General features: G+C 29.4%; 4 protein-coding genes across 5 annotated transcripts; 1 reads left to right on the forward strand and 3 right to left on the reverse strand.

The window, feature by feature from the left end:
- The first annotated feature begins 16859 nt into the window (after nt 1-16859).
- Nucleotides 16860-18693, forward strand: LOC137820146 (ethylene-responsive transcription factor ABR1). Its single transcript, XM_068623998.1, has 2 exons — nt 16860-17719; nt 17885-18693. The coding sequence occupies exons 1-2, from the start codon at nt 17455-17457 to the stop codon at nt 18508-18510; spliced, it is 891 nt and encodes a 296-aa protein (XP_068480099.1). The 5' UTR covers nt 16860-17454; the 3' UTR covers nt 18511-18693.
- A 1530-nt stretch (nt 18694-20223) lies between these two features.
- LOC137820145 (26S proteasome non-ATPase regulatory subunit 12 homolog A) lies at nt 20224-29138 on the reverse strand. Of its 2 annotated transcripts, none has more exons than XM_068623997.2 (12): nt 28859-29138; nt 28440-28634; nt 27499-27606; nt 27291-27395; nt 27119-27175; nt 26837-27033; nt 22219-22318; nt 22019-22131; nt 21775-21925; nt 21546-21623; nt 20609-20857; nt 20224-20503 (listed from the first exon to the last, which is right to left on the reverse strand). In XM_068623997.2, the coding sequence occupies exons 1-11, from the start codon at nt 28871-28873 to the stop codon at nt 20639-20641; spliced, it is 1338 nt and encodes a 445-aa protein (XP_068480098.1). In that variant the 5' UTR covers nt 28874-29138; the 3' UTR covers nt 20224-20503; nt 20609-20638. The 2 variants fall into 2 exon arrangements, with proteins under 2 accessions (XP_068480098.1, XP_068480097.2); XM_068623996.2 differs by having other exon boundaries at nt 28713-28910.
- An 8880-nt stretch (nt 29139-38018) lies between these two features.
- LOC150025218 (uncharacterized) lies at nt 38019-38668 on the reverse strand. Its single transcript, XM_090294753.1, has 2 exons — nt 38533-38668; nt 38019-38402 (listed from the first exon to the last, which is right to left on the reverse strand). The coding sequence occupies exons 1-2, from the start codon at nt 38606-38608 to the stop codon at nt 38227-38229; spliced, it is 252 nt and encodes an 83-aa protein (XP_090150879.1). The 5' UTR covers nt 38609-38668; the 3' UTR covers nt 38019-38226.
- A 6200-nt stretch (nt 38669-44868) lies between these two features.
- On the reverse strand, nt 44869-45926 carry LOC137821256 (protein GOLVEN 2). The gene is made up of 2 exons (XM_068625764.2): nt 45544-45926; nt 44869-45284 (listed from the first exon to the last, which is right to left on the reverse strand). Exons 1-2 carry the CDS (start codon nt 45617-45619, stop codon nt 45124-45126), a joined length of 237 nt encoding a protein of 78 aa, XP_068481865.1. The 5' UTR covers nt 45620-45926; the 3' UTR covers nt 44869-45123.
- Nucleotides 45927-67328: the final 21402 nt, after the last annotated feature.

Raw genomic sequence — 67328 nt, forward strand, 5'->3', positions numbered from 1 at the left:
GTGAATTTTTGGAAAGTTTTAAATTCGTTTTTGACACGTCGACGATTTTGAAAAGAGAATACCTACCGGGTTCTCTTAAAGCCTATATTGGTATATTACGTTCTTTCTAGCCTAAGTTTACTTAGTTTAAGAATGAATCTAGCCTTTGATTTTGAATTTCGTGCCTTTGATTTCTTTGTAGAGAAAATGCTCTCCTCCATCAAAGCGGATTAAGATGATGAAGGTCGCCATGGATGCTTTGGTTGTAGGTTAGGTCGCCTCAGGCGACGGTATGCATGTTCAATCCGAGCAAAACGAACGCACCGCTTCAGGGTTCGTCTGCAAGTGAAAAAGGTTAAAGGGTCCGATTTCTTCCAAACATTCTCACTCGGATGGCTGAGCTTCTGACCTGAAGATCCTTACGATTTAAGAGTACGACGTTGCCGGCAACTCGAAGGGTTGTGGGATTCGATCTGATTCCTTAACAAGTCGTGATACCTGTTGAGGACAACGTGGCTCGACTAAAGAGTCCTGAAAAAGATCGATTTTGTGACGACGCTGAAAGTCTACTTGGCCAAGTCACTATATTAGTGTGCTTGGTCAATGTTAAAGCGAAAGAGCGAAAGAAAGCGGAAGACAAGAAGGCTCATCAGAACGTCGATCAGCAGAAGAAAGTGAGTCGTCTTCAGATCAAGACAACTAAGGTTGATCGTCTTTGCTCAGAGTCGACACGTTGGGCTCAAGAGAAAGTTGTTTTGTACAATCAAGTCAAGTTACTAGAGAAAAACATGGACAACTAGAAGGAGAAGTTGGCTCGGAAGGAGGCCAAGCTCTCAAAGACGATAGACACATTGAAGGACGATGTGGCGAGTTCATACATCATCAGATTCGAGACCGTTATGGAGCAAGAAACCATTAATTATCGGATCATGACCGAACAGTATAATATAATAGTTTGAAAACAAAAATTCATGTTAGAAATATGTAAAAATATTTGACATGTATTTAATTAAATGTTTTCAACTTATTTTTTCTTTAATCAATTAATTAAAAATACATGATGTTTTAGAAAAACAGTTTCATATGCTAAAATTGTATTTTTGATATTTTTGATAGAGACTTGTTTTACCATAAGATTTTAAAAATTTGAAAACTATTAAAAAATTAATATACAATAGTTTAAATTAAAAATTCATGTTAAAAATATCTTATATATTAAAAATAGGTATTTAATTAAATGTTTTCAATTTGTTTTTTCTTTATTAAACTAATTAGATGTTTTGAAAAAAACAGTTCCAAATGTTAAAATTGTATTTTGATATATTTATAGAGATTTTTTACAATATAAAGTTTTAAAAGTTTAAAAACTATAAGAAAATTATTGTCATATATAGTTTAAAATAAAAATTCATGTTAGAAATATGTAAAAATAATTTTTTTTTAGTTTTAAAATATTTAATTTGTTATTTGTTCCAATGATAAAGTTTATAAAACAATGTTGCTTAACTTAAAATCAAGTTCTTATTCTTTCATATAAACTAATCATCCCCGAAGGTAATTATTAATTATTAGTATCGTCACAACCTTAAAGACAAGAATCTATTTTTTTTAATATGGTTTATTTTATATTTAAAGTTGCATTACCACTAATTTATTTATGGACTACTAATTAAAAAAAACAAACATTTATAACATATATCCATCAATGTTGATCTTGTCATGAAATTAATTTGAAAGCCAAAACAAATTTTCGAAAAGTTACACTCGCACATTTTATTTTAATCACGATATTTGTTTTTTTATTGGAGCACCTGTATTGTCAATTAGTTAAAAAAATTACTTTCAAGATAGTTATTGTAAAATTAATAAAATTATTGTTCATAATAATCTAATTAATTAGCATAGTTGATCTTAAACCAATATAGTAATGTGAATAGCTATCAAAATTGCTTTTCACCTCCAAAATCTGCTGAAAACTGAACAAATTGAAGCAATTTTTACTTTTAAGTTGGAATTATGTGGATTCTGAAAAAAAAAAAACATTCAAATTCAAAACAATCACTATAAAAAAATTATTAAAAAAATAATTTTAAAAATAAAAAATAATTAATTATTAAATTGGATAGTATTTTAGAGATTAAAATAATTATTAATATTTAAATTATTTTTTATTATTAATAAATAATTTTTAAATTGTATCTACACTACAAGAAAATCATGAAATAAAAACCAATTTTTAGAAACCAAAATAATTAGTTGCAATAGTAACTAAATTAGAGACCATTTTAGAAACTAAAAAAAATTGGTTTCTGAATTAGTTAAATAGTTTTTAAATTGGTATCTAATTAGCAATCAAGGTTTTAACTACCAATTATTTAGTTTCTAAATTTGGTAGCAAAACCCTTGGTTGTTAATTAGATACCAATTTAATAATTTAGAAACCAATTTTTTTTTAAGTTTCTAAAATGGTCTCTAATTTAGTTACTATTACAACTAATTATTTTAGTTTCTAAAAATTATTTTCTATATCATGATTTTCTTGTAGTGCTAATTAGCTATCAAGCTTTTCACTACCAACTATATAATCTAAATAATAAGTAGCTAAAATTTGAATAATTAATTAGATACCAATTTAAAAATTATTTATTAATAATAAAAACTAATTTAGATATCAATAATTTTTTTAATCTCTAAAATAGTATATAATTTAGTTAATATAACAATTAATTATTTTTTATCTTTAAAATTAATTTTTATTTAACAATTTTCTAATGAATTTACAAGTCTAATATTTGAATTTGAAGGTGAATTTATTTTGAATGTTAAAATTGATTTGATAAAATTTAAAAAAGTAGGTTAAGTCGTCTAATGGCGTGGTGAAACATGCTTCTGATTGAAAAATTCAAAAGTCTTATATGCATCTAACATCATTATTGTTGCTTTCAAGATTTTCAAAAGAAAAGTAATAAGGTCTACTTGAGTTAAGGAGTAGAAAATATTGAAAACAAAGCTTGGGTTGACCTGTATTGAATTAAATGATTTGCAGTCACATATTTCTTCAAAACTCAGGAGCAATCAAAGGGCATAAATGGTTGACAAATCCAAAATAACAAGTATAAATTAATTTTCAAACCCACCTTTGCAATTGTGCATCGACCATTGAATGGTTCTAGCTTATTTATTTGTGTTTAAGTGTGTTTCATTACTGAACCTACTTTAGGTGTTGACTTAGGGTTGTTTTAAAGAAGCCGAAAACCATGTGGAAGTGCAAGTTGAGCAAGAGGTATCTGAATTGCTGTACAAATTTGAACCATGTTTTGTTGCTCAGAAAATGTCATGTTTTGGTTTGGTGCCATATTTCATCCATTTGAAAAAGTTATTGAATATGACATGTGACTTAAATTGTACGGATAGAAACAAATATGACGGTGAAGAGTTTTTTTTTGCGTACACTATTTAACGTCTTTATCTCATGAAGTGAAATTTGATTTTTGGCATCTTACATATTTATTTTAATTTAAGTTATAGTTGGTATAAGTATGACATTGTTTTCACTTTAAATTTATTTTAGTTTTATCATGACACTAAAATTAAGTATACTTTTTTCTAATAACTTTTCTTTTAAAAGACTATCTAGTACTTTAATGAGGATTTTTTTCTTAACCCATCTCTTTCCTTTTAAATTCAAATTTATTACTCTTTAAATAGTTAAATATAAATTAATTTTAAAAACAAAAAATAATTAAATATAAATCATTTTTAAAGACAAAAATTAATTTGTCATTGTATTAACTAAATTTGATACTATTTTAGAAATTAAAAAAATTATTGTTATTTAAAGTAATTTTTATTAGGTATAATTACCGTCCCTACATTTAGGGACAATATTCAAGTTAGTATGGTAATTTTAAAAAAAATTAATTTCGTTCCTATGTTTTTTAAAATATATCCAAATAATACTTATGGTTAAGTCTCACCTTACGGTGTCAGGTGACGTGGATTGATAGCAAAAATTAATTGGAGATTTAGGGTTTTTTGAATTGCAATTGGGGTGGCAGCAAGAGGACTTTTGGGTGTTCTTTATGCCATCTACCTCCGCGATAACCACACACCCTATTCCTGGAACCTCATGGTTGACATCTTGGACAAGAATCGCTTCTTCAACGTGATGTGGAACGCTATTAAGTCAATGCAGAAAAGAATGACTACTCTCACTGGCCACTTTCGCCTCTGTCTTCGGGAGCTATGTCATCTCCAACCGAACCCGAGAAGCAATTGTGGCAGGTTATGGAGAATTACGATTGTGTGAGGGACGTGATTGCTTTGAACTCATTGTTGAGTGCAATTTGTAGAAATGGTAGGGCAATTGATGCTTGTGATTACTTGCAAATTGCTAAGAATTTTGTCTGATCGGATGTCGATTCTTACGCCATTTTGATGGAAGGATGGGAGGGAGAAGGAGACAACGGTGTGGTTGGTGCAAAGGAGACTTTTGTCGAGATGGTGATTGAGATTGGATGGGATCTTGCCAATGTGCTTGCTTATGATTCACCTGTAATTCATATTTGAATGAAACAACAACAAATTATGGAAAAACAAGCGCATATGCAAATGAATAGAAAAAGGACCTTGAAGATGAGACTCTTCCTGATCTTGTCGGGGGATGATTCGCGATGTACTCCTCCTTGGTGAGATTCTCAACCTCTTATGCGCCACGTGTGTAGACTAATATAATTATGTGTGTCACGTCATCAAGAATTAACGTTGTTGGTGAAAACTTAGTGGGAGGGACCAAATTGAACCTTTTCAAAAAGCTTTGGAACCAAATTATTTTTTTAAAATAAACCACTATATTAAATTGAATATTTACCACAAATATAAGGACAAAAGAAGTAATTATGTCTTTCTATTAATTATAAACTTCTTTCTATTAATTACAAACTTTAGAATATAAAGTAGTTGAGAAATAAAATTGTTTATATGAAATGTTTTTATGGATTTTTTTTTTCATTGATTAGATATGAATATGTGTATGGATAATAATCAATCTTTTAAATACTCAATGCTTTAGCTTTAAGTATTATGGTTTTACGGTTTCTCATTTTATAATTTCAGATATAGGATAAATCTTTTACTTTAAGATATTTTTGGATTTATGTTTAGAGGGTTACACATTATAGATAAGGGCTACGTTTACACGTGCCTTCGTGATTTAGATCTCTCTGATTTACGGTTTTTTTTTTGCCTATCAGATTTAGGGTTTTACCGCTATTATTAATTTTCATACATTTTTTTTAATTAAAATAACACAACTAAATATTTCTTAAATTATTTTATCATTTTTAAAAAAACAATTTTTTTCCTAAAATAGTCACTAAACTGAAATTCTACATGATAAATGAGAAGTACAAGTTTAGTTATACAATTACATTTTTTCAAAAATCGTTTTTCATGTGTGTGTAAAATTCCATTCATAATGAATTATAAAACAAATATAACTTCAGTGTACTAAATTACCTTATTTTTAAAATAATATCAGTGATTTTAAAATTCTTAAAATATGCTTATGAGTCGTCAATTTACTTAGTAAAGTTAAACTCAAACTTCAATAATGCTTCCAGATGTTAAATACCTACTTGAACTAATTTATTTTAAAAATAGTTTATTTTTCTAAGAAAAATGATAGTTTGATACTCGTTCAAGTTATATACAATTCTTAATAATAAGTTTAAAAATAAATATGTATAATAAAAAATAAATTTATAAATAAATAATATAATTTTTAAAAATAATAATATTAAGAATTATAATATAATTGTATAAAAAATTGAAGTTATAAGTATATCATCACTCTTTTCTTTTAAAAGTAGTTAAACTGTTTTTGTAACGTAATTTAGAGACTTTATCCCTATTAACTTTTTTAAATTAGAAAATAATCTCAACCGACTTTATTTATTTAAATTGATGCATTCAATGTTTACGATGAGAATATGTTATTCGTTGTTTTTTTTAATTGGAAAACTGTGTAGAATTCGATTTTCCGAAACCAAATTCTAATCTGATTTTCTTTTTTTAAAAGAAAAGTGAAAGAAATGTCGTAAACCTTTGACTAGTGGCTCACCGTACCATGGAAGTGACACTTTGTACTTTGATATGAACCCACTTTCAGTGCAACATCATACTCTTTTCATCCACTCATAATCATGGGTCAACGAGTGAGAAAATTAGAGAGAGACTACAAATAGGTATAAAAAAAATGAAAATTCTGAGTATTTGATAAAAAAAATAAAAATTGAAAGAGGTAATTTTTTTGAGAAAAACTAATACAACCAATCTTATTTTTTTTTTTATAAAAAATGTTTTCTGTTACTAAATAATTTTCATCTTTTCACCCAAGCACACAATAACAGATGTTTCGAGTCGCCAATCCTTTCCTCGAATTCTAATAATATTATTAAAGTTAGTTACGAGAAATAAAGTGGATGAAAATAATAATAATAATAATAATAATAATAATAATAATAATAATAATAATAATAATAATAATAATAGAGATAGATTAAATAAAATGGAAATAAAAAATATGAATATAATAAAAAAAGTGAAAATATTTTTTTATTTCAACCAATCATCAATACTATTTGTACTGCAGGTGCTTCAAGAGTGATTCCATCTTCCATATCATCGTTCAAAACATAAATATATCGTTTTTTTTAATCTATTTCAGCTGCTGCATTCCATTGCCATTCCTCATCTTCGGCAAATATAACATCACAACTAACAATCACCTTCTTTGTCATTCGATTGTACAGTTTGTATCCCCCATGCTTATATCCAATGAAAATGGTCTTCATTGCCTTATCATCCAACTTTGATCTTGCTGCCTTGGGGACATGAGCATAAGTAATTGACCCAAATACCTTCAAGTGTTGCACATTGGGTTTGAATCCACTCCATGCCTCAATCGGAGTTGTGTTAGGAACACTCCGAGTGGGTGATCTGTTTATCAAATATATCGCACATGTTACAGCCTCAGCCCAAAAATAATTTGGCATACCTTTCGCTTTAAGCATGCTCCTCGCCATGTCCATGATTGTTCTATTCTTTCTCTCAGCAACTCCGTGTGTAGGGGCAAGTTATGTTATATTACAACCCAAGTTCTTCACAGTGCCTCTCTTGAATTCATTAGACTTGTACTCACTTCCTCCATCACTACGCACCATCTTAATTTGTCTGTCACTCTCTCTTTCAACAAATGCTTTAAATATTTTAAAGTAGTGGAATACTTCATCCTTGCTTTTCAATACATAAATCCAGGTTTTCCTTGAAAAATCATCAATAAAGGTTAAAAAATACTTATTATCTCCAACTGATGATATGTTCATCAGGCCACAAACATCTGTATGAACAATCTCCAAAGGAAATTTTTCACGCCAAGGCTCCTTAACAAATGGTGTCCTGTTATTCTTTCAAAAAATGCAAGCCTCACACAATTGATCAGGGTGATGAATATGGGGTAAACCATTCACTAAATTTCTTTTGGAGAGATTTTTCAAACTCTGAAAATTGAAGTGCCCAAAGTGTAAATGTCATAACCACGATTCATTATTCACTATTGCATTCAAGCACTTGAAATCACCCATATGAATATCTACTGGAAACATGCGGTTTTTTGATAAAAAAAAGATTTAAGAATCAAACTACTTTTTTTTATCAAAAATTGATAATTTATTTTCAACTATGTGCATCTCATAACCCTTTTCAGCCAGTTGTCCCATACTCAACAAATTACTTTTCATATCAGGTACATAGAAAACATCATAGATGTACCTGTGATCACCATTATTCAATGTGACAAGAATTCGCCCTTTTCCAGTTACCGGAACGAACCTGCCATCACCGAATTTCACTTTTGTGCGAAATGAGTCATCCAAATCTGCAAACAACTCTTTCTTACCACACATATAATTCGTGCAACCTGTATCCAAATACCAAGTCTGATTGTTTGGGGTTTAATTCGATGTGGCTGCCATTAGTATTGTATGATCTTCTTCATCTTGTACGTGATTACTGTCTTCTTGAGCACAATTGGCAACATGATTATCACTTTTTGATCTGCACTCATTTGCATAATGGCCACGTTTATGGCAATTATAACACTCAACATTTGATTTATTATAAATGTCTCCTCGTCCTCCGCGACCACGTTCCCCGCGCCAAGCGCCTCCATGATTCTGGCCACCACGACCTTTGCTGAAATAGCTACCATGTTTATGATAGGAGCTACCAATTGAGGATTGTGCTTGTAAAGCATGTTCAATTGGTTTTTCAATCTTATTGTCATTCATCCGTTGCTCATGCGCTCGTAGAGAACCAGACAATAACCTTACTGTCATTTTTGAAATGTCATTGGCCTCTTCAATTGCGGCAACAACATGTTCAAATCTAGGAGTTAAAGATCTCAAAATCTTCTCCGCATTTGCCTGCTCCGGATGTGTTTCACCATTGGTCTTCATCTGATTTGCCAAGGCAAGAACTTTATTTATATAGACATCAACAGTCTTTGTGGTTTCCATCTATAGCAGTTCATATTGACGTCTTAGGGTTTGAAGACGCACCCTCTTGATCTTGTCATCACCTTTATAATTGGTTGACAAAATGGTCCAAGCATCACTTGCAGTTGTTGATTCTTCTATTTGCTCAAATGTCTCGTCATTCATCCCTTTATGGATGAGATACAAAGCCTTATTTGTCCTTCTTCTTCTGATCACGATGCGCTACTCGTTGCGCCTCAGTTGCAGGATAATGACTGATAATTGGGTAGAGTTCATGATAACAACCTAGCTCTTGATACCAGTTGTAGGAACTGATTGAAGAAAATAAGAAAAGGCAAAAGCTTATAGCAACTGATTGAACGTAATTGCACAAAATTGCAAAACTGATCTTATTCATTTTGATTTACTCAATCATATATATAATAAATTACAATTATGGTAAGCTATCAAATAGGAATACTAACACGCCTATAAACTGACCATTAATGCAATATAGGGGTAAAATAGTTTAAGGGTAATAAAATCAGAATTAATAATAATAAAATCAGAATTAATAACAAACAAATTTGACATGATTGTTAAAGTAATATAGGTAGAGATTATAAAAGTTCATTTTGAGATACATGTTGCAACTTCTATTTTTTCAATTATACTATGTCTTAATTGTCTAAAACTCCAATTTTAATATCAATAATGGTTGTAAATATTTTTAACTCCAAATACTAGTTACCTCAATATCTAAGTGCATCTTAGCATAAGTTAATTCAAATATCATTATTGTTCCCAAATTATTATCACTTCTAGGAAACTCCTACCTTAATTTTTAATATCAATAAAGTCCAATGCATCTAAGTCAACTTTGAATGAAGTAAATATCCTTAATTAACTTTCCTTATTTGAAGGTAATTTATAATGCAAGTAAAAACTACTTTCAAATTCAAACTTTCTAGTAGGTTGACAAAACTTTCAAGACTACAACCTACACGATAAACATCCTACTTGATCACGACATTGCTACCTTCCACATATCAAATTTCAAAAAAAAGGAAGAAAGGAATTGACTCAAATGTAAACTAAAACATTACCCTAATTAAGATTATAATAAGTTTTTCTTAATCAACTCTTAGTTTTCTCTATAAAAATATGCTCTATGAACAAAATGAATGACATTTTAGCTTAAACTCCTAAAAAATACAAAGTATTTTTTTGTATAGAAATGAAATTTCTGAAGAAATAAAGTATGAAACTATTATGAGTTTCTTATAGATTTTTTTCATTTTTTTCTATATTAAAAGAATATATATATATATATAGAAAACGAGTTCTTATAAAAAGAATTTCATGTATTTATAAATGTACAATTATAATTTTTGTTATCTAAATTTAGTTTATTATTTGTCTTTTCATTTAACTTAGTCGTCTAAAGTTGTTTTTTTATCACCATTTTCAATTCAATTAATATTCCATTTTGTTTCCAAAACGCTTCTCTAACATCAATTTTTTTTCAACGTTTTATTTATTTATCAGAAAAAAAAAAACTCAAGGGGTGATCCAACCTAAATTTTTTCTTTCAACGTTTGTTAATTTAAGTTATGTTTCAGCGTTTGACGAAAATATGAGCTCATGATGAACATGGTTGTCATTGATGACATTGAATGCTTGATATTTAATCAATAATAGATGTTGAATCTCCAAACTATAGAGCAATGTAAGAACAAGATCCTATAGTTTGTGATAACAGTTTTGAGAGTTTTTAGATGATATATTTTAACTGTAGAGTGAAAAAGAGGAAAGAAAAAGTCCAAAATGTACTACTATCACTTATGATACCTTTGTTCAAGTTAATTAGAAGAGTTATTATAAAACATGTGAATATTACAAATGCAAGTACAATAAATTAAAAATATTTATTTGAATTATTCTATTTCATAAATATTTTTTTATAGTTACTTGACCCAATAACTCAACTAAAGATTGGATTTTATCTACTAAAATAATATAAATATAATGCAACCAAATCCCCTTAAACTTAATTATACTATTTATTTTCCAACTATGATATGAATCCAAATAGACATGACAATAAAATTGGGAATTTAGGATTACGGAACGGAATAAATTCAAAACAGTAACAATAAAAACCTGGATAAAGGAAGGCGCCACAAACAAAGTTTGATAAGCCTAAGGATGATCGCCACAAGAATTAGTGGATTCTTGATAAGATCACAAAATACAGGGAAAAACCTTATATTTCAAGAATGATCATTGTTCCAGTGGTTAGGTTGATACTCTGAACTTGGTCCTGAGTTCAAATCCTAACTCCAAATAAAATAATATTATTTTATTTTAATATTCCTATCTTGTTGTGCGTGGCCTTGAACTTGGATGTCCGCATCAAACTGTTTATGGGTTAAAGTTTAAAAATAATAATATAAACTTGTCAAATACTTGAATTTAAATATACTAATTATTACTACATTAAATATATATATATATGTAATAGAGATTGCGTGTTTGTAATGTTTTTTTATTATACTATCTTATTTTAATGTGTTAAATTTTAATATTTATATTAATTTTAATTTTATCTATTTATTTGAATAAAATATGTATTCTTTTTTAATTTGATGTGTAATTCATAGTTTGAATGAAAAAAATTATATACATGAAAAAGAAAGAGAAAAAAAATAAAATTATTATATAATAGTGATGTGTGAATGGATAATTTATCTTTAGTATTTTCTTATTGTTGTATGGGTAGTAAAATAATAATTCTGAGATTTAAAATATAATTAAAAGTAAAATGGGAAGCAGGGAAATTTTTTTTAATAATTTATTTTAGAGAATTATTAATTATAGAAAATTTAAAATTCATATTATATTAATTAACAGTTAAGAAGAATTTATTTTTTTTAAAAAAGTAATAATAGTAATAAGAGAATAATAGAAGGAAAAATGAGAAGTTGAAGCAAAATTTGTTGTTTCTAGAGAGAGAATATATGTGGCACACGTTCATGTTCCCTCATTAAATATCTTTAGTATGAAATAGTGGGCGTTGACATTAGTATTTTCTAAAAATATTAACACATGATTTGGATCTGGATGATTGTTCATATCCTGTTCGAAAAGCAAAGAAATTTTATATTTGGATTAAGGTGTTTCTCATCATTAAGAATGGAAAGGTAAAGAAAATGAAGAATGGTTCTTTGCTGATTCGTGAAGATTTGGTGAGAAAGTTTTGATTTTTACTATATTATCTTTTGTCACTTATTATCTCTATATGTTATAACATTATCATGCAGTTGCATAGATTCGCGCGTGTGAGATTCCACCCACACAAATTTGTACTAGGTTCTTAATTATGGTGGGTTACTTCAATTGTGGTGGGTGATGAGTTAATAGAGTAATAAATATGAGAGGGATGATAAATATGGGATGAGAGAAGAAGTGAGTTGTGTGTTTTGAGTTGAGGGAGGACCTTAGAGGTGGTCGGAGGTGTGTGATTGTGGATGTGTGTTGCAGTCGGAGGAGGCTCGCAATCGTTGGAGGTGCGCGATTGTTGAAGGTGCAAGGTGTGGGTGGGTTCCATTCGTGGTGGTGTTCTGTTGGTGGTGCTTGGTGATCGGTGGTGGTTCCATTGGTGGTGGTCGGTGGTGGTTTCGCTGGTGGTGCTTGATGGACGATTGTGATTCGTAGTGGTCGTTGGTGGCTTTGTCGTCGACACCGTGGTTTTCTACATTTTTTGCAGGTGTTAATTTCATAGATAATGAATTTGAAATGTGGAGAATCAAGTCTTGAAAATGAATTTGTAATGTTTATTTATTTATTTTAATAGATATATATGACTAACTTTTGTTTTTTTAAGTTCTTTGCTCAAACGCATTAATAAGCATTAATGAAATTTAGAATGAATTTTATTTTTATGTAGTAGTTAAAAAAAAAACCTTATTAATATTTATTTTTTTCTGGTATTTGAAGATACATAGAGTTTATGTAAAATTTAATTTTTTAAAAGTTAAATTAAAAAAACTTTATAAATATTATTTTGAATTTAAAAAATAATTATAAGAGTACAAAATATTTAAATATTTTAAAATCATACTTTATAGATAGTTTACATATAATATTATTTTTTTTCTAAAATTAAGTAAAAGAACATAATAAATATTATTTTTAATTTATAAAATAATTATAAGTATACAGAATATTTAAATATTTTAAAATACTACTTTATAAATAGTCTACGTATAATATTTAATTTTTTCTAAAATAAGTAAAAGAACTTTATAAATATTATTTTTAATTTATAAAATAATTATAAGTATACAAAATATTTAAATATTTTAAAATACTACTTTATAGATAATCTACATACTATAACATATATATTCATCTTACTTTATTCATAATATATATTCATGTCTCCTTAAATTTTTAAAAATAACACAAAATTAGGAGTAAATCGTTCATTTTCATCTTATAATAAAAAAATATATAATAATGTTCAAATTCCTAAATTGGAGGTTGAATTATAATTATTTTATCAATTAAAGTCTATAAGTACCTATCTTTTTGTATAAAATATTACTGGATTATGATATTTATCAATGTATCACGTCTATACTATGGCAAGTCAAAGTCTCAACTTACTTAACTCTGCACAAATTTTTAGAAATGTTTCATCAATCTTCTTTCATTATGGAGAATCAATTGGATGCTAAAGATGATTGTCACATTTTCTTTCATTTGCATGTCATGTTAGGTTCTTTGAATCCTCTTTAATGGCAAATAATCGTTTAAACTTATGTATTATTGGCAAGTATTACAACACCTTAGTAGGGAGACCCTTTGTTTCTTCCTCACCACTACCTCTATCAAGTTTCTTTTTAAATCGTGATAATCCACATGTTGGACACACCTTCAACGCAAACAAACTTATCTTTGTACAATACATAATCATTATACTTCAAACTCATCACATGGAACCAACAATGTAAGTGAACCAACCAATATGGAAGCTTCCACAACCTTTGTTTTTTTTTCGTTATGAGAATGAGAACGGGAAAATTAAAGTGAAACCATCATTTTGCGAGAGATGAAGTAGGAAAGAAGAGCTTCGTGTCGGAAATATAAAGCGTTTCACGTCAAATCACATAGGGACCAATGTAAAACACTTAACTTTATTTTCAAATTTGTCATCGCCCTCTTTTTATGTCGTAATCAAGAAGAACTGACATAAAAATGTAACATAAATGGTCTATTAAAAATAAATAAAAAGGTAGTATAATAATTTATATTATATATATATATATATATATATTAAAAATATGTATTACATTAATTTTGATATTTATAAAGAAGGAATTATTTCATTAGTATAAAATTTTAAAATGTAACATGTATAATGGATTACTTAGTTTTTGTAATAAAGTTACCCAATTACAAAATCATTAAAACATAATTTATATAAGCTATTGTATTATTAATATATACAATTTTTATCAACACAATAATTAAACCATAATAATATAGATTTTGCAATCAATATTAATATAAATTGCATCATAATTTCTCTTATAACAATAGTTAGGTCGCCTTTAGATTTGACACATTTGATGTTTATAACAATTGATTCAAAAAATTGGTAAATAGTATAATAGTGTAGGCTATATTTATATACTCTAAAATTTAAGTAGGGTAACAAAAATGAAAGACGTGTATTTTTCTAGTAAATATTAACATATTTTTTTGAAAACTTTACGTAAGAACTATTTCTTATTAGAGTCAAGGGTCACTCTTTAAATAGTTCAGAAACCATTTTGGGTGTCTAAGATCACCATTTTTATATGACGAAAATTATGTATATCTAAATGTTAATGGGGTTTTTATCATGATGGGGTTATTTTTTTTACTTTTTATCAAAATAGGGTCTGTTTAAAAAAAATTACAAATTTAGGCAAGTCGTGCCAATTCGGCACAACTTCATATGCACAAATCGTTCCAATTTGACACGACTCTGCCATGTCATACTGAAGTCGCAACTAGAAACGACTTCTGCCCTGTCATACTGAAGTCGTGCCAACTTGGCACAACTTCTGCCACATCATTTTTTTTAAAATTTTATTGTTTATATATTTGGTAGTAAGTTATGTAATGTTAAAAATTAATTTGATACATAACTTTCCAAGAGTGTTAGTTTTAAGGAACAAAAAATTGGATAATCGTGTATGGATCATGTCCGACACCATTAAATATCAAAATATCAAAAAATTTGCATACATGAGACATTAAATATCAAAATATACTTTTTGGCTAGTGGGAAACCATGTCCGGTGGCAATGTCCTAAGGAGTTAATGACTCAAAATTTGAATAAGTTGATTATCCAAACATGATCCATACACGATTATCCAATTTTTTTGTTCCTTAAAACTAACACTCTTAGAAAATTATGTATCAAATTAATTTTTAACATTACATAACTTACTACCCAATATATAAACAATAAAATAAAATAAAAATATGACGTGGCAAAAGTCGTGTTAAGTTGACACGACTTCAGTATGACAATTGGGACGATTTGTGCGTGTGTCGAATTGGCACGACTTACATAAATTTGTAATTTTTTTTAAACGGACCCCATTTTGATAAAAAGAAAAAAAATAATCCATGCTCAAAATCCGTGTTAATGGTTCATGATAATTAAAGTTAAAAGAAAAATGAGAGGGTTGACTATCAAAGGAGTATTGTTATTAATATTAAGTTTTTGTAACCTTTATTTCGGTTTTGACTTCATACCTTCAGCAATTTTCTTACGTAGAATGAATAAATTAAGGACACATTTGACTTTGATTTTATTTAAAAATATGTAGTAATCTACTAAAGGAGTCTTTTATTATTATTATTTTTAGTTATATTATATTATACAAAAATTATTAATTAACAAATAATTTTAAAAATAAAAAATAATTAACACACAATTTTATAAATTAAAAAATTATTAATATCTAAAATAATTTCTGTTATTAATAAATATTTATAAAATAAGTTATGTACCGGTCGTCCAGACGATCGAAAGTTGTACATTAAATAACTAAATACAATAAATACGTGGCAAGGAAACGGTTACAACTAGCGTTGAATACGTCAGAGAAGCACTCCATTAATATTAGGGAACCACTACACACGACTAAAACACCACTACGCATGTCTTTAGCAATCGGTTACTTGGTCCACACGAGCCAAAGCCCAAGTCAACCTACAAAAGGAACTTTTGAAAGGGAGAAATGTACGTTTTTCATAATATCAAAGAGACTTAACTAAACACTAGCACTGACTTGAGCGTCGGAGTGCAATCGCAGGTATCCCGCCGACCGGACGAACGCACGCGTGAAGGAAGAAGGACTCGAAAAATTAGGTAGCTACAAGCACGACAATAATTATGTATCGACGTAGATCAACTTACTCTAGTCCTGATATCCACACAGAGTTCTAAATTGATATCTAATATTAACCATTTTATTTTAAATTCTAAAATAATTATTAATTTCTAATTTAAAGTAATTAGTGATATTATATTTATATTTATATGTATATGTATGCGTAATGTCTAGAGTTAAATTTATGTTTTTATTGCAGAATGGGATGAACCCTCCGGCTGATCTCCGGTGTCCTTGTGGATAAGGGTTGGTTGATATTGAACAAGAATGTGAACTCAAGAAACGTACACACTGCTTACATGTATTAATTCATCTACTTGCACTGGATGGGATTGTTCTCAAATAGTGTTGAGTTTCTTCTGTAACGTCGTTTTACAAAAACCGATTAGGTGGGTCCTTATGTTAATTTCGCACCTTTCGATTCATCCTACTTCAATACATATCCTCTTAGGAAATGGATGGACACAAAAAAACAGGATTTCCCACCTTGGTGGGCCACAATTACTATATTTAGTTCTTGGATACATCCCTTTTGCTTTTACTTGCAAAAACTTATCACCTTCATTTTTATTATTAACTAAAATCTCACACCAAACAAAATATAAGTTTTTTTACATTTAATATTAAAAATGTATGGTGATTATTATTTTTAATTAATATAAAATTTTTCCAAGAAATTCTGCTAGAATATGTTTTGATACTATATTAAAAAATTTAGACTATTTTATTATTATAAAACAAACTTTTAAAGTGATAATTGATAAAAATTATCCTGACACCTAATTGATATGATTATCCAACCGTGTGTGTTATGATTTTTTATTTGACTAAACATTTTGGATTAAAATGAAGGAGTTTATTATCTAACACTTCCCATAAAAAAAAGTCAAAGAGGACAAAAATTGGTCTTTCCCTTACGATTTATTTGAATGTCGGCTGATACAGGTGTCTACTTTTTCTTCACTTTTTGCCGACTAGCAGGAACTGCCGGTGGAGGTTCTCTCCACACACAACACTTGCGCCGGCAAATTTATGCTTTTCACATTTAAATTTTTTATGGAAGTTATTAAAATAAAATGTAAAAGGTTCTTAATTGTTTAATTAATCTCCCGAACCTTAATTATGTGGTGCAAAAGAAGATTGGGAGATAGAGAAAATGGAAGGAATTATTCAAACCGCTTTACATTTTAATCTAATTTATTACAGTTACTTGGTAAATAAGGAGAGAAGTTGTGTAGGTGTGAACTGTTCAATAAATCACCACCGACTGACTCTCCTATGGCGGCGCCTGCGAACAAATTGGACCTTTCCATCGTTTCGTATATATAAGAAACAACTGAGAGGGTTGTGGGATTGAAGGGGTGTCTGCATGCACAAAACCTAATCCAAGTGTCTCTGATTTGAATTTGTTTACACGTGTTTATTTAAGGTGGCGAATCCAAGAGAGAAAAACGAGGTTGACAAGAACGAGAACGAGGGAGGGATGATGAACAGTACCGCATTGCCAAGGCTATTTCCGGGCATGAATAGGGAGAGAGAGATGTCTGCTATGGTCTCAGCTTTGACCCACGTCGTCACCGGAGAGGTTCCAACAACCACTGATTCTGTCACACCAGACGTGCCTTCTTCTGCTTCTACAACACCCTCTTTACCTTCTTCATCTAATTATATTCTTGCCTCCTCTTCTAGCAAGAGAACTAGGGAACAAGACACACCATGCTTCTCACAAGCCTCTTCTGTACCAAGAAGTAAGCACCGCCTTCAAATCTTTACCATCTATGTTACTTTCTTCAATTTTCTCTGATTGCATATTAATTGTAGCATAGATTAGAAGAGTAGTGAAGCTTCAAGGTTGCAGTGTAATATGTGTTATTTGGTTTGGTTACCAACTAACAAGATACATGTGAATACAGGTGGAGAATGTTCAAACAATTCGAGAAGCAGAATACGAAGGGAAATGGGAAATGCTGTGTATGAATACAAGACAACAGAGAATGTGAGGAGGGATGAGGAGAGGAGGAAATACAGAGGAGTGAGGCAGAGGCCGTGGGGGAAATGGGCGGCGGAGATAAGAGATCCGTTCAAGGCGGCGAGGGTGTGGTTAGGGACGTTTGACACGGCGGAGGCAGCTGCTAGAGCATACGATGAAGCTGCTCTTCGATTTAGAGGAAACAAGGCGAAACTGAACTTCCCTGAGAATGTCACTCTCCGGCAACCTGAGTTTAGTGTTTCCAATTCCGCCACTTCTCTTGCGTCCATTTCAACGTCCAGGGATCAAGTTGTGCATACTCCATCTTTTCTCCCTTCTCAAGCAGCGACCAACGTTTACGAGTATTTTCAGCTCTCGGGCTACCCCACCAACCTTTATAATGACAGGACGCTTGTCACGTCTTCCATGGCTTCTCAACTTCACTCTTCTTCCTCTTCTTCTGCGTTTGTATCGTCTTCGCAGGACACTTCACTTTCTTCCTTTTATTCTAGCCAGATACCACCACCACCTTGGTCTGCTTCTGCTCCTAGCTCTTCTTCCTCAGGATGATTCCTTTTGTTTATTTCTTCTCTCTCTGTATTTTTCTTCTTTCATTATACCTCTTCATGAATTTTTTTTAAACCATTATAGCCCCCTCCTCTCTTGTTTGTAATTGCATTGTCAATCCAGTTCTGATTCATTATTTTGGCTGACGATGTTTATGGAGGAAAATAAATCGCCATGTTTAAACCAGACTTGAGTACAGTTTAACAGGTTTGATAAACTTGACACATTTTCTTCACTAAGATTTCTTTACTATTAGGAATGATATGCATTAATAAATCCCTAGACTAATTTTGAAATTATACATGTCATTTTAATTGTTCATTTTATCAAGTTTTCTATTTTAATTTGTGAATTTGCAAATAGTCACTAAGGCTTTTAAAGTGATTGATTGATACCTTACTCCAAAAGGAATTGAGAAAATAATACTTGAGATGAGAAGGAACCTATATGAAGTTAAAAAGTAAAGCACGCTTGAAATCTTACTAAAATGAAGTAATTACAATTATAATATAATCGGTGGCTGGTCTTCTGACATTGCATGTTGGTAACGTTGGGAGAGAAAAATGCTTTGACATTTTGTTCCATCGAGCGCTTTAGTATTTTCTTTCTATAAAGGCAACATCTTCCTGATCTTGCAAATTCTTTTCTTCCTTTTAATCATCCAAAAGTCGTCATCACAATGAGATTCAAACATTCATTCGGCGGATTATTATATTCACCTTGTTGAAAAATTTCGTTCAAACAACCTCTTGATGAAATGGTCCAAAATGCCTCCGTTAAATACTTGTGTATACAAATATGCAAGTTAAGGTCAGATGAACCGTCCACTAAAGTTCAAAAGGAGGAAACCCTCAATTTGACTGCTATCATCCTGAGCTGAAGATCATAATAAAACAGGAAAACAAACTTAGTGTGAACCAAGGTTGGCAAAGCCTTACTATTATAATGCTTCCTTGCGTCTGAGCAAAGTAACTCCAAAATAAATTTCATTTAAAGCTTCCTTTTTTATCTTTATACACGTCCCTCTCACAAACCACGGAGAGAAAGTACTATGAACACTTAAGCCACACGTAAGAACTCAGTCGCGTGTAAAACACCGAAAACAATGATAATGCTGTGCAAGTAACATAGTCGTTCAAGCAATTGTAACTTTTACATAACATTTTGACTCAATCGTTTATTATGAAGTTTAATTATTATTTGAAAAAAACGACACTTGCGTTTATGTTGAGTAATTGCATCGTCATTATTTTCCTTAATGATAAAATTAATTATAGTCTTTCTCAAGGTCACGCAAAATGGTGACCAAACTGATTTTTTCACGGCCAAGAATCGTGTGACATGTCAAACTAAGGAAAAAACTAACGCTCCACCGTTCAAAAACAATTACATTTTTATTCATTCAGTATACATACATGTTACAAATGCTGTCTAGTTAAAACCAGATTTCAATGTAAAAAAGGGCAATCGATTATCATATATTTTTTTAACTGAACAGCTTTCGTTTTCCCTATTTTTCTTTTCCCTTCCTATTTCCATCCATCCTGATTTCTACCTTTTTTATTCTTTTCTACCAAACACACCCTTGACAAACTCCAAATTTCTGTTAAACAAAAGAAAATTCAGCTAGCAAAATGTAAAGGAGAAAAATAACAAGACAACCGCATCCAACATGCAGAAGAAACTGGAATAGTGAGCCCAAGGAATGAGGGAGAATTGAAAGGACAAAAGAATATCAGCACTCATTCTCTTCCCACTGACCCACAAACAAGACCGTTCAGGATCCTGTCATAAGTCGGCGGTAAGGTATGCACCATTAGTATACAACGGTAAGAAGCATATATCAGCTCTACCCTAATTTCATAATTGACAATAAAATGGTAAAATAAATCATTGTCGTTTAATCCAATACCTAACCAACCTAATCAGCAATAATTCAAATGAACATCCTGTCAAGGCAACTTCAGTCCAAAATAACATCTATATTGGGATTCTCCTGCAGTTACCAGATAGAAGCATTGTGATAGATAGTAATGGAAAAAGTTCAGCAATGAACCATGGTACTTCCATATATTACTTTCATAAGGACCTTTGGAAGTACCTGTAACTTTTAATAGTGGCATGGACATTCTTAAACCTTCAAGGCAGCCTTATGCACCATGGTTTCCTTGTGTATTTGATGGCAGCTCTTCTCCACAAGATCAAGCAGTCTCTCCAAGTTTGCTGCCCATGAGTTAAGAAGATCGTTGCTATCCTTGGCACTTTGGAAACAAACTATTCCCATGGGTCTATCAATTTTCGCCACCAATGCCTTGGAAACAACCATATCTGAAAGATGCTTCTCAGCTTCCTAAAGTTTGCAAGGACAATTAGTTATAATCTTCAAAACAGAAGACGAAATTAGAACAGTTTGCAACATCTATATGCATAGGTAGATCATTAGCAAACAATATAGCGATCGGTATGAGGGGCAAATGTACTATTCAGATATTTTAAGCTGTGTTGCAATTTTGGCCCCCTTATTTTTTATCATGATTTCAGTCCCCACATTTTAGAAAACCTGCAATTTTGGTTCAATCCTTAATTTTGCATGTTTAATTCTTTATTTTTAAAATTAATTAATTGAACTATTTGTCGATGGAACTTTTAATGAATATGTCGGATCTAGGGTTCAATTGGACCAAGAGAAAAGGTATGCAAAATTGAAAGTTAGACCAAAATTGTGGATTTACAAAAATGTGGAGTAAAAAAATAAATAAATAAAGGAGATCAAAATCACGAATCGGGAATCAAAGGTGAGACCGAAGTTGTAAATTAGCCTATTAAGGCAAAGAGAATCTCTGAGGAGGCAGTTGCCCTGAAAAGCTTATATGTAGGTCCATTCCTGACTAAAGCGGCATATAACATGAAACTACCTTACCACTGGTTATTGTGAAAGAACTGAGATATTTATCTGAAACACTAGAGGCTTACCCAAACACATTAAAAACTATCATTTGCCATAGAAAATCTTTCAGCACATAATCATAATTACTAACCTGAACACTGAGACACAAAAGCGCTGCAAGTCTCTTCAAAGTAATCCTTGCATAGTATTTTGATATTACAAGAATATTCTGACAAGGTAAACAAAAATACACTATTAATGCTCACATCCTAAATTAAGAAGTTTTGAAAAACTGAAAAATAAGATATCCACAAAATACCTCCCAAGCAATTTGTAGGGAGGGAAGGGACAAAAGAAATATAACAATGTGAGGGAATTACATGTTCAATTACTCTTTCCCTCAGATCTTCTGCTGCTTTATCACCCAAATTCTTTCCAACGTTATTCTCATTCTCAAACTCATCCTTGTATGAATCCCAAAGAGTTGTCCACTGGATAACCTCCATAGTGACCAACTGTTTCAACAGTAACCTACAACATGATGTGTAACAGGTGCATTAGATGAGAATGAAAGCATGACTAAAATGTCTAACAAGACACAAGCCCAGGATTAGGATGGTGTACTTAAAGTTTGGAATCTCGGACAGATTCCTATCCTCCAAGGTGGAATTGAGAAGGCTTGACTGCATTGGATCATGTGGTGATAGAACCAAGTACCAGCATATTTTCCTCAGGATCTATATGTAAGGAAAATATTCAGAAAAAAAGAAAGAAACTCAATCTGACAATAATAGATAAATCAAATAAGTAAAAAGGAACCCTACTGGAATCCACTCGGCAGGATTTTCTTTGACAGATGGAATCTCATATATTGCCTTGTAGCATCGGCAAATTTCAAGATAATCATTTTTATGGGAATAGTACCTTACAGAAATCATCACAAGACAACCAAAAAATTATGATCAGCCTGCAAGCATCATCTGGAAGTAGCATCAAAAGAATGCAACACCCAAAGCAAATGAAACAAAACAACCATTAACAAAAATCTTTGTAGATCATTGAAATTGATTTTTAAAATAGAACCAAATTAAAAGAAGCTGAGTACTAGTTTATAAGAATTGAACAGAGTATCCATTTGAATAATGACAAACAGAAAATAAAAATCATTTGATAAGAGTCACTAAATGAAAGTTAGATAATGTTGTTTTGAAAGGGTGTCAACTTCAGAGTTCACAGCATAACGTATTTACAGAATAATAGTCATTCTCAAAACAATAATCAAGAGTAAAAAAGGCATTTTTATGTTTGTAAAGTAAGGAAAAAATAGAACCTGTATCCTGCTGATTTTAAAATATCATTCCTTACATTTCTAAGGTCAGTCAATTCATGATACAGTTAGCATCATACCTGGACTGAAAACTGTGAATGACATAAACACTAGTTGTTGAGTTGGTTTAAATATGGTAAAAAAGGGGATATGCTTTTGATAAAAACACTACACCAGACCCGTAAAAAATGTAAATTGATTAGTTAGTGTTGAATGCAACGGACTTAGCCCATAGTTTATATTATTCTATTATTATTGATTATATTATTATTTTCATCTATAAATAAACACTCATGTGCAGGGATATCAATCCTATATTTATTTTCTTCATTCTTAATATGGTAAGAGAGTCATTAATAGTCTATCCTATCGACAGTTTGTTGGGCTTATTAGATCACCCGCTATCGGGCTGTGATCGGATCACCTATAATATATAGTCTCACGCACGAGTTGACAGATATCGACGTGAGGAAGGTGTGTTGGAGATCCCACATCCACTAGAAATAAAGACATTTCATAGTGTATAAACGGTTGCAAACTTCACCTTCCATAGATTCGTCTCCTACCATTCCATAGATCCACCTCCTACCATTGTGCCGTCGGCAACTGGATCTATGGCTTCTTCAACTGCCACCATACCCAATCCATCTATCTATACTAATTATGTCAATGCTCATCTCTTTATTGACAAATTGGATGGAACTACACTTAGGTCTCAGATATTAAATTATGGCTTAAGAGTGAAGATTATGTAGATCATCTTACCCAATATGTTCACAATGTTGTTGCAGATAAGGTTTCCTGTTGGTTGAAAATTAATGTTCAATTACGCATTGTTATTAAATCTACTATTCACTCATCTTTAAAACAAATCTTTCGGTGTTTTTGAGACATGTTCAGAAGTTTGGGAATAGGCTAAATTATTATACACTAATGATACTTAACGTCTTTATGGTGTGTTTCAAAATCCCCTTATTGTTGCTCCCAAACATCTTATTTGTACAATGGTTGAATATATGGGTAAACTACATGCTCTTTTGCGTGCGCCAAGTAAATGCATCACTAATATACCTTTTCTAGTTGATGACTATTCTACTTTAATCTCTCAGCGTCCAAGTTGGCCAAAGGATGTCATAAGTGTGACCATTGTGACAAACTTGGCCATAGAATTGACCGGTGTTATGCCTTACATGGTTGTCCTCCTAGATCAGTTGCGGTTGCCCAAACTATTCATGTGCAAACCTTCTACTATGGACCCTACTTCATCTGATATCTCAAGTCAGCCTACAATTTTCAATTAATTTCTTAAATGGTATGAAGATTGTCATAACTCTGGTTCTACTACTTCTGTTGCACATTCAAGTACACCTTTTGCTGGCCTTACACACTTCAATTCTCTTGGTCCTTGGGTTCTAGACTCAGGTGTCATAGATCATATTACTGGTAATAAATCTTTTTTTTCTTTTTTGTCTATCTCTTATTTATCATTCATTAACATGGACAATGGCTCTAGGGTCTCATCCCATGGTGTTGGTACTATTCATATCTTTCCTTCTTTATCTATTGATAATGTTCTTTATGTTCCTAGTTCTACCATTAATTTATTATCCATTAGTTGTCTAACTAGATCCATTGATTGTGTTATTTCTTTTATCAAAGATTATGTTTGTTTACATGACCAAAGTTTGGGACAGATGATTGGCACCGGGTGTGAGTCTCATGGTCTTTATCACCTACGAACATTTGCATATGTTGGCACAGTTATGGATTCTCAATCTCTCATTCATGCTCAACTAGGTCATCCTAGTCTTGCCAGATGTACCTTGTTCCAAGTCTGTCCAAAGTGTCTAGTTTGTCTTAGGGGTGGCAATACGGACTGGCAATACAAGCTGGCTCTCCCCAGATAGGCCCAACCCCCGTTTAGCCAACAAAATGCGGGCTCATTTCATTGGCTCGTCTTGCATAAGAGGTAGTCTGCGGGTTGACCCATGTAAGAAGATTAGACACCTATGGATACTAATGCCAAACTCCTACCAAGGGGAGCCTTTCTAAAATCCTGAGATGTACAGAAGATTAGTTGAAAAATTGAACTATTTTACAATCATTCGTCTAGATATTTCATTTGTTGTTAGTGTGGTAAGTCAATTCCTTTATTCACCATATGTTAATCATTGGAATGTAGTCATTCATATATTGAAATACACTAAAGGTTCTCCTGGGAAAGGCTTGTTATATGGTCACAATAATCATACTAAAGTTGTATGTTATTCAGATGTTGATTGGGCAGGATCTACGTCTGTTAGAAGATCCACTTCCGGATATTGTGTTTCTATTGGTGATAGTTTAATTTCTTGGAAGATCAAGAAAAAAATGTTGTGACAAGATCTAGTGTTGAAGCAAAATATAAATTTATGCCTTCAACTATTTGTTAGCTTATTTGGCTTAAATAGTTACTCAAATAATTGAAATTTGAAGAAGTCAATCAAATGACACTCATCTATGATAATATTAGCACAAATCATGAAATGACCAAACATATGGAGATTGATTGTCATTTCATTCGAGAAATGATTGTGTCTGAAGACATCAAGACTGAATTTGTTAATTCAAAATGATCAACTAGGAGATATTTTCACTATATTTATTTTCTTCATTCTTAATAGTTAGAAAGAAATAAGTGATTGTCAAATAACTAGAAGAAAGTGATTGTCAAAATCTAGAACATCCTGTTTCAGGTTTTATTGAATATCATGTACAAGTGCACATGTACACAGGCTTGTAGGAAACTCAATAAATCAACCTCCCCTGTCCTTTCAAGTTAAGCCACGGTAGTGTGAACCTATACTTGAGGTATCAACTGTACAACTCAACAAATCATTCTTTCATGATATAACATAAATCATGAAGAGGCTCACTGTAGTGTCAACCTATATTTAAGGTATCAACCGTATAAATTTCACCTTTGACCATACACCTAATTACACCTCAACAACCCTTTGATACCAAAAAAAAAAAAAATGCAAGGACTTCTAGAATAGAAGCAAGTAAACACTTGTGACTTGTCATCTCCGAGTTTATCCATCCTCAATGGAGCTTAAATTAGATGGTGTTTAATCATACCAACCAAACAATTTTGAAAAGATCTTAAATTATAAGTAGCTTTTGTTTTCAAATGAATAAAAGCCCAAAAAATAGAGCTTCTATAAAACCTAATTATAGTATCTTCAACTTGTATTCTGTTTTGATCAAGAGTGAAACAGATAAGAAAGAGAATGATAGAAGTGAAAGAGAAGCAAGGAAGAAAATGTGTTTTTTGAATGAATAGAAATAAGAAAAGCAGTGGAAATATTTTTCTCCTCTAGTTTGGATAAGTGAAAGTGAAAGAGGAAATAATGTATAAATTGCAAACAAATAATAATTAAGAAAATTAGTTGGTAAAAAATTAATTTTTTACTATATTATTTTTTCGTAACATAAATTATTTACTATTTATTTTTTATATTATGAAAAAATCATTTTGAAAAGTGAAGAGCTTGTTCCCATAACTCTTGCAGCTAGTTCGATGGGAAAAGTTTTTATATGTGGGAGCCACAAAAATTTCCTCTTTTATTTCTCCTCTAAAACAAATGGGGGGAATTTGACATTTCCATCCTATCTTCCTCCTCTCCATTTCCTTACTCTCTATTTATACTAAAAACTGGTCCAACCACTTAGTGTCCCATGAAAATTGAAGAGCTCTAAATCTACTCTGTACCCCTCCACAGAAAAAAATTCTGCAAAAAATTATGGTTCCCTAGATCAAGTTCAAAATATTGATAAAGAAAAAAGATTAAAAATCACTTATTCCAAATATGCGGAAGCAGAACTGAAAATATGAGCAAGAAAGATGGAAAAAGTTCTTCAATAGCAAGTTTGTCACCAAAGTGCATGAACTAGTAACAGATATATCAACCCTTGAATTTATAGGATTTCTATTATCTATAGCGATAGTAGCACTATATACCGCTACTGATAACTATGTTGTAACAGAACACCATCTATATTTTAACACCCCCCCATCAGGAAGCAGACTGAATTGAGAAATCAAAACAAGATAGCAAGTAGGGAATCAGTACCGAATCATTAGTTCATAATAGATTCGCTTCAACTCTGGTAGAGATGGTATATCTGCAGGAGCTTCTTCAACAAGATTATCACCTTCTTTAGGCTTTTTCTTTTCCTTTGAAACATCAGCATCAAATACTCTGGTACTAATCTTTCTTGAGAGTATCTGAGCACGAACATAATCCTGGCGGTCTAGACACAAACGAACCTGCACCACAAGTAAATGCATGAGAACTACAAATCAGCAAAATTAGTAATTTTATTACTTAAGTATAAAGTAGAATGTCCAGTACTTGTTCAAGAATGAAAGCAATTTTCTCAGTTTTTGCCATGGCACCAAAAGTTTCTACCTGTTAAGAGAACCAATCATGTAAGTCACCTGACAGCTAGTTGCATTAGCCAATAACATATCAAAATCAAATGTGCATAATAAAAAAACACAATACATTTAATATTCACACTGACCGCAATTTCTTGCATCAAATCAGCAGCTTCTGCAATATGTCCTTGTTCTTCCTTAATTTTTGCAAGTTTCTTGATCAATCGAGCTCCCTCAATCTCAACATATATCTAACAGATGATACAAATACAATTAAATATGCATCTTATCTTATTATTAGACTACATCGGAGGATAATAAAAAAATTCAGGAGAGAAAACATCATATGCTCACCTTTCCTGCAGATACAATGTTCAAGGTTTTTATGAGTTTTATACGGGTTTCAATATCCGGTGTCTCATCAATATATTGCATAGCTTGCTGGACCATCGCTGTTACAGCCTGTGTACAAAGGATAGGCTTATGAATGAAGATCATGTTTCTTGTACCAATTGCAAGACAACTGGATAAAATCTCTACTCAAAGCAAATAGATTATAACTTGTCAAATGCAAAAGCTGTGAGCTTCCTATAAATAACATGGGTTCAATTTAGTATCAGGGCAAAAACAACCGAGAAATTTTCACGGATCAGTTTATAGCTTATAGGGTAAGAAACTAACGTGTAGGTAGAACGACTACCAGATCAAATTTATTAGAGACGTTGTATTGCAATTTGCAAACCGAACCAAGAATTTTGATTTTACCCTTGTGTTCCAGCAAACCAGTCCAGCATTTATTTTCCAAATAAACAACGAAAAATAAAATTATAAGTGGTGAAAGACGCATGTCCTGCAGAATGTCTACTCTAAACTTTCTAACATAAGTCTACAAGGTCCTAGCATGAATAGTTATTGCCAAAAATACAAATAACGTTTCTCTTTTTCTAGTTAGAATGATAATTAAAATATATTTCAGATTAAACTGATGAAATCAACCAAGATCACAATACTTAAACTTCTTCTACTTGCGCCCATGTCCCATTGATATTTGAAACAAAATTTCCATAGATATAGGTTAACACACAATACCTGGCGAGTAACGAAACACTATAGAATATAGATAACGAAGTAGACGACAACCAATTCTAAAGCAAACTAAGAAAATCACGGCCACGTCAATTAAAGCCCAAACAAACCTAACATAAAATTCACCTACACATTTTATCAAGATAAAAAAGAAAACAAAAAGTAGATAGGTTTTTGCTCCCAGTGAAAAACAAAGAAAAAACCCTTACCTGCTTAAGCTGGCCACGTCGTTTGGACAAGAGAACAATCTGGTCATTGAGAGTGTTCCAGGCACGCGCTTCGAAACATAGCCGTAAAATTTCAGTGACGGCGTTTCTTGTGGCGGCGACATCGCCGGCGAGCCTCGCATGCTTCTCTGCATTCAGCAATTGCTCTATTTCCGCATCTAAATTCCCTGCGTTCCCCTGAAAATCCAGAAGAATCGTCAACTCTGCTAATCAAAATCCAAAATTCAACCATTCCTATTTTGTTCTAAAACCTACGCCGAGCAGCTTCATAGGGAGGTATAAATAAAAGTAGAGACAGAGAGTGACATCGAGTAGTAACAGAGGAAGCGTATAAAGAAGAGTTGAGATCTGGAGTGTGAGGAACATTTGGAAAACATTAGCACAGAAAAGCGGGGGCGTACCATAGCCATAACCATTGAAGTTAGCGACTTTGCGTGCTGGAGGGGGAGAAGAGACGAACTTGTGTTCTACTCTACTTGAAAGAAAGGAATCACATACATAACATAACATTAAACTATTTTTATGGGCCTAACTTTTTCACTATGCTTGGCCTTCCATGTAATCCGATATTTTGGCCCAATTCGTTTCTATACTATTGCATTCAATAAAATTGGGATGGCAAAATGATCACTTCACTATATTTCTTCCTACATCTTCATTGGGGTGTGTAAAAGACAAAAATATGACTTTAGTTTTTATCATCTATTTCTATGTCGTTATGGTCTTTTCTCATCTCCTTCTTTCTCTATCTCTATGGTTATATTTTCTTTTGGTCCTACATTTTTTTTAACTTAAAAGAGATCAATATATCAACATTAATTGCATTTTGACGAAGACTCATTTTGATGGAGACTCTTTCAGTCCTCATCAATAACTTCCAAATTTCATAATTTCAAAAATAACTTTTGAATTTCATAATTAAAACAATTTTTTATAAAAAAAATAATTCATAATTATATAATATGCACGACATTCCCAAATTACACGATCAAAATAAAATTATAAAAAAAATAATTTTTAAATTATATAATTTAAAACTCAACAATAATTTTTAGATCTTGAAATTAAAAAGTAAAAAATACTTTTATATTATACGATTTAATATATAAATCATAGTACATTTGATATGTTGTTAATATTTTTGTTATAATAGTTTTATTTTTTAATGTAATTATTATTTTATAAAAGGGACTAACTTACAAGTGTATTGGTTGACTCAACCTAAACTCATTTAGTCTATTGTGTGATTAAGTATTCTCCTTCAGACTACTATTAAGAGCATATGTGTGCTACAACCTGAAGAGATGACTCCAAAGGAGATTCAAGGGTCTTCCATAACTAAATATCGTCCCACTAAAACCATCATTAAAATGCCATGAAGTAGGTGTTTCAGTTACTAAAGAATTAAATTGGTCACTGTCATTATTTCCTTGGTTACTAAGGCAAAATGATTGATTTAATAATCGATTTAGTAATTAATGTTTTAATCACTAAACCAATTACTAATGATATTTTTTAATTTTCAATTAGTTTTTCAAAAAGTAATATACCATACAACACATAAAAATAAACACATACATGTGGTACAAAATTCATCAAAATAAAATTAATTTATAAACATTTACATCCTAATAATGTATAAACAATCATAGAGAAAATGTAAAAACATTTATATACTTAAGGAAGTAATTAATTATCTATATGATCATATATAAAGTAAATAAACTTTGGGCTTAAACATATTAGATATCTATTTAGTAATGAATTTCCTATTAAATATGAAATGTATTAAAGATATAACTCCAAAATTATCTTTAAGAACAGTAAATTTGACAAGTTCCGATCATTTCAAACATGACATGCACAAATGCCTATGAGAAATCCAGTGTCCAGGTAAAAGGTGTGATTTTCTACAAAAACAATAAAAAAAACTATACAATTTCTTTCACCATGTCAATTCTAACCTTTACCCATTATTTTTTTAAATTTTCAAAATTATCCTTATTTTAGATTTGAAAATCCAAAATAGCAAATATAATTCAAAACTAAAAAAATACATTCGGGACAAAAGAGTTCAGAACACAAAATTAAAAATAATTCAGAATAAAAATTTCTGAAATTCAAAAAGTGTATTCCGGGAAATCAAAATCCAAAATATTTCTAAGATCATTTTTATTTACACCCTTCTTTTATATAAGGTTATTTTCATTATTTATGAGGAATATTTTTGTCATTTTAAATAAAAGATTTAGTACATGTTGAAATTGATATGGTGTAGGAAGAAATTGTCTCAAAACTAAAGGAATGATTTACCACTTTCATTGGACTCATGGAAAAATACAAGTTGTTTTTTTAAATCAAAATAAAAAATAAAATTTGCAAAAAAAAATAACAAAATAAAATCTACAATATCTCAAACTTAAAGTAAATTTTATACAATAATATAAAGAAAAGATTTTGCAGTTAGAGTCTAAACAATGAAAAACACAGTTTTACTGTGCAAAATGAAAGTTAGAAAATCAATTGTAAAAAAACACGAAATCCAAAAAAAATTGCATTATAAACTTGTTTCCAAGAAAGTTGAATATATATATATATATAATTAATTACAATTTACTATTTTACCCTTTATAATTTAAATATAAGAAATATAATTAAGATTATAAAAAAATAATTCTTCTAAAATAACATAATTAATACTTTTTAATAATAAAAAAATAAATTTATATAATAATTATATTAATTAAAAATTAATAATGTTATTTAATATAAAAATAAGTTTTTATCAAATATTTATAATTATAAATATTTAAATAATATTTTTAATAAAAAATAATTATAATTTATAAACAAATAAATTAAATTAATTTTTAAATATAAGGGTAAATTTGTAAACTTACACTTTTATCAATTAAAAAAATATAATTTCAATCACATCCTTCACAAACTTTCATAAATTTTTCCTACACTTTCTACTCTATTTACTTTAATCCAAACATTTTAACTTTCTTTACATTTTTCCTTCAAATCATCTCAAATTCATTCACTCATTTTCACCCCCTTAATCCAGACAAAACATTAAAGTTGGAAACATAATCCAAAATTTCTACAAGATAAATTTTGAAACAAAAATTGTTTTTCGAGATCCTTGGTGCAAAGAAATATATAAAAAGGCATAAACTTGAAGAGAAAAATCAAGTTTTCAAATTAAGGGTTCGTAAAACAGAGTATTATAATTTCCTTAATTTTCTTTATTTTCTTCATGTTAATCCTTTCGCTTTGCCTTTGTATGGAAGACTAAATTTTTTGGAATTGATTCTCTTGTGATTTCGCAATGAATTTTGAGATTTTTGTCCATAAAGTTTTATTGTTAAATTCTCTATAACAAAGTGTGTGTTTTCTATTGGTCTTTTTGAAATTTGGTTTCCATCAAAAGAATTATTTTTTAACGCTTGTTGAAAATTTAGTTATTTTCTTTAATTGAGATTATTGGGTAATTCACTTAGTCTTTATCAATATCTTGTCTGTTTAATTCAAGAGGTAGAATATAAACATCTCATCTCACGAGTAGACGTTGGAACTAGTGAGATATTAAATACATCAGTGTATGCTTGTTTTGTTGATAAGACTCCGTTGAATTTGATTGACGTTTGTTTGATTAAGTTTGACACTGTGTGAGGATTAAGTTTGACATTCGTATGGAAGACTAAACTCTTTGGGATTGATTCTCTTGTGATTTCGCAATGAATTTTGAGAATTTTGTCAATAAAGTTTTATTGTTAAATTCTCCCTAACAAAGTGTGATTTGCTATTAGTCTTTTTGAAATCTGGTTTTCGTTAAAAGAATTGTTTTTTAACTCTTGTTGAGAATTTGGTTATTTTCTTTAATTGGTATTATTGGGTAATTCACTTAGTCTTAATGAATCTCTTATTTGTTTAATTCAAGAGGTAGAAGATAAACATCTCACGAGTAAGTTGGAACTAGTGATACTGAATACATCAGTGTATGCTTGTTTTGTTGATAAGACTATGTAGAATTTGTATAAATTTTATAATATAATTAATTATAATAATATTATATAAAGATAATTTTTCATTATAAGAGTTATTGGTGTACAAAAATTTGTTCATATTTTATCATTATTAATATTTTATTTTGTTTATTTTTTTATTTTGTAATTTCAGCAAATGTGAACCGTGATATTTGGAGAGAGTGAAGAAAATTGGTAGGCTACTTTTAGACTATTTTTTTCAATTGTTATTATATAATTTTGAATTTCCTATTTTATCCTTAATAATATTTTATTTATTAATTTATTTTGATTATTTTGTTATTTTGTAATTTTAGCGGTTAACAAAGTAGTTTTTTAGTTTTATATTTTTTATTTATTTATTGTCACTTAATCATTGCTAGATGTGGACCTTATTTGGAGAGAGTAGAGGAATTGATACCCTGCTATTTGAGACTCATTTTTTCCAATTGCTATTATACAATTATGAATTTATGAAATTTGTGATTGACTTTATGTAGACCGTTTTTAATCTGATTCATTATGGCATAATGATTCTTATTATTTTTTTTAATTTTCAATTTGATTCAAATTAATCACGAAACAATTTGATTTTGAGTTTTGACCCATTTGTTTAGGAAACAGTTTTTCTGTTTTAAACTGATTTTTTTCTTTATTTTTAAAATTAAAGATATTTGTAAATTGACCATATATAACTACCTTGTTTGCTATGTTTCCTTCACAATACAGTGTATTTATGTTCCTTCTCATCTATATTCATATTTATTAAAATGTATTATATATTTACATTGTTAATATAAAGTGTACAAATAATAACATTGTTTATTCAAATTTTAATATTAAACATAAATATAGGTATAAATGATAAAAAAAATGTGGGTACAAAACCTGTGTTTCCACTAGTAATAATAATAATAATATAAATATATTTATATATTTATAATAATAACAAATATCATAAATATTTAAATAATAATATATAAAATTAATTTATAAAATAATGATAAAATTATAAATTAAAATATATTTTTAAAATAATGATAATATTATAATTTTTTATTTTATTTTACTTTATTTATATCAAGTATTTAATAATATAGATTATTAATAATAAAAATAAATATAGTTATTTATATAAAAAATAATTTCATATCATATTATTATTATTAATTAAAAAAATAAATATATAAATAAATTAATTGGTTTTTTAAATATAAAAATAAATTTGTAATCTTAATGTTTTATTATTTAAAAAATTAAGATTTCAATCAGACTAATCACGTCTTATGGAGCATAGATACAGATACGGACACAGAGATACATATAATTTCTAAAATGTAGGACACGGGACACAGATCTATATATTATATAATTTTGAATTATATAAATTGAAAATAAATATTTATGTGTAAAAATATGTTTCAGATTCCTTTGAGAGCTGGTAAGATATTTTTCATGACTGATTCAAAAGAATTTGTTTTTTATTTTTATAATCATAATAAAAATTTATACAAAAAAATTTGAGTTTTTAGAAAATTATTGTATTTATACCTTTTAAAATTGTGTTAAAATCATGCTAGAATTTTAAAATATCCAACAAATATTTTTTGAATTGAATACTTAACCGATAAGTGTCCTACGAGTGTCGATACTGATACGTGTGTATCCGACACCGATATGTCATTTTAAGAGAAGTGTCGGAGCCTCATACACGTCACTCACAAATTTATTATTTTTATAAAAAAATTATATTTAATAATAAAAAAAATCAATTTAAAAAAAATAATTATTCAATAGTATGAGAATTAATTTACAAAATTCTAATTAATTTAAATTTACACAAAATATCTCATATTTCAATATTTAAATATTTTTAAAGACAATAATAAATTTATAAACTTATATTTTATATCTTTTAAAAAAATTAATATTTTCTCATAATTATTACATCACTAAAAATTTTTAATAAATTTTCATCAAACATTCCTTAATTCAAACACATTTACCTTCTTTCTAGTTTTTTTATAAAATTCTTACATAACCTCAAATTCCTGCATATTTTCTTTCCAATCCAAACATACTCTTATCCTGCTTTTTAAATTTGATGTGACCTGCTATGAGAGCAATGAATGATAGTACATGGTTGGATTACCCTAATGCCTGATAGATTGGGTTCTTTTCCCTCATTTGTTTGATCAAGCTTAATTGAATGAGAATTGTGAATTGTTAATTTTTTCCCCTCATTCTTTTCCTTTCAAACAGGAATTTGGGTGAATAGTGAATTCTACCATTTCTCATATTTCTCAAGAATATGTACTCTTGTAGAGTCTATGATGAAGTACTGAAATGTTTGGTCAGATTATCATTTCTCAACACCTTAATGCCTCAATTTTCTGGTAGCACCCTGTTCCTCCCCTTTTGATGAATCCCAGTGACCTAATGTTAGTTGGACATGTACTAGACCATTAAGTATGCAAAACTTCTCCAAGAGAACATTACAAATATTCTTTTAATTTCATATATTTTGCCATGATGATAGTGCTGCAGGACATTTACCATTGATTTTGGATATCTTATAACTAGGCAGGGAGTGAACCGGACATAAAGAAACAAAGGACAGAAGAAATTCTCTGCCAAATAATCATAATCTACAAAGAGAGAGGAATACTGAAGTTGGGTGGCATTTATGGAACAGCAGAACAGGTCAGATGATGATAGATTTGATTCTTGCACTGAGGTCCTTTCTGCATAAGAATATTAAAAAATAGTAAACATAACTCAATTTTATAATGCATCCTTTGAATAGTGTATCAGATTCCAGTGCATCCTGTTACAACGGAAGATGTTTTATGCAGAGGGAAGCTTGCTTTCCTATGAGATAAAAAGAAGCTAAAAACCAGAAAATTATGTTGCGTTGTGGTTTTATGGGATCTGGGAATTAAGGGCTTTATCTGATTTGAGTCATTACCCCAAAAAGACAAGTTCTATGACCCAAGCAAGTTATGGTATGATATTCAACTTCCCCTGGAATGGTAAAGAACAAAAGCATGTGTTGTATCAAAATGCTAGACACGATAATAATACCTTTGAAAAATTTGGCATCTCAGCAGCAGTAGTTGCAGCATAAAACTTATGTAGGAAATTGAATATAGAATTCAGATTGGCCAAAGGAGTACGGTTTTCAGTTTTGGAGTTAATTATTTACTTCTTCTCTATATATGCACACAATTCAAAAACCAAATTCGATTTTCAATGCAGTTATTGAGCTGAACACTTTTCCAGAATTAAAAACAAAAACTTTCTTCATTGATTTTTTTTTTATCGAATTCACATAATTATTTTCTATGAAACCATTATTTCATACTTTTTCTCAATTATCCGTTTAAATTTAATGGTTATAATTTATTAAATTTCATAGAAAACTTATTCTGTCACTATGTTACTATTTCAGACACGACAAAAGGGTAAAGGACAAAATTATGAGGAGTTCAAATAAAGAACCATTATTTGAGAAGAATAATTATGGAAGGCTTGTTTGGTAAGATATTAGTTTATTTGACTAATTAGTTATTAATATAAGAATATTTAATAAATATTTCAAATTAATTTATTTTAGGAGCTTTTAATTTATAAGATATAAACGTTCAACGAGCTTTTCGTTCTAAAGTAACTGATAACTTATTTAATTTTCTTTTATTATTATCTTTTATATTTTAATACATTTTTTTATTCTCAATTTTTTTACAATTATTATCTATTTATATTTTAGGAAAATAGTTAATCATTACACTATTTTTAACATTTGTTGAGTTATTTTTTAATTGTTAGTGCAGTTCAAATTAAAAAAATTTAACAGGTAACAAATGTTTATTATATGGTGCTATGTGAAAATTACACATAACAAAAATTTTAAAAAAGAATTTTAATGTAACAATAATTTAAATTAAGGGATACAAATTTTTAACCGAAAAAAGAAATGATTAATAAATTTGATTAATAGTGATTAAATAAACTGATTATAATAACATATTTTTCTAATAAAAAAACATACATAACTTTTAAAAAATAAACAAAAATACTAAAAAAATTAATTATTTAAAAAAATATAAAATTATAATTATATAATAATATATTTTTACATAGAAACACAAATTTTATTTACATAATAAAACTTATATAGTTATATACTTTTATGTTATTTAACATTTATTAACTAACTTACGCTTTTAATCTAATAAGATAATTTATTAGCTTAAAACTTATAAGTTAAAAGCTTAACTAAAAGTTAGGAATATATAAACTAGAAATTAAGAACTTATTATCTAGAAGGTAGTTGTTAACTTATAAACTAAAAGTACCTAAAAATAGAGGTCATGGATATGTTAACCTACAAAGTATATGGATTTTAATTATTTATACAATGGAGTCCAATTTCAGCCTCCATAATTTGATAGGTAAATCAATAAGTTTGACTAAACATTTAATAAACCAAATTCAAACAGTTTCGAATAACTATTTATACTTTTACACAGAAGATGTATAGTATTTTTTTAATAATAATATGCAGTAGTGATATCAACTTCCACAGTAAATTTCATGCTTATAGATGAGTTGCACTAAATTTTGGAGGTTTAGTTTCAACATCAAAAGTTAATATACCAGTTACAACAATTTTTTTTTGTCGTTTTGGAATTGAATAAAAGACGAAGGTATGAACTATTGCTATTGCTAAGTAAAAGAGGAAAGATCGAGGAAGAAGAAAAACACCAAAACAAATGCAGACATGAAAACCTATTGCTAAGCAACAATCATATAGAACTAATAAATAACAGTATAAAGTGCATGGCAAAGAGGATTGCAAGTTGAAACAAACTTCCATATATTATAATAATATATTGCATCTGGAAAGGACGTCCACACAGTGCACAAAGATCAATTAACTGTTGCTTCAGATTATACATTTTGGCCTCTTCGCAAGCACTCATGTCTGTGCCAATAAAATAATGATTTTATATGCAGTACCCTTTATTTTGAATTTTCTATTAAAAATTGCATTCAATTTTGTATATATATATATATATATATATATAACATTATATCAACACATATTACATATATTTTCATTTCATGATATCAAGTCTCCAAGTTTAAGCTGAATTCTATGTTGTATCCATATAAACTTCTTGGAGGAGACTTGCGTTTTTAATTTTTTGTATCCAAAACTATTGAAGTTTGTCATGGTTGATTGTGTGGGTGTGTTCAAAATCTTTGTTTAGCTAAGGCTACTCATAGATAAAAACTTTACTGCAAGAGTTTGTTTTTCATAAATTATATGCAATATTTTGTTCCCAACAAAGAAATACGTATGGACAGTAGATAAAAGATAGGTTGAGTGTGTAGTACACTGTACACATGCATATGTCTGGAGACGTTTAGCAATAAATAATTGTATGTAGTTGAATTCTTCATAAACATCACCTTTCTTTTTGTGTAGTTTCAACTTTTTAAGGATCTTTAACATAAGAAGAAATCGAACAAAGTGAAGTTAATTTCAATCACGTAGTTGAGACCGAAAGTTTCACTGTTGCCAAAAAATGATAATACTTATAAATTAATTACCTTATGCTCTAGCTAGATCTAGGTAATAACTTTATACAAAAAAAGGCACAACTTATTCTTGAATATTAGTACACTTTTTTCTATACTATCTACTTTCTTTACCAAAACTGCGAAGTAATTTAATTGTGAATCGGTGGTTTCCTGGAGGCTGGAGTGTAATCCATTGAGAACACATCACCACCAACGTTAACATCCTCATCTTTTGGTTTAAATACCTCAGCATGCGATTCCTTGTTGTGTTGAACTGTGTTGGCATGCCCACTAGTTATATTGGTTTTTTCTTTCAACGTTCGTGCTGCATACACAATTTTGTTTTGAAAAGAACACGTTAATAAAAAACTTGAAAGAAATTAACAGGATATTGAAACATGGGAATATTTAATTTTGAATCGAATGTTCTGACAGTTTTGTGACGAAAGAAGTACCTATAGTTTGGGGGGAGAAGAGGCAGAGGATGACGAAAGCCACTAATAGAATGCGCTTGTTCTGTGAAACAGCCATCTCGAGAAAAAACTATTAGACTTGTGGTGTATGCTCTATTATTTCTTAATTGGCTCTTTATCTGAATGTGCTCTACCTGTGCTTATTTCACTCTTATTTATAGACGCAAGATTGACACATTCCACTGAGATTATTAGGTACGTATCCATGGAAAACAATGGTAATTTTGTACATGAGGCTAATGGTCTACGAGGGTGTCACATCAACACTGTCTGGCTTGAAATAGATGGCTATATGTGCTTTGTTGGGGAAAAGATTTAAACGAGAAAAACAGAAATCAACCATCTACATGTGAAACTAAAACTATATATACTTTATACGTGTATTCGGGCACTCTTGGTTTTCTTTCATACCCTTATTCTCATTCCTATACATCTATATATTAATATTGTTCCCCAACTGTTCCATGCATATTAGTTAGTGATAGCTTTTGTCCCTAAATCTGGAACAAAAGTTAAGGATTTTATCTTTTCAACCCGTATTCGGTCACATGCCAGAAACTCCCATATAGGACTCTTGTCTCTGTCTTCGGATTCAATTAAGTATGAGCAAACTAATTGAAGAAGGCATTGTTCTTTTCACATAAATGGGAAATTCAAGTCCTTTTTCTTAAATTACTAATATATAAATGTGCATGCAGAGTTATATGTTGATGTTGTAGCATAATGGTATCATTCTAGAATGATCAAGAGTCTAGATGCAAGAGTCCTTTTTTATTTCTGAAATTTACATGTGACCTAGTTGTTGGAAATTTGAAGTTACGTTCAATAACTGATAACCAGTTGAAAATATCAGATAGATCTAGGGCAGTAGAAAGTGACCTTCATGATTCATGCCGATGGCTTGCTACAGTTTAGGAGAAAATATGAGAATTTGAGTTGGGCCATTGGATCTGTGTGGCAGTGCAGACAAGATAACACATTCAAGCCTGCAACATTGCTGCGGGGCCATGTGTCAGGCCTGCAACCTGTTTACCCTGCCAATCTGAGGCATCGTACCTCACCTTGTCAATCCCTTAATTTACAATGTGAAAAGATTTAGTGAAACATCTATGCTACCACCTGCCAACATTATGGCCTTCCTAATCAACAATTTCTCCCTCTTTTATTGATTAATAATTGAATGATTTACTCTTATATATGTGTCCTTTGTCAATCAATCTCTATGGTAGGGGGCCCTTGTGGAAATTGTAATTAGTTAATTAATTAATTCTAAGTAATCATTCAAATGATTAAGATCACATTACACATAGTTGGAACCGGGGTAATGCTAATAATTCCAGCACTTGATAAAGTAATGAGGAAAAACACTGTGGAAGTAGTTAATTAACTAATAAAGTTTTCAAGTTCATGCATCATTCGGGGGCTAGTGGCAATCATTCAATTTCTATCTAGGGTGATGGAGGCGATTCTGAGTTTGATTTAGTTATGAATTGCTTAGTGAGTGAGAGAAAGAGATAATGGTGGTTTTGTTTGTTGTGGGTGTTTTCTTGTGCTCGAGTTAGATTGCGTGTACAGAAGATTTGATTAATTAATGATGGAAGATGCGAAGCATTAATGGATGGAGGGAGAAAAGGCGACATTGGTGAGACTAAGATCAGTGTCAGATAAGACATTGGACAATGTTTTTCTTCTTTGGAAGAGTAAGACAATAGACAGTGTTCGTATATATCACATGGGACGAGTCCAGCGATTATCTACTTGGTAGGCCTTCCTTGTCGCTTGCAAATTGCACATGGACCCAACATGATTTAGAGGCCTGATAAAAGCTGTGTCATCATCCACACAATACAGAAGAAGAAGAATAAGCCACACCAAGTAGCCACGCTATTGCGATGTGCAAGTTTCACCATACACCAAAACTATTATCGAAAAATAACAACCCAGAACTTCTTCACCTTTCCTGCTCAATAATTTCGTTATTCAATTTTAAACTAATGCCGTTATTTTACATTTATGCTCACACATCGCTGCTTTCTACATTCTTCTCCCTTATATCAATTTTGGGATACTACTAGAACAAATCATTTTGTCAAACTATGAAGCATGTTAACATCAATCTAAAGTATACTACTTAAGGAGGACTAACGTTCTTCAAAAATATTTGAACTAACTAAATTCATAATCATTTAGTTAGAACTGTTTTTTTTAAATAAAAACTGCATTTTTTTATTAATTTGGTTTTTTAAAATTGAATTAATCTGGGGAATTGGTAATAATTTTTTTTTATAAAAACTTTTCGTAAGTTATTTGTATAAAAGTTGAGATATTCCTGAAATACCACCATTTTATTAACTCATTTTTTCTGATAAAAATAAATAAATAAAAAATCAGAAAGTGTTATGTAATAACAATTTTTTTTTATTTAGAATAAATTCTTTTAGAATGGGTAAATATTAATATTTTAAGTTACTATTAAGATATTTAAAATATTCATTAGAATGTCAACTATTTATAGTTATTTATGTTGAAAAGTTTATTATTTTGTTTATAATTTTTTAATTTTTTTTTTGAAATTGTACGTCATTTCTTGGATCTTTTTAGTTGATTAGATTTTCCAGATTAGGAAATGGCTACTTCTTGGATTTTTTAGTTGACTAGATTTTGATTTGGAATAAGTTCTCATTTGAAACAAATCATTATCTATTCTATTTTTAGTTTCACAGTGAGTATATGAGGGTTTAATAGATTCAATAAGTTGATAAAGTTGTTATTTGAATATATTTAGTTTCTGCTTAATATTTTAGTTGTTTAGATGGAGTTTTTCATAGGTTTTTGGAGAAATAAATGCCTATTAAGTAGGAAGAATTGGTTCAAAATTCCTTGTTTGTTTAGAATTGAATTTATATGATATAGATGTGTTGATGTAGACTGTTGTATATGTTGTTTCTCGAGCTTAAGTTAAGATGGATGAATTGTAAAAGTAAATGGGTTTTGTTTTCGAAATTGTTAAGGTAGTATTAGGTGTAGTATACATTTTTTTATGGAATTGATATATTTGTTGGTTTTATGAGTTTAAGTAGGTTTAGAAACATCTTAAAATGATTTAGATAAATGGGTTTATTGGGTAAAATCATTATATATGAAATTAGAATATTTTTTTTGTTTTTTATATTGTTTATTGAGTTTTTATTTAAGTATTGACTACTCATTTAAACGATAGTAAGCCATAATATTTATTGTAGGTATAGAAATTATTCGAATTTGGTTATTCAAGGGATAGAGTTCATTGTTAAAGTTTTAACTTAGGGTTTGGGTAAGAGAGATGTCAAAATATTTTTCTTTCTTTTGGAACTTTCATCTTTTAAGTGATCGCTACAAAAAGAAGATATTTTTACTAGTCGATTTTAGCAATCAAAATAAATTGGTCATAAATTATGACTGAAATAACGAATGATTTAATTTTAGTCACTAATTTAGTGCAAATTAGTGATTAACCTAATTTTTGTAGCAAATTTACACCAATTTAGCAATCAAAATCAATTTGGTTGCTAAATATAAATATTATCACTACAAATTAGTGATTGATTTGATTTTGGTCACTAATTTAGTACAAATCGGTAATCAATATGATTTTTGTTGTTAATTTGCAATGATTTAACAACCGAATCAAATTGATTAATAAATACAAATATATCAGTACAAAATAATGAATGATTTGATTTTAGTCGCTAAATCCATATAAATCAGTGATCAAATTTGGTTTTCATTGTTAATTGATTTAGCGACCAAAATCAAATTGGTCACTAAATACAAATATATCACTACAAATTAGTGACCGATTTAGCGACCAAATTATAATTCTTTTATTATTATGATTATAATTATTTTTTATGATTATTGTGTTTAATTATTATTAATATAATAATATTATTAATTGTAATAATAATAAAGTTAGTAATAATATTACTAAAATAATAATTAACATAATTATGATAATATTAGTCATAATATGATTACAAATTCTTTGGTGCAATGATTATAGGTTTTATGTCTACTCATAGGACCTGACTTTGACTCTCTCTAACACATTGATTTTAGTTGTTGAATTGGTCTCCTAAAAATTAGGGTAACCAAACCCGGGACTTGAGTTCCAAGGTCCACTTCAGGGCATGTGGGTCTCCTTCACTTAACTATTTAGGTTAGTTTATCCCACTACGAAGAAAAGGCCAATGACACACCGATCTATATTTTTCATCATCTCAGTGTTCATTTCCCTCAAAATGATGTAAAGGATGAAAAGGCTACTTTAACTTTCAAACAAAAGGGTGCTACTGGTGATAGAAGTAAAGGAAGGGGAAAGAAGGTAATGAAAGTTACCATTTTATCATTAGTTCTATAGTTGCTAGTTGCTTCATCTCAATATGTTGATTCAAATAGGAGTAGGAGAAGGGAATAACTATCTTGGTATTCGTTCTTGAGTCCGTGAGTGAGAGTCAGTACGACCATAATAGCAATCGATTTTGGTGGTCGCCAAACATTTTTTTTTTTGTAGTGGATGAAGAGAAAGAGTTTTATAAGTGGATTGAAATTGTGGATTGGAACTTGGTGAGTTGATGTATTAAGTGACTTAACTCAAACAAACAATGGTGTGATGCTTGAAAAAGGGGAGTCAATTGTGATATTCTCTTCACTAAAAGCTTGAATGCTTAAATATTGGTTGGTCATTCAAATAAGGAAGTCTCTCTTTCAAATATATATTGCTCAATCGATAACATTGAAGTGATATATCGGAATGCTTGAGCAAAGATATTGTTACTCCAACTATGTGAGTTATCCCTCATACAACATACTTCTTATTTAAACAGCATTCCCTATTTGTTTTATAATTCAATAATTAAAATTTAATTCTTCATATCTTGGGTAAAATAGTGTTCCATCATTCATATGCATGATGTAATTTTATTTAAGGATATGGATGCTAATTAGAGAAGGTGAAAGAATGTAATTGATTAATATCTTATTCTACATTAGGATGTATTAAAGGAACCTATAGAGTTGCAATTAAATATCTCGTATTTCTTTGTTTTAATTGTATTTATTTGGGTTATGCAATATAAATATATATTAAAAATTATATATTTTAAGATTTTACATATAAAAGATTTTGAATTTTCGTATAACTTATCATTAGATGGTAAATTGTATCGTTTTTAATTTTTGCAGTATGACGAAATAGGAATTAAGTTCTAATCCTTGCAAAAGGATTAAAATTGGAAAGAGTAATGATATATGTTAATGTACATTTTTTATATAATCATGTTAAGAATTATATATAACTCTAAAATTTTTCAAATCATCTAGATTTCTTCTAATTCAAACATGAAATCTCGCCATCAGTTAGTTTGTTAGTTGATTCGAACAGTCTATCAAATTTAAATGTTAATTTTAAGGCTAATTAATAAAATTCTTCATCATAAAGTCGTAAACTCAGTTTTTAGGAGTTAAATGCATGAAAATGGCCGCAGCTATACCTACTTTAACTAAGATTGACAGATTATATGTTTTGTGATGGCTTAAAGATTTAATTAGTCACCATAATCCATATTCACTCTATTATTTGTGCCTACTATTTTTTTTTCTTATATCTTTATTGACTTATGTTTACTTTTATCTTAATTTAATAAAGGGAATTCAATATTATATATTCTTTTTCCTTCTTATCAACCCACATGCATCAAGAACAGTTGTCTGGAATGATTCAATAATAATAAGTGATGGAATAATGAAACAAACTGATATGTTTGGAATCTTTACATGCTCCATGATTTGGTATTTGTTTAACAGTTTTTCACCAATCTTTGTTACCATTTCCCCATGATTAAGTAAATGATTGATAGCTTAAAAAAGCACTTTCTCATGAAATCATGGGAATCTTATATTTAGCTTCAAATTTGTAAATTCAGTATTCAAATATATTATTACATTTGTGGACATATTTTTGTCTTCATTTGTACTATATACTTTTGGTCATAAATATAATGCATATATAATTTAATTATAATGGCTGTGATGACTGATCCACTCACTTGTGTCTGCATATACTGTTTCATTTACCTTCATGTATTTCTACAGCTTCTACATTAGGTTCTAATTTATCACCACAAGAAAACAACATCTCGATTGGTTAGTCTTTCAAATTGCTTACAACAACTTCTTCATAAATCTTCTTTCCTTTACATATGCTCCAAGATTAACTCCAGTTAATTACCTGAGATGTACGAAAATATACATATAATGCGATTCTGGGAAGAAAATGAATGTTTGAGAATGGAAAAGACAAGGATGAATATATATTATGCATCTGTGTTCTTTATTATGATCAACACGTCTACAAAACTCTTCTCACTAATAATATGGTCCCTGAAACATTCTCTTAGCTCAAAAACTATTCACATAGTTCTAACTTCTAAGTTCATACAGTTACTAGTGCTTGATCAAAGTTCATCGAAGTTCAGAATCCCAGAAAAATCACTGTGCGCTTTTTCCAACAAAACTAAAAAAAAAAGCTAAGAATTAATTATGAATTGGAGGGTTCTTTTTTGCAGGAGTGTAGTCCATTGTTGTCAAGTCACCAATATCTTGTTCCCCTCCTTGATTTAGCTTAAATTGATCTTCGTGGCTCTTCTCGACAGAAACTGGAACTAATTCATCCTTAGTCTCTCTTAAACTTCTGGCTGTAAGGAAACATCAAGAACACCTAAATTATACACTCAGATTACATACGAGTAAAATATGTTTTTACTCCAATATATTTTATTTAATGTAGTTCTAATTTTCTATTTGTTTGTTTGTTATTTATTTATGTTTTTTAGAGATAATTCTTGTTAACCTAGGAGGATTAAAATTAACAATTTTAAAAAATATCAAAAGTAAATGAAGTTAATTTAGAAGCACAAAAAGATATATTATAAAGGCACAGGAAAGTAAGGTCACCTGAAGCATTAATGGAAAGGAAGTAAAGCAAGAGAAAAGCAAGCAGAAGGAAGCGTTTGGTGGGTAACATAGCCATGGTAGTTGAATGTATGGTATTAGTGAGAAACCTTGAACTTGCTTCAAAATCCTCTGGTTGCTCTCATTTTATAGGCTGAAACAGTTTCCAATAGGATGTGAAGACATGTGGTGCACTGCACTCTTCCAGGACAAGAAAAACAATGGCTACAATTTTGGTTCAAATCATTGTCTCCTGCTCTGTCCTGCCTGAAAATGACACCCTTTTGCTTGGAAAACAGGATCCAACCTAAGACCAGGAATGGCTTCGTTCCCTTCATGTTATTTAATTGGCACCATGCGTCCATAAACACTTCGCACTCTCTCATTCGTTAATCAACAAAGATCCTTAACCTAAAATATGGTGCCTATATAAAAGAAAGTAAATAATACCAGCTTGATAAATAAGAGACTCCATCCCTCTCTTTTAAAAACATTCGTACAAGTACAATGAAAAGATAATCAACCCGAGTTAGTCAACTTAATTCATAATTTTTCTCTAACTTAGGTTGTGAGGGTTAGGTTCTCTTTGTATAAAGATTGGGTCACCCTTAAAGTGATTCATATCTATTTATTTTTTCTTGTCTATAAAAAGAAATTATCTTAACTTTTCATTATAACAAATATTTATTTTTTACTTTAACTCATTTGTGAGGTGCATTATGCTTAAATATTTACTTTCTATTAATGTAATTGGAGTTTAAAAGGACTCATCACAACTATAATCACTCAAGAAAATGATGAAATAAAATCCAATTTTTAGATACCAAAATAATTAGTTACAATAATAACTAAATTAGAGACCATTTTAGAAACTAAACAAAATTTTGATTTCTAAATTAATTTTTATTATTGTTAAATAGTTTCTAAATTGGTATCTAATTAGCAACCAAGGTTTTTGCTACCAAATTTATAAACTAAATAATTAGTAGTTAAAACCTTGGTTGCCAATTATATATCAATTTAGAAACTATTTAACAATAATATAAACTAATTTAGAAACCAATTTTTTTTTTTAGTTTCTAAAATGGTCTCTAATTTAGTTACTATTGCAACTAATTATTTTGGTTTCTATTTCATGATTTTCTTATAGTGAATATAATATTTTGATACATATTTTTTTTTTTTATAAAAGTTTTGATGTTACATCTCAGTTAGACTGACATATCAGGTAACAACAATTATCTTCCATCACATAAAAAAATGATTATTAAAAAAAATACAAAAAATAATATGAAAAGACTATACCAAAATTTATATATGATATTATGTATATTAAATTAAAAAAATTATAACCTATTTAAAAATATTGATCTAAGAGGTTAATAGGGAAACACAATAATAAAATTTACTGCAACAATAGAATTAGTTAGTTACATGTGGAGTTATGTTTGTTTTAGTTATTTTTTTAATTTTTATTGAAGTTATTTTTTTATTGCGAGACTATATTTAATTGATGTGGAATTTGTAATATTTTTTATTAGAACTAGTTATTTATAATTAGAACTAGTTATTTAAAAGTCATCTAATAACTCTTTATTTAATTTAACATCGGCTTGAATAAAAATAATATTTTTTATTTTAAAATTTATTTAATTTACGTCAGCTTAATCGATGTTAATGTTTTTTTATTTTAAAACTTATTTAATTTAGTGTCGATTTAGCAAACTCTAAATAAAATCTATTTTAATATTAATTTAAATTGTGTCAATTTGGTCAACGCTAATGAAAAAAATCTCAAAAAGAAGTTTGTAGTAGAACATCTCATCTTTAACAAAATAAAATATAAAATAAAAATAGAAATAAAATTGTAATAGATAAAGGAGAGAAGTGTTGATGAATATGAATGAAGTAAATGAATGTGAATGAAATAATTAAAACTAGAGTGTGGATGAATGTGATGAGTACTGAAGAGATGAGTGTGATTGAAGGAGATGATTGTGGATGAAGAAGATGAAATGTTGATGAAAAAAATGAGTGTGAGAAGATTTGAGTATGAATAAGAAAATTAATGTGAGGAGAGTTATATAGAAAGTAAGAAACAAAAATTAGGGTGACAAGATTTTTCATCTTTAAACCTAGACCTTTAGATTAAAAATAATCTAAGGTTTCTCTTTATTGTTTTTTTAATCAACAATAAAAAATAAATAAATAAGAATCAATTTAAGGATGATTCAACCCATGTACAAATTAAACACAGAAACGAACAACCCCTCATCCCAGAAGCTTGCCACTAATTTCCTACTAAACAAATACAGCTTGACCAACTTAAATAAATAACTTATTTTTAATCAAATACACACAAACCAGGAGATCCAGATACCAGTTAGAAATGAAAAAACAAGAAGAAGGGACTTTAGAGGTTACCCGGGACAAGGTCTTCAGTTGAGCCATGGAGAAAATTTCAGAATGATCAATCATTCCACCTTTTAAGTATGTGCTTATTCTTAAGTTTTCAAATCTCACTTACTATTGCAATCATTCCATCTTTAGAAGTTTGACCCACGCTAATATTTTTTATTTTAAAAATTATTTAATTTAACGTTAGTTTAATCCACGCTAATTTTTTTTATTTTAAAATTTATTTAATTTAGTTAGCGTCTCTTTAGTCTGACACTAAAATAAATAATTTTACTTATTAAAAAAATTAAAAATATTTATCATCATCATAGAATTGACTAAGAGTCGCCGACTCTAGTAGCGTTCAACATTAAGAAGACTCTTACTTATTAAAAAAATTTAAAATTAATTTTTTGATTTTTCTTTTAAAAAATCTTTTTATATCCTAATAGAGTTGACAAAGTTAAATCTATTAACGTTCGACGCTAATAGATATTTATTTAATTAAAAAAGTAAAAATAATTTTATAAGTTTTCATTATAATTTAGGGTAATTTAATTCCATCTTATAAAATCAATTTATAAAATAAAATTTACAACAACTTGTATATTAAGCTTTGTTTTATATATTATAATTTATCTTTGGTTTTAATTGACATATACGATCTCCTAGTTACAACATCTTCGTTTACTGTTCAAAATGGGATATAAATTGGAGCATACCATTGGATTAGATTGGATCTTGCACAACTTCGGACTCTTTACAACATGTAACGTAACTAAAATTTGAAGATGTTCCAAACAAGAATGTCTGGGAAAAAGAAAAATGTTGAATGGATCAAAGCTATCACCTTTTTCTTTCACATCTTTCAATAATATAATATTGGTGAATTTTAATTTTCCCTCGTATATAGATACTGCTAGCGTGACGCAATTTATGAAATTTCTTCATTTGCCATGTCTATTGCACAACTGATACAAATAAAGACACGTGATACATGTACATCTATCTATCTATTAGAACTACTGTGTAAAATTAGGTAGGAAGCATCTGAAAAATATTTGAATTGATTTGACCAAGCATTAATCAATCATCATCTACTTTTTAATTCTTAACGTGGAGGAAGGGAAATTGTTATTTTCCTACATGAATGTACCTGATACATTAAATTGCAATGGATAGATTAGATTTTGACATTTTCAGTATTAGAAGTTCACTGAAAATTTCTCCCAGATATTTTATGTGCCCACCATTCCCAGATATTTAGCTCCACTGCAAAAACTGCACCGATTGCAAGCTCAAATTCAGAATCTCCCTTCAACTTCATATCATGCATTTAGCTAGTTAGTTCCTGGATGTACACTTTGCTTCCTAACATACTTATAATCCTTAAGTATTGTTTTATTTTATTTCATAATTTAGCCTACAAAAGGTTCTTCCTCTCTCTCGCAGGGGCACGTGAGTGAAAAATTCTCTTCACAACCATTTAAAAATTAGAAATCGTATATAATTGTATAATACTTAGCTAGTGTGATCTCTATGAATAGGTAATGAAGTACATAAAATTTGTGAGTCTGTGAATGTTGTACAAAAGCTGGTATTTAGCCAGATTTGGCAGAAGAAGTTTCTCTGAAGCACACGGCACTTTGCCTACCACATGCATGGAGTGGCTGATATGAATCCATGCATACCCAAAGAAATTAAGGATAGAAAAAGAGGAAGAACTGCATTATCTAATTATGTCCCTTTACAATATCGTTTCCATTAATCATGCATAGTTCTTGACTGAACAAGAAAGGAAACCACATAACGAACCAGAAAAGATAACCGACATTGATGGAGGCTATTCCTTCATTTTCAAACAAGGCGACCAACAATGCTATGCAGAGAAAAATCACGTGGGAGGAGTGCTCACATATCTAATTGTGGGGCTGCATTGTCCCTTAATTGCTTCCAAATTAAACATCAATTTATATTCATCACAATTATCAAAGACAAACACTGATGGAAAACAAGGATTAGGAATAAATAAATTAATAAACAAAGAGATATACCCTTTACCTAAGCAATTACAAAGAAACTAAATCATAGATTTTGGATAATAGCCTTATCAAACAATATCTTTTAAGAATGTTTATTCAATTACCTTTTACTCTGCTCAAATTTTTTATTATCAAGTTGCTTTAGTTATAGATATTATATTTTCCTTTCTTCAATATTTTATACTTTCTCTTATAAATAACGCAAATAATAAACACGCAGGAGAAATTATGGATTATTAAACAACTCGATCCAATTTTAAGCTAAAATTTATGTGGTATAATTTCTTTTATAAACAACTCAGATAATGTAGTTAATCCTGAATGAACTAGAAAAGAGAATAGCTTTTTTTTATTATTATGATATTGATGTGGAATGCGCTGATAATAGAAAACAGATTTGACAAACAATAGCAGTAGATCTTTTACTATTTAGGTTGCTAGCTATAGTTTGATCGTTATATCAAACAATACCTAACCCAATCAGATATTATTTTTTAAGAAAATTGAAACATATGACGAAAAGAGGATATGGTTGATAATGCTTTCCCATGCAGGATCACTTGGTGAAATTTCTCGCACAGGATGGTTTAATATATTTTTTAATCCAAAATTTTTAACCTTTTGTTTTCAGTTTTTTAATTCTATATTTTTTTTTTCTATTAACATGTTATTCACTTGATTTTGATGAGATGATATATAAGTCACTAGGTTATTAAAAGCAAAAAATTTTAAAAATAAGAAAAAAAATTCATATTATAATTAATATTCATGTCACATCATCGTTGTAAATATTAATATAATTTTACCAAAATATTAATATATAACACCAATTCTCTTTTATTTCAAAATGAAAAAAAGAATTTTAACTATTTTTTCTTATTTTTTCCTATCCTAAACACGTTATATTAAGTTCATATATATATTTTTACTCCTTTACTTATTGAGGTTGAGATGTCATTCTTTCAAGATGTATATGATTATTTAAGTTTTTTGAGTTGTTCTATTGAGTGATGAGACATCTGCAGAAGATTGAATTCTTGAATGTTCAAGTCCATAAGAATATATATGAATTTGTAAGTGAGTAAATGAAAAATAAGATAGATCTACTTCATGAGAGAAATAAGGTATTTATAGACTCATGAGCTAAGATAGAGACCCAATGAAAATGACTATTTTATCATAATAGTTTAGGTCATGTTCTTTCTTTTATGTTTTTTTTATTGGCAAATAATAAATAAAATAATATGGAATCCTTGAGGAGGTGCTCAAACCCTATTACAAAGGGAAGGTCCAACAAAGAGAGTCTTCAACCAAACCTACAAAATCCAAGAGAACTACATACTCTTGTATTCCAAAACCAATATTATCATAAAAGTTTGTAGAAAACTCTGTTCCACTGATAACTTCATGAATAATGTCTTATTTCAGATATACTTGGCTACCTCACAATCTTATACAACATATATATTCCATAGTACAAACAACACAAACTCCAAAACGTTATTTCTTACATGTGTCTCTCATTATTAAGGTTACTTGGCAGTTAAGGTCAAGTTGTGATTAACGAGGGTGATTACTGTTGAACTATAAGGTAAACTATCATAACTTTTTAGCAGATCTCATCTACTAACACTACAAGAAAATCATGAAATAAAAATCAATTTTAGAGACTAAAATTAATTAGTTGTTATAGTGACTAAATTAAAGACCATTTTAGAAACTTAAAAAAAACTTTTAGTTTCTAAATTATATTATTGTTAAATGGTTTCTAAATTGGTATCTAATTAGCTACCAAGGTTTTTGCTACCAAATTTAGAATATAATTGGTAGTTAAAACCTTGGTAGCTAATTAGATATCAATTTAGAAACTATTTAACAATAATAGAAACTAATTTAGAAACCAAAAAATTTGTTAGTCTCTAAAATGGTCTCTAATTTAGTCACTATAGCAACTAACTATTTTTTTGTCTCTAAAATTAGTTTCTATTTCATGATTTTCTTTGTAGTGTAACGCATGATATATTATAAAACCTTATATTTTAGGTATTTTGTAGTACACCTACCAATCCATGAGTTGGGATAGACTGATTCATAATCTAATGTGATCTTAAAATTATGACTCAATTCAAATAGAGACAATTGATAAAGAGGTTAGTGAACCAACGAATTGACTAGTAAACAAAAAAAATAGAAAGAGAAGTTTAAAATTTGTATTTTATAAAATTAAATTGAAAAAATTAGTTAAAAGATCTAAAATACATTAACAAATTAACCTAGATTTAATTTGAATTAGTGATGCAGAAGTTGATATGTTAAAGAAACAAAACCAACATGTTTTATTAATGTCAACTAAGGTTTTAGTTTACTAGTTAAGCCCTTAAGATTAATCAAGTAAAAAGTTTGAATAATTTTCATGACATTATGGATTCAAATCCCATTAACGCTTTGCATCAAGAAAAAAAACAAAATAAAAAATGTCATTTTAATTCTTATACTTTTAAATAAAGTTGATTTTAGGAAATATGAAAATTTATTTATTTTTAACTTGAAAATAATTTGTTCAGTGTTAAAGTTAAATATAAAAAAAATATCAATTTTATGTTTATAAAAGTTAAAAGAATAATTTATCTGTTTAAAAACGCGTAGACTAAACAAAATTTGACAAGAGGTAAAAAACACATTTTGTAATTCCTGATTTATTTGAGTTTAGAAAATATAATTTAAAGTAAATGGTGTAGAAAATATAGTTTAAAGTAAATGGAGGATGAAATATTGTTAAAAAAACTTATAAATAAGTTTAAAATAATTTATTCTTCATTTCTTGTAACTTTATTTTTCTAACTTTTTTAATCCTCTATTCTTTTCATTATTAGATTAATATAAGTCAATCATAATCTTAATTTAACTAATTGATTTACAATTTATTGTGTCTTTATTTTTTTCCTTCTAAGTATGTGAAGTTATATTTTACATATCTACGAGTAATAGTTGTTATTTTGTTGTCAGATTCAAATGATTTTAGCATAGAGTTATGTAACGCTAGATGATAGTATAATTATAGTCAGATGACTTAAAGTTGTCTCTCAACGAATCCAACAATGAAATTAGTAAATCAGTGTTCAGAATATATCTGTAAGCAAGAGAAGTTAGCAATAACAATAAAGATAAAAAGAGTTGAAATTGTTTAGCATAAAATATAAAAGAGATTAAAACAATAAATAAAGAGTGGTTGATCCTCAAGTTCTTTCACTATTGAATTCTTCTTAGGTTCTGTAAAGATTAATCAATTCTCAATCCTCCAACAGAGCTAAACCAGATTGGACATGCTTCAATCGGATTCAACTGAAACTCACTAGTAAAACATGTGTCAACTAGTTTAATCCATTTTGTTCCATGTCTATACTTCATGGGATTGTTTGTCTTCTCTCTCTTGAATCATGCGCCCAAGAAATTAATTAGAACAATGTGAACTAACTAAGAAACCAAAGTTTAAGATAAGAAAGACTATCAATCATGTGTTCAAGTACAACCTCTCACAAAAACCAGTTTTTCAGGGAATTAGAATATTAAAACAAATGTTATAGAGAATTAAAAAATGAATTTTTTATTAATCAAAACCTCGAAACTCAATGTGAAATTACAAAGAAAACAACTAAAAAGGTTTAGCATTTCATGTGAAGGCAAAAGAAAAGAATTCAAAGAAGAAAATAAATTAAGAAAACTCGGTGAAACTCCTCATTTCTCCAAGAAAATCATTAAATAGAAACTTATTTTAGAAATTAAAAATAATTAGTTGTTATATTTGTAACATAAAAATTAAATGATTGTTAATGGTTGGTATTTAGATGAATAATTTAACTCCAACAAGATAAAAATAGTTATTTGTAAAAGAAATAATTTTAAGAATCAATTAGAAATTAAATAATGTTTGAGTTGAATGGAATGAAAGTAAAAGAGATAAAGTTGAATTTAATTCCCAAACAATTAATGTCCCACCAATATTTATAGAATCTATTTTAATAATATGTCTATAGTATTTGTAACATCTTATATATGAAGTAAAAATTAAATAAAAAATGAATAAAAGAGGATTTGCCTATAAAAGAAGAAGAGGATTTATTGCTCAATGGTAGGCTAATATTGCCTAAAATAAAATAAAAAAATAGTGACAACCTTTACCATGTGACATGAAGTGCTTTGAACCTCGAAGAAAATCCAACCAAAAGAAATTATAGCACATAAATTATTTGCTTCAAAGATAAGAACTAAATACATTAAAGTCAGCCTTTCCTTTTCGCCAACTCTTAGGTGGAAGATTTCCTCATCATTTGCATCTTTACTATTGGTGATTGTTACCATAGCTTTAGAATTTATTTGTTATTAGTTACGTTATTTCATTCTGTTAATGATGGTTAATAAACTGGAGAACACCACCCAACGGTTGTGAATCTTCCACACTTTACATTTCCAATCTCAATGCTCAATGGTTGGCATGTTAGGCTTAAATTTCGCAAAAATTTCAATTATAAATAATATAAATATTATTTTTAAAAACAAAAAATTATTAATTATTATATTAATTAAATTAGATAATATTTTAGAAACTTAAAAAAATTATTGATATTTAAATTATTTTTTATGATTGATCAATAGATTTTAAATTAGTATTTAATTATTATCAAATGGTTAATTAAATATTAATTTAAAAATTATTTATCAATAATATAAATTAATTTAGATTTTTTTTTAATTTTTATTATTTAATTTAATTAATGGCATAATTAATTAGTTTTAATTTTAAAATTTATTTTTATTTAATAATTTTTTAGTAGTGTATGATAATCTAATTGTTTCATATTGTAATTGTTAAATGTAAGAAACAAAATATCTTTTTTCTAAAATGTAAGTCCACTTAAAAAGGTAAAAGTTTTTGAATGATTGTAAATTTGTGATTTAACTATTGAGTTGTCAAATTAACCTTTTGCATTTGAGTTAAGGAAGGAATTGTGACAAGGAAGAAAACCTAATAAAGGGAAGAGGGTAAGCTAATTGAGCAACAAGAAGTTGGGGTAGGGTGTGACCATGTCTCAAACCATTATGCATAAGGATTTCCGGGTAGGGGCCAGTGGGTCACATCCTTGGTTCAATCGAAACGCGTGGACTCGAGCCACGTCGTGACCATCACATGCATACAAAAGAAGGTCATGGCTTTGTTTGGAAAAGTGGTCCCAACTCACTTTTGGTCCATCACGTGATGGCATGCAACTTTGCATTGCATGTTAACATGTGGTTGTGACTTAGAGATGAATTAGGAAAATTATTATTGAAGCTTTGGTTTGGGATTTTGCTCAACTCAAGAATGGTGAATGAGACTAAGACCTTTAACTTGTCTTTGCTTAGTTGGAGAAAGGAGTGGGGTTAGAGGGCACAAACTCACGTGCTTTTGTTGCTCCTCTACGCTACTACGTCATTTGCACTACCTTAACAGTGTCCCTCCTCATAACTCACAACTATTAACCTCGTCCTTTCCTTCCCTTCTACTTTCCGACAACCATGCTTCCTTTCAAGAACATATTATACCAGTTAGGGATGCACAATATCTTTACCAATATCCAAGTTTGATTCAACTTTTAAAAACTCATCTAAATTTCCTTCGGTTTGTTGCATACCAAAAAAGATCTTCAATTGCTACTTTACCAACACAACTGCATAGGCGAAGGATGATCATTCATAGCATCACTAGTCCTCAAAGGGTGACTATTAAATGTCCTCTTTTAAATGGGGTCTTGGTGTGGGTTGATATTGTAACAAAACTTTGTACTATAGCTATATACTCCGGAATGTCTTGTGAAGGCTTTTGCATTTATTGTTCAATAATTTTTTTTTTCTGCTTATACGTACAACAGATATATGGAGGGAGGAAAATGCTCAAATAATGGGAGGTGACCAAATCTTATCACTTGATTTTCTTTTTTCAATCCAAAGACTAAGATTGATTGATTAACTCAATCATCTTCCAACTTCTGCCTACAACTACACCTCTCAGAATGTACACATTGTCGAATTTAATGTATTATATACTTGAAAGCAATTAATCTCAACGTATAGCTCCGAGGGAAAATGCATTTTCCTTAGATTGTTTTTCTATTTACTTGATAGTGCAAATCTATGACTTTCTAGATGTAAGCAAGGGTTGGAAGGAAAATAATTGATAGGTCATGTGATTAAGCTAGTACTACCTAATATTATAGAAAAATCTCAATCTTTATGGATAATGTCTTAGTGGTCAAAAAAGTGGTAAAAAATTTAAGGAGACGAAGGAAAAGTAGATTAGTAATTAAAGTGGATTATAAGAAGGCTTACAATTAGGTCAAATGAGAATTCTTGTATCACATGATGCATAAGCTAGATTTTAACGATAAATGGATTAGTTGGATTAAATGTAGCATGGAATTTGCATGCCTATAATAGTAAATGTGAGTCATATTACCGAGTTTAGACTGTCTAGGGGGTTGAGATAAAGGATCATATGACTTCATTCTTATTTTTTATTGTGACAGAGGGTATGACGAGACTAGTTAGACATGCAACAAAGGAAAAATACCTTAAGGGGGTGAAGATAGGAAACATGACATAGAGGTTAATGTTCTTTAGTTTGTAGATGTACCATATTCATGTGTGAGGCTAACCACCAAAATGTATTTATTGTAAAGACTATTCTTAGATGTTTTGAGTTAGCCTCAGGATTAAGGGTTAACTTCCACAAATCTATTATAGGAACCATTGGTGTTGAAAGGAGAATGATGGATAGTTTTGCAAAAACTCTAAACTGTAGTCAAATGGTCATTCCTTTCAAGTACCTAGGCCTACCTATTGGTGAGAATCCAAGGAAAAGACAATTGCAAATACATGTCATAGATAGAATTAGGAGCAAACTCAATGTTTGGAAGGGTATATATCTAACTCTAACATACGAAATTTGTCTTCATTTCTATCCCCTTATTCTATTCTTCTTTCTTCAAAACACTCATCTCTATTTGTCATGTTATCACTAAGATACGTAGAAAATTCTTATGGGACTAGGGGAGTGAAAAGGGAAAAATAACTTGAATTAGTTGGGATAACAAAACAGGAAGGAATGTTTGGGTATCAACATAAATTATTTTAATAAGACCCTACTTGTTAAGTGGAATTGACAACTTGAGACTAAAGTTAAGGAGATCTGGAGAGATATTTTTGGTATCTAAATATGAACCTAAAGTTGGGCAACAAAATGGGATTGCATTGAAACATCAGTCTTAGTGGTGGAAGGACTTCAGAAAAGTATGTAATGCATGGAGTAATCAAAACTAATTTTAGAAATCATTTCACTGAAAATTAGGTGTAGGTAATACAAATAGATTTTGGGAGGATATATAGGTAGCTGAAAATAATCTTAAACATAGCTTCCCTAGGCTCTCTTCCATTTCAACAAACCAACATAAAACTATAGGGGGGTAGGAAACTAGACAGGTACAGGATGACAGTGGAATCTACAATGGAGGAGTCTATTAGAATCACAACTAGGGAACTTAATAAGTAATGTTCAATTGCATTGAGGATTACAAGACACATGGATTTGGCTCGACGAAGAAGATGGTTCTTATACAGTTAGGTCAGCTTATGCTTTATTGTTGAAGCCCCAGGATTGATAATAACAATTTTTGGACACCTATATCAGAGAATCCCATAATACTCAAACCCATGCATGGAGGGTCTTACTTGGTAAATGCTTAACAAGGTTTAACTTAATCAAAATAGAAGTCTACTTAAACTTCAAATTTTCCTTTATGCCAACAGCCTCAAGAAATTGTACAACATTTGGGATACATGTTGAAGTTGGGTGGGAATCGTGAATGTGCAGTACAATGTACTTGTGTGGCATTTTGAACAATTTCATCTCTTTGATGTTAATAAAAAACAAAATTTGGTTTGGAAGGGATTGTTGATATCATGGTGTCAAGTATTTGGAAACAAACAAAGTAATTTTTAAACAAGGAAAAGTTGATGTGGACGAAATTTTTCACATATCCCAACTTAAGACCTGAACTTGGATGAAAAGCAAAGTTTTTTCTATTAACTTTTCTTATACAAACTGGATTTTATGCCTTATGTTGTGTCTGAAAACAATTAGGTAATGAGCAAAGGTTGAGTGACTTGGAATACATTTAGCAGGAATTGTATTGTAATGGCTTCCTTGTTATCTTTGTGTTGTTTTATGCTTCTATATGGTTATCTTGTTTAGCTCTACTATATTTTCATATCTAAATCGTCAGAAAAGATGTATATTTTCTATTTTGTAGGAAAAGGAAAGGAGAGGTCTGAAGGAGTGCCCCACATCATTACATTTAGTTGTTAGTGGTTATGGAAGCTCTAGATCTATATCTTGTATGCATGTTTCTTAGATCCACTAGAGATGTTTCTTAGATCCACTAGATAATATAGGGAGGAAGAGCACAAAATATTTTTAAGCACAAGAGAAAAACTAATAGAAATGTGACTACTATCATGGTGCTTGGGTTGGAAATTGGTGGTATAGGAAGAAAAATCATTTTATATTTTTCATTCAGAGTCTTTTATCATACATAGTTTTCTAAAAATAAATATATACAACTTATGACTGTTTTTTTATAAGATCAGTACTTATTATATTTATGTGATAAGTTTCCACTTTGAAATATGTTTAAGGAGAACTATGAGAAGTAATATCATTTATGCGAGAGTATCCCTTGAATACTTTCATTTATTTATTTATTTTATTAATAAAAAAATATGATTAAGTTAATAAAATAATCACAACATTTGAGTTGATAAAATTAAGGAACAAGATTTGATGGCTATAAAAAGAAATGGATGAGTTTTATATAAGATATGAGTAGTGTATAAGAAGAATACGATAAACTTTATAGGAGTATTATTCAATTTTTTATGCTCATCAAATAATCTTTTGGCAAGGTAGTATATTTGCTACCATATCTCGATAAAAAAAACAAAGTATATATGTTATCATATATTTAATGTTTTAATAAGATTAGATAATAACATAATAATGATAATCATGTATCAAAATCACAATTATTAAAGTAGCCCTTTAATTATTTATAATTCTAATATAATAGTTCTGGTTCTAATTTGTCATTTTAATGGTTCTTGGTGTTAATCTCCATCCATTTTCCTCCTATCTGTTCTAATCCGCACGACAATTCATGACATTGGGGGCCAGCCAGCAAAATTTGGAACCTTTTTCAATGTTAATTGTCTTGTCTAATGAATGTTGAGGCCGTTAGCATGATGGGCTTCCATGTTTTTGGAGAAGGAGAAAAAGTCATTATTATTAGGGACTAAGTTTCAGTTCTTAATAAACAATTATTTTATGACAATTGACAGAAACAGTTCAATCACGGCCCTTTTAGTAGTAAGATACCCTCTTCTTGGACGAGTTGAGCAATGATAGATAGACTAGATTTATTTTGAAGAAAATTGTTTTAAATTTTTTTATTTATTTAAAATAACTATTATTTTGTATGATGACATAGGTTTAAGGAGCCACAATCATTTGTAATAGATTTGAAAAATATTTGAAATGAACAGTGAATTACATAAAAATTTAATAACTACGAAGTTAAAGAAGAACTAAATATAAATAGATCAAGTAATATGAAAAAAAAACTACTCATGGATTTGTTTCTAATAATATAGGAAAATGTCTCTCCCTTTATTAATTTGAAAATATAATAGAATATGTTTATAGAGAGATGGACTTAGAAAATTATTGATTGACTTCGTCTTCGTTCCTTCTATCGGTCGGTTAGCTTACTCCTTTAGCCCCTGTTTACTTTTGGAGGTGGTACTGTTCTCGACGACAGATGTATGTGTGCACCCCATTTGCTTACACAGTTGCATGCGGGTGAGGGAGGGGATAGAGAGAAAGTGAAGTGAATATGGGATCATCTAAGAAATGAAGAGAAAGGAGAGACTACCCAAGAGAATGCCACATCAGACGTATGAAGTTACGCATGTATCTTGTTTTTCTTCTCCATGCAGCGCCAAATCCTTGCTTTTCTCCTGCATGCATTGTTGATTATATTTATTTTGTTAATGATAATAATAAAAATCCTTATTAATAATAATTTTGTATATAAATATTTATATATAACATAATTTCAAGAAACATAAATAATATTAAAATTATCTAAATAAATTAACTTAATTAAAAAAATTAATTTAAATTAATAAAATGGAAAATAATAAAATTATTTTTAAATATACAAAATTATTTATTTATTTATTTGAATTTTAAATTATTTTTTCTTTTATTTATAATTAAAAATTTAATTTCTTTTAATTAAATATAATGTTCACAAAATTAATTATCATTTATTTCTTTTTTTATATATACAAGGGTAAATTTGTAATCTTACAATTTACACAATTAAAAATAATTTAAAATATCCTTATAACCATCACATCACTCACATATTTCAATAAACTTTCCTCACACATCCACTCTAACATACCTCAATCCAAACACCCTCAACTTTCTTAACACTTTCTTCACACTTCTACTCCCTCACACTCTCAACTTTCCACTCTTCCACACCCTCAACTTTCCATTCTTCCACACCCTCTAATCCAAACAAAGCCTTAGTCTTCGCACCACTCTTTTAGGTCTCAGTTGCTTGGTCGTTCAGTCTCTGGGAAAAATATCGAATGGGGGTACCTGTAAAAGGCACTTTGATGCTCAAGTAAGCAAAGGGCGTTCGACACTCGGATGTACAGTAATTAATGACGTACCTTGTTTTTTTAATATACACTATTTATATTATTTTAATGGGTTTACCTTATTGGGCCGAATTAGTGAAGTGGATCTTGCTTAAAGGCATATTACCTAATTTTTTTATGGTGATTTAGCTTTGTTGACCTTGATTTGAGCGTTAATGGACCAGATATGTCGGTCGACCCACACAGACAAATGGGAACTGGTCGACTCGGTCGTGGGAGCCAAGTTGTGGTATTGACCGATCGTCCATACCAGTACAATAGTGTTTACACCCAAATAAATGAGATACAAATTCTTCATTTATATATATAGTGCATGTACAATTTGTATTAATTAAATGTATATCATGTAATATTTACCAAATCTTTGAAAAATAATAAGTGGTGGAGCTAATACAAGTTGCATAATGTTATAATGATGATTGATATTATAGATCATAGATCAACCAAGTTTCCTAGATGTCACTAACTAACATATATGATAGGAAAGATCGTATTGTAAAATAAATGGTATGCATAGCTTATTATAATAAAATTGTATGTATACTTTGGATTCTCGTATAATTAATAATATAAAAAAATTAATTTTATACTAATCATATATTTTTTCTTATAAAGTTTCTTAAACACATCATGCTTGTTTAAGGTAAGGGTTGTCATGAAAATTCAATCTAATCCAATAAAATGGATTGGATTTAAAATCTATATTCATTTAAACTAGATCAAATTTATTTAGATTTTTTTAAATTTATTTTAAATAGATTAAATCCACTTTATCAATTATATTAAATTTACTTTATCAATTAGATTAAATTCATCTCGATCTGGGTCTTGAAAAACTCAACTCGACATAGGTTCGGGTTCACTCGGCTTGACATAGACTTTGACCCACTCGGCTTGACATGGAACCTAATCGACTCGACTCAACCTAGGCTAGGGTCGACTTAACTCTACATGGCCCAATGTTGACTCAACCTTGGCCTGGGATGACTCAGCTCGACATGGGCCCAGGCTGACTTGACTTGACATGGGCATGAACCGTCTTGGCTTGACATGGGCCTAGGCCCAAACAACTTGACATGGCCTGGGCTGACTTGGGTTAACATGGGTCTGGGCTAACTCGGGTCAACATGGTCCTAGGCTAACTCAGATCGACATGGATCCAGCTTGACTCGAATCGACATGGACCCAACTCGACTCGGATTGACATGGGCCTAGGTCAACTCGGATCGACATACGTCGGGATGACTTAGCTCAACTTGACTCAACCTGGGCCTAGGCTAACTCGGTTCGACATCGATTCGTGCCGACTCGACTCGACATCGGTCCGTGCCGACTCGACTCGACACTAGTCCAGGCTGACTCTTCTCGAAATGGTCTCGGGCCGACTTGGCTCGACATCGGCCTGATTTGACTCGGGTCGATATTGGTCTGGCCGACTCGGCTTGACATAGGGCCTGGCCGAATCAGGTCGACATCGACCCGACTGACTCGGCTCGACATCGGCCTGGGGCGACCCTGCTCGATATCGGCACAACCCGACTTGGTTTGACATTGGCCCAAGTCGACTTGGCTCAACATCATCCCGGGTCGACTTTGCTCAACTTGGGCCCGGGTCGACTTGGCTAGACATGGGCTTGGTGTGGACTTGACTTGGGTTTTGGCCCACTCAGGTCGACTTAGGCTCGGGTGGACTCGGCTCGACTTTGGCTTAAGTTGACCAGGTCGACTTGGGCTCGTATCGAGTCGGCTCGACTTTGAGTCAGATCAAATTGGCTCGACTTGGGCCTTTGTCGACTCGACTCGACATGGACTCGGACCGACTTTGCTCGACCTAGGCCCAAATTGACTTGGCTCAATCTTGACTCAGGCTTAGTCAAAATCCATCCCAAAATCCATTTTGTATAATCCAAAAATGTATTCATATCTAATCCATGTCCAATTAAATGGATTGGACTTAAAATCCAAAAATATGAATTTGGATTTGAGATAAATCCATTTAAATGAATTAAATGTAATATGAATTTGGATAATTATGAATTGGATTTGACAATTTGGATTTTTTGTCCACCCTTAATTTAAGACATTCTCATGTTGATCATGTATTAAAATTTACAAGCACATGTATATTGCATTATTTCCCCTTCATTCCATTGCCATATGTCTTCTCCCTCCCCTTAATGACATACCTCTTAGTAATTTCATTGGTCGGTGTTGAACATCTTTCCATTCAAAAAGATTTCTCCTCTACTCCAACTTCCATAACTAGTTATTATTTTCTCACCTCCCTATTTCATATAGTCGTTTTCCCTTACATGTAGAAACTATATATAATCTTGGAAAGACTTCTCTAATGGATTTATTTTCCATCCAACCATCCTCTCAGAAGTTAATGTTTTTCTCGTCTCCTATTTTCCAAATAATATTATCTTCAAATCCATTCCCAGTCCTTCGCTTTCGAAATATATTTTTATGTTTGTCCACCAAATTGAATCTTGATTATTTACCTCTAAATTTTTTAATTTTCTCCAACCTCCGTACTTAGATTCTAACACTTCTCTACAATATCCTATATTTTCAGTCCCTAGCCTCCAAACCCACCTCACAAGCAAACTAAGCATGATATTATCAAAGATTTAATGATAAAATGATAAATCTCAAATACATAAAGAAAAAGAATAAACATGATAAATATGTTGATTTGATGAAATTAAATATTTCATTTTCATAAATGCAAACACCATTTGAACAAAATCATATAAAGAAAAAAAAATTGTAATCAAGATTGTGATGAGAGAAAAAAACACCTTAAAGATATAAGTAAACTTATTGGATATCGAATGAGTCGAACAATTGAGAAAAAATGATTTTTTTTTTAATAAATTGAAACTAAGTTAAGGATTAAAGATAATAGAGAAGATAAGTTTTTTATCTTATCAAAAAAATTAAAAATTTAAATTATTAAACATTTAAAATTGAGAGTGAAACATTCTCTGATGTGACAAAAATAAAAATATTAAAAAAATATAAATCATTAAATATGTGTTTTAAAAATTATTTGAATCAATGGAATTGGAGTTTGTATTTTAATGAAATAAAAAAAAAGTGTTATTAAGATTGTGATAAGATTAAAAGTACATTATTATTGTAAATTAAATCAACTTTATTGGTGTAGTACTCATGAGACGGTATTTTTATTCCCTTCTAAAACCATAAGTAACTAAATTCTATTCTAAAACTAATTCTAAAAATATTATATTGTGAATTTGAGATAACCTTATGAATGTTGAACAAATGAAACAACCAAAAAAAACATATGTAAATTTTTTTATATATAAAACTAAAGACCAGGAAAAATAATAAATAAAATTGTTCTAAATTGCTTAATAAATTACTAATATTTTATTAATTTAAAACAGAAAAAAAAATATTAGAATCATTACAATATATATTATATATGTATCTTCGTTCTCATGTATCATCTAGGAGATCTCATCTAAAATCTACGCCATTACAAAAAGGTTTTCCTATATGTCTCAAAGTCGCTCCCTTGTTTCTCTAAGCAGCACTTGGCATATTGTTGACCTCACCACCATTGTTTTCCTATCACTTTCAATTTATCTTTTTGAGGATAAGAAATTAACAAAACTTAGCCAACATTACAAACTAATTTTTTATCAGTGGCAGCCACCCTTATTATTGCTATATGCATCACCCTCTGTTACTTCTATCACTGTTACTAATGTTATAGTCTCATCCCACTAATGTTTCTAATTAATCATTGTCAATACTGCTATCATGTTCTTATCACCATTTTTATTTGTTGTATTGTCACAACTATCAATATCACCACTGTGTTACCTTCACAACCAACATTAGAGAGACAAGTATGGACACAAGACTACTCACATTTTTAATTGTCTATTTCAATATCTCATTAATCATTTAAGTGTCATTTTTTAAATGATCTAAATAGTATTATACATTTAGTTTCAATAATTGAATTATTATTTCATCCAAAAAATTTACATTCTATTATAATCTAAAGATCAGCATATACATCAAAATAAATAAATAAATAAATAAATAAATAAAAATATTCTTTGTACGAAGTATGCCTTTATAATCAAAGGACGGTTCTGATTCCAAGAAAAATTATAAAGAAATGTGTGCTTTTAAATTTTATCTCAAAACAAACTTATAAAAAAATGTTTAATTAAGTTTAGATACTTATATAAGTTGTTCACTTCACTAATAAATATACCTGCCTTATATTACTACTTCTCCTATCATCTTAAGTTCACTGACTCTTATTTTATGAAGGGAATGAAGTTAGGGAACAATATAAAAAAAAAATTGGTATTATTAAATTTAGACACCCAAGGTAAAAAATTAACAAAAATTTAAGCTTAGAGACCCTAACGAGAAATGAATTGTTTCTAAAAATTAAATCTGCATTTAAAAACTACAAATACACTGAAAGAAAATTATTAAACAAAAATCAATCTTTAAAAAAATATTAGTTATTATGTTAATTGAATTATATTATATTTTAAATACTAAAAAACTTATAATATCTAAATTAGTTTATATTATTAATAAAAATTATAAATTAGTTTCTAAATTAATATAAAGTTTTAATTATTAACTCTAAAATAATTGATAACTAAAGTAAAAATGCATCTCTCTGTAAAAAAAAAAAAAATGGAATTTATTACATAAAAATAAACTTACTTTATTACATATGACTTTTAAATAACTTTCAAATTTCAACTAACTAAAATATATCAAAAATCGTGATAGATAATATGTTAACGTGTCTCTTTTCTATACTTAATAGCTTACAGATAGTGTATAATTAATGATGAGTTTTTATGATTTTCTTTATTAGGAGGAATGTTGTAAAATATTATTTTTCTAATGTAAAATCGTATATAAATGACACAACTTCAATTGTTTTTATATTGTAAAAAGTGGTGCGCTAATTACATAATTTTTTTTTGCATGTGAATTTTTTAAAATTTTCTTGCTGCGTTTAGTATAAATATTATTTTAAAAACATGATATTACATTATTAATTTTTTATATTTAAATATTATTTATGAAAAGTGAAAAATTATTAATTTGTTATTAATAACATATGAACTGATTTAATAAAAAATAACAAGTTGATTTCTTAAACAATAATAATTATACAATGATAAGCAAGATGGCATATACTAAAAAGATGAAAGTTAGTAAAATATTATATTGTTTTGTTTGGAGGATTTGTATGAAATCGTTCATTCTGTTTTTTTATTTTGTTAAAAAATATTGAAAAATATTATATTTTTTGTGATGTATTTAAAAAAATTGTTTAGGTGAAATTATTAAATTTTTGTATGTGTTAAATTGACAAAAAAAAAATTGAATGTGTGATATATCATGTGTAAAAAATAGTAAATAAAACAATTAAGCATGTTAAATTATGTAATAACAATTTGAATTTAGTGAGCATGAAAATCTTACAATATGTTATTGTGAACAATTCATCCTATTATGACTTTCTTTCTTACAATAAGAATATTGTTTTGACTTCTTTTGAATTAACTCATCTATTTTATTATTTATGAATACGATTATTAGTTGATCTTCCTAATTCCTTATGTTGCATGTGAAAGTTAGGTTTGAAATTTTGTCCCTTGTAAATAAATCAATAATTTTCATTTTGAACATGATGAAATTGGATCTCATAAGCCTTACAAATATTTTGAAGGCAGAAGATTGTGTATATATACAACATTTTTACTAATAACCTAGATGTTTTTCCCAATCCACCAAATATCTTCGGAACTTCAACATTCAACCATCAATAGACATATAATCTCACATCATTTGTGCACTATTATCTTCTCAAAATACCCTCACAACTCAGAAGGACTTGATAATTAGGATCACAAAGATGAAGATGTAAATAACAATTATGATCCAATTTCACTTTCTCCAATGTCGACTAAACATGACCCTTAAAAGATAAAGAAAATGTACTCCTCGTGACACATTCTCTCATAAATAAATTATTTTCCCTAAAGTTGGTATTGAAATTCAATTTTAATTTTGCAGTCAAAATTATAACTTCATCTTTTTCCACTATCATAAAAAAAAAACAATATATAAATGCATAAAACTAAACCTCTTAATTTTGATGTTAACCCTAATAAAAAAAATCTTATTAATTCCCATATTTTTAATATATGTTATTTTTCTTTAAATTTCATAATTTGTATTTTTTAAAAGTCAACTACTTTTTTTTTTATAATTTCACAATTGTTATTTTTTTTAAAAAAAAAACTAGCATGCCTTATTTTTATTATAATTAATTTTTTATTAAATCACTTTGTATGTTATTAATAACAATTCCTTTTTTTTTTTTACTTTCATAAATAATATTTCAATATAAAAAATTAACAATAAAATATTAATTAGTTTATTTAAATAAAACTACATATAGTAATACAACAAACACAAAAAGAAAATTTTAAAAAATTCACA

Source organism: Phaseolus vulgaris, chromosome 9, assembly GCF_051622355.1.
Source record: "Phaseolus vulgaris cultivar YP4 chromosome 9, ASM5162235v1, whole genome shotgun sequence".
NCBI classification, from domain to species: Eukaryota; Viridiplantae; Streptophyta; class Magnoliopsida; order Fabales; family Fabaceae; genus Phaseolus; species Phaseolus vulgaris.

Coding starts and splice junctions, on each gene's coding strand:
- LOC137820146 (XM_068623998.1), top strand. CDS start 17,455: ATGATGAACAGTACCGCATTGCCAAGGCTATTTCCGGGCATGAATAGG. Junction 17,720..17,884: donor AGCCTCTTCTGTACCAAGAA/GTAAGCACCGCC, acceptor ATGTGAATACAG/GTGGAGAATGTTCAAACAAT.
- LOC137820145 (XM_068623996.2), bottom strand. CDS start 28,823: ATGTTCCTCACACTCCAGATCTCAACTCTTCTTTATACGCTTCCTCTG. Junction 27,176..27,290: donor ATTTGATGCAAGAAATTGCG/GTCAGTGTGAAT, acceptor TTCTCTTAACAG/GTAGAAACTTTTGGTGCCAT. Junction 22,132..22,218: donor ATCCTGCCGAGTGGATTCCA/GTAGGGTTCCTT, acceptor CCTTACATATAG/ATCCTGAGGAAAATATGCTG.
- LOC150025218 (XM_090294753.1), bottom strand. CDS start 38,608: ATGGCTGTTTCACAGAACAAGCGCATTCTATTAGTGGCTTTCGTCATC. Junction 38,403..38,532: donor CTTCTCCCCCCAAACTATAG/GTACTTCTTTCG, acceptor TTGTGTATGCAG/CACGAACGTTGAAAGAAAAA.
- LOC137821256 (XM_068625764.2), bottom strand. CDS start 45,619: ATGGCTATGTTACCCACCAAACGCTTCCTTCTGCTTGCTTTTCTCTTG. Junction 45,285..45,543: donor CCTTTCCATTAATGCTTCAG/GTGACCTTACTT, acceptor GTTTCCTTACAG/CCAGAAGTTTAAGAGAGACT.